Raw genomic sequence first — 71,305 nt, 5'->3', positions numbered from 1 at the left:
TTTGTTTTAAAGTTGATGTTACTAATTATATTTTCCTTCTAATAAAAATTTCATTTAATCTACCTATGAATGAGTAATCCTATGAGTAATAGTGCCATTAGGTGACACTCTTCAATAAAAATTTACAAAGTTGTAAAAAGCAATGATAATGTTAAGTAAATATAATAAAAATGATAATACTATATAAATTAATTTACTTATTCAGTCAATGTTCCAATAAAACTACCAAAGAATTATTTTGTAGCGCTAGAAAAATTAATAATGAAATTTATTTGGAGGAACAAAAGGTTAAGAATCTCAAGGATAATTATGGAAAAAAAGTGGCAAGGAAAGGAATATATCAGTACCAGATCTCAAACTATATTACATAGTTGTAATTATTTTAAAAATTTGATAATGGTTAAAAAAAAAAAAAGCATTCAACTAGCAGAACAAATTAGATTTTTATCATGAAGAAGGAAGTGAACACAGTAGAACAAAGACCTAATTACTAGGATAATGGCTCACTGTCTGACAAACACAACTGGTAAAACTGGAAAACAAATGGGCAGAAATTGAGTACAGAGCAATACCTCACACTATATACTAAAATAAATTCCAAATGAGTACAATGCAGACATAAAAGCTAACATCATAGATAAGTTAAAGGTGCCTAGAACTCTTCTCAGGCCGGCAACCTAAATATCACCCTTAATTCCTAACTTTCACCTCCTATAGCCAGTCTATTACTGAGTCCTTCTAACTTTAGACCTTTTGTAGCATCACTTGCATACATTCCCTTTTTTTCTCTGACACTAATGCCAATCTGGTATAGACCTTCATCTCCTTAGATTATAACATCTCCTAGATTATAACAATAGCTTGCCAATTGGTCTCTCTTTTTAAAGATTCTCTTCTCTCTAATACATCTTACTCTTAGCTCTAAAGTGAGCTTCCTAAAATATAACTCTTACCATATCACCCACCCTTAGAATAGACTCCAGTTATGTCCATCACCTCTAGAATAGAATATAAAATCCTCTGTTGAGCATCCAAAGTCTTTAATGAACTGCATCTTCCACCTTTCCACCCTTTCCACCCTTTCCCCTGCTTACTTTGTGATACAGTAACAGTGGGTTCCCTTGCTATTAAAAAAAACCCAAAAACTTTCCATTTCCTGATTCTAAGCATTTTCATTAGCTGTCTACCATGCCTTGAATACCCCCCTCTACTTCATGACCTTTTTGTTTCAGTTTTGTCTAAAATCACATCTTCTAAAGGAAGCCTTTTCTAATTCTTCTTAGTTCTAATGACTTACTTGATTATCTCCTGTTTATCCTGTATGTAGTCTGTTTTGTTCACATTAGAGTGTCAGCTCTTTGACAGAAGAAACTGCCTTTTACCTTTCTTTGTATTTCTAGCTTGGTACAGTATCTGAAACCTAGTAGACATTTAATAAATGTTTACTGACTAACTAGTCAAAGGATATAAGTAGGCAGTTTTTAAAGAAAGAATTAAAAGCTATCAATAACTATGGGGAAATATCCCAAGTCACTAATATTTAGAGAAACACAAATTAAAGCAACTGGAAAATCAAAAGGCAAATATTTGAAAGGCTGTAGGGAAACAGGCATGTTAAAGCATTGGTAGTGGGGCTGTGAATTAGTCTAGCTATTCTGGAAAGCCATTTAGAACTATATTCTCAAAGATATTCAATTGCATATAACCTTTGTCTCAACTATACTACTACGAGACAAGTGCTCAAAGAAGAAAAAGACCAATATGTACAAAAACATTTTAGACAATTTCCCCCCCTGGAAACTAAAGGGGATACCCATCTAGTGAAAAAAAGCTAAGCAAAATTGCAGAGAGATAATGTGTGTATGTAAAAACAGTTAAATGTATATAGCATTATGTACACATACATAGATGTCATGATAAGAGATATGTTTGGCTTGAATACATTTGATTGGTAATAAGGAAATTCCTTAGGAATGGAAACTAATTGCTCATTCCACTCACGTGGAAATAAGGCAGAGAAATTTGAGCTTGGATCACCATCTAGTGGTTTAGGCAGATATATCGTGTGGTGCACAATTTTACTTTTTTGACGCTGGGTCTATTTATTTCACCCAAGCTAGAAATTCAGTGGGCATTCACAGGTTCATTATATTTCTATCTTGGGCCTGTTAAACCTTTTTTAGGCAGCCTAGTAGCACCTTGCTTCTGGGGCACACAATACTGTGCCAGACAGGACGGATATCCAAATGGCTTTAATTCTACTGAATCTCAGAATTCTTGAACTGAAGTGACAAACAGCCTCAGCTTCCCCTAATATGAAAGATTATAGGCATGTACCAGCATACCAGGAAAGTATAGGATGATAGACAATAATTTGTTCCAAATCTCTATGTAGGCAGGAAAAACAAGGCTCCTCTGAAAGGGTCACAGGAAGCTCTTATTCTGTTTCTTTAATTTTTCTCAATCCTAACCTTTCCCTATCTCTTCTGGGCCCTTGTCCTATTTATCACTCATTGTCCATCTTATCTTCAGTCTCTTCAGTCTCTTCATTGACTCCTTCCCTACTGTCTGCAGATATGTTCATGTCTACCCTATCCTTTAGTACCCTTCACCCTCATTTGATCATAACACCCCCCTCAATACATACTATTACATAGTCTTTCAACCTCGTTGACCATATAGATTCAGTCTGGCTAGTTTTCTTGTCTTCCTCCACACCATGAAAATGAGTGTTAGAGATTTGTGAAAGCTGAGGCAGTGTCCTCTCCAGCCTCCAATCTCTGTATGTATTTTTATCTAGTTAACTCTGCACTTGCCTGGGACTCACTAACCCTAGATGGGGCACCTGAGAAGAACCATAATTGTCTTTGCCCTCCTGAGTATCAAAGAGTCTTTCCTCTATCTCCTGTTGCTTCTTCAATTTAAGCTGCATCTCTGGATGTTTTTTTTTTTTTTTCTGGGACTATCCCACAGAGTATTTGGTCTTTTAGGAACCACAATAGATTGCTGGAAAATTGAGTGATCATTGGAGCTGATGGGCATATCTATTCTTGCTTACTTTTTGTATGTACCAGCAATAATTTATATGTTGCGTGGGGGGATTTTGCCTCATTGTCTCAGCATTGTGGTGTTTAAAAGTTTGAGTGATTCTATGAAAGGAACAACGTGAGATAAATTCTGGGTCATTTCTACTCCAGTAAAGTGATACAGAGTGTCATATTAACCACATTCTGACCTACACCACCTATGACAGAAGACATTATATAAGAAGGGTGGTTATGATTTTGTAGCCATCAGGAAAGATGAGCTGATATGAAGGCAGCCCACAGGAGAGGATGTTAGCAGGACCACAGAGGACTTAAGAGGAGAAAAAAAAAGATGCTATCACAACCACCTTTTAGCCAAAGCCTGTGGATAATCATGAACAGTTGTGTAGTGTCCCTGACTAACTTTTGGTTAAGCATGATTGGGTGACTGATGATAGGTCTTACTCCTCCCCCATCTTTGTTTAGTGAAGAACATTGCCCACATCCTCCTTCTCCCCCACCCTCCATGTACACAGGAATCCATGGGAAATCCCCAACAAAGGAGAACCAGTGGGGGAGGAAAGAAAGACTATAATCATGTCTCTTACTAGAGGCACCAGCAACAGGGAGTAGGAGACAGCATCATTTTTTCTTTGGCTTTGTTGCCTATATTAAATTATGGATTTGTGTATTGCCTAGTTGAATTCAATGCACACAAAGAAATAAGAAATGAAGAAAGAGAAAGATTCTAGGCAGTGGAGGATGACCCAAAAGATTGAAACAATTGGTATCTTAATATAATTCTTATTGTTACTTGGAGTCATTCCTTAGATATGAACATTGGAAACTGAAGCATGCTGTGGAAATGCAGAACAAAAATGGCTAACAGATAGTGGGTCGTCAAGATAAAGTAAGGAAATAGTAAGAGAGGATCTATACGGCCTTGATAAGTTCAAGAGATGAACTGCATCTTTAAGTTCTGAACAGTCTGGCAGATGTGCTTGCTAAGATGCTTTCAGTAATAGCTGAAGGATAATGGAAGACAGGAGAGGGACCACAAAATTGAAGGATAAATGATCCTGTTTTTAAAGAAGAAAATATACAGATTATAGACCACTGAGTTTGATTTTGAATGAGGGGAAAATTCTAAAATGGATCATAAAACAGATGGTTAGTGAACATCTGGAAAGGGAAGGAAGTGTAATTATAAAGGATCAGTCTGTGGCAAGACTTACATGAACTGATGCTAAGTGAAACGAGTAGAAGCAGGAGATCATTATATACCTCAATAACAATACTGTTTGAGGATGTATTCTGATGGAAGTGGATCTCTTCGATAAAGAGAGCTTTAATTGATCAAAGATGGACAGAAGCAGCTACACCCAAAGAAAGAATGTTGGGAAATGAATATAAACTCCTTGCATTTTTGTTTTTCTTCCCGGGTTATTTTTACCTTCTGAATTCAATTCTCCCTGTGCAACAAGAAAACTGTTCGGTTCTGCAAACATATATTGTATCTAAGATATACTGTAACCTATTCAACATGTAAAGGACTGCTTGCCATCTGGGGGAGGGGGTGGAGGGAGGGAGGGGAAAAATCAGAACAGAAGTGAATGCAAGGGATAATTCTGTAAAAAACTACCCTGGCATGTGTTCTATCAATAAAAAGTTATTAAAAAAAATAAAGGATCAGTCTGACTTCATCTAGAATGGGTCATTCCAGAAAAAACTTAATTCCTATTTTGACAGAGTGACTGAGGGGAATGCTGTAGACATAATAAATCTAGATTTCAATCAAGCATATGAAAGTATCTCATATTTTTCTTCTTAAAAGCAATGGAGTAGCTGAGTGGATAAAGTCCCAGGTATGGAATCAGGAAGAGCTGAGTTCAAATCCTATCTCAGACACATACTAGTTGTGGGATCTGAGCAAGTCACTTAGCTTCTGTTAGTTTCAGTTTCCTCATCTGTAAAATGGGGACAATAATAGCACATACCTTTAAAGATTATTGTGTAGCTTTAATTAGATAATAATCATAAGCACTGAGCACAGTGTCTGGCACATAGAAATGGTTACATATACATTACTTATTATTGTTGAGAAGATTGAGAGATGTGGACAAGATGACAATCCAATTAGATGTATTCAACTGGTTCAAAAGCCAGATACAAAGAATAAGTCAATGTGGAAAAAGATCTCCAGTGACAGGACCCAGGAAATCTGTGCTTAATCCTATGTTGTTTAAAATTTTTATAAAGGTCTTGGATAAAGACATTAATGGAATAATAACTAAATTGCAATTTGACAAAACTGGGGAAAATCTCCAATATACTGGATGATATACTGGATACAAAAAGATCTCAAAAGGGTATGCACTTTCTGAATCTAATAAGATAAAAATCAATAGAAGTAGTCTTACTCTCAAAACCCAAATTTACAAGTATAGTGTAGGGGAGGCAGAAGTTTGACTAAGATTTATGTAGTACACTACCAAATCAGTATGAGTTAACATACTGTTATGTGGAAACCAAAAAAAAAAAAATTATATATTTTTGGGATACGTTCAAAAAGGCATGGCTTCCAGAGACAAGTGCCACTCCTTGCACTCTACTGTTCTCAGGCATCATCTTGATATTCTGTTCAGTTCTGGGTACCACAGTTTAAGAAGGACATTGAGAGCAGGACCAGGACATCATTATATACTTCAACAATAATACTATATGATGATCAATTCTGATGGACATGGCCCTTTTCAACAATGAGATGAACCAAATCAGTTCCAATAAAGCAGTAATGAATTGAACCAGCCACACCCAGAGAAAGAACTCTGGGAAATGACTATGAAACATTACATAGAATTCCCAATCCCTCTATTTTTGTCCATCTGCACTTTTGATTTCCTTCACAGGCTAATTGTACACTATTTCAAAGTCCAATTCTTTTTGTACAGCAAAATAACTGTATTTAATTTATTTGTTATTTATTTTTTTAATTGAGTGATCATTTTTCCTGATGGCTACAAACTCATAACCATCCTTCTTATATAATGTCTTCTGTCATAGGTGGTGTAGGTTAGAATGTGGTTAATATGATACTCCATATTACTTTACTGGATTAGAAATGACCCAGAATTTATCTCACTTTGTTCCTTTCATAGAATCACTCAAACTTTTAAATGCCACAATACTGAGACAATGAGGCAAACTCCCCCCAGGCAACATACAAACTATTGCTGGTACATACAAAAAGTAAGCAAGAATTGATATGCCCATAAGCTCCAATGATCACTCAATTTAAAAAATAAATATTTAATTTATATTTTAATATATTTAACATGTATTGGTCAACCTGCCATGGGGGGAGGGGATGAGGGAAGGAGGGGAAAAATTGGACCAAGAGGTCTGGCAATTGTCAATGCTGTAAAATTACCCATGCATATAACTTGTAAATAAAAAGCTATCAAAAATAACATAAAATAAAATTAAAAAAAAAAGGACATTGAAGTTCTTCAGAGAAGGACACCCAGGATTATGAAGGATCTTGAACATGGCATGTCAGAAGTTTATTTATTTAACATAACACATGTTAAAGACTATTGGGCATTTAGGTTGGGAAAAAAAAAAACTCAGGGAGAACAAGATAGATTATTTTCACATATTTGAAGGGATGTCACTTGGAAAAAGAACGAAACTTTTTCTGTTTGGCTTCAGAGAACCAGTGGTTCTCAAACCTTTGTTCTCAGTATCTTCATGTTGTTAAAAAACTATCGAGGATCTGTTCAAAGAGTTTTTGTTCACATGGGTTATATTTATAGCTATTTACTATATTAGAAACAAAAAATAATTTTGAATTTGTAGCCCCTCTGAAAGGGTTTCAGAGACTCCAACAATTCTTTGGATTACACTTTGAGGACCACTGGGATAGACCCAGAGTGATAAATAGAAGTTTAAAAAATATAGAGGTACAAAGAGACATTTTCATTCTAGGAGTTGATGCTGAGTATGGAAATAAAGATATTTAAAAAGCATTGATGGGATTAAAAAACATTGATGGGAGTTAAAAAGATCTGGGGTAGTTGAAGGGATTGAATACATAAAGAGAACTAGCACCCAGTCTCAGTTATTTGTTGGGGGCGGGGAAGAGGGAAAGGGAGAAGGAGAAGGAGGAGAAGGAGAGGGAAGGAGAGAATTTCCAGAGGCATCTGATCACTTAAAATTTATTCCTCATATTATCTAAGTAGGAGGCAGTTTTGGAGAACTGATTGCTCAATCTCCTTCCAAAGAGGAGGAGGAATTTAAATGATAGTAAGCCTTAATGGAAAGACATTCTCAATCAGAAATAACTGGCCTGGAAAACAGATCAAGGAAATTTAAGAATCATAGGATTACCTGAAATTATGATCAAATGAAGAAATTATTAAAGAAAATTGTCCTGATATATTAGAACAAGAGGGTCCTGATATATTCTGAAAACAGAAGAAATCTGCTGATCATCTCCTGAAAGAAATGCTAAAATGAAAACACTTGAGAAATATCATTGCTAAAATCCAGAACTCAAGCAAGATACCAGTCCAGCATCCTGCACTATATACAGCCTTTGTCACTCTCACATCCTATCTGTCTCTTCTCCTTACAATAACACAGTCCATTAAATTGACAATGTTGTCTGCATGTAGACAATGTAGAGTGAGTCTATGAAGTTTTATTGCATTTAGGCAACCAGAAAACATGGGTGATAATGAGGTCACAATGCACAGGTCTTCAAGGAATAAGTGACCATTGCTGTTGCTGTTTTCAACCCTATTCTCCCATACTCTCTGTGATGTGTGGTAGTCTGAGTCTACTCTAGCATTAACATCACGCAGAATTTTAAGCTTGTCCTGTTTTGGCACTTGGCTTTTGAGAGTCTCCAGGTCTTCATAAAATTTTTCTTTGACTTCATCAGGTTTGTCATTATGGAAGCACAGCCATTTGCTAGCCTTGTTTCATCCAGGTTGCTATTTGGATGTGATACTTGCTGAATTCTCTGGCAACAAGAGCTGTTCATCTTTCAGGTATACTGGATTTTTCTATTATCCATAAGCATACACACATTTCATATACAATGATGAGTGGAATTTACCTTTGCAGAAATTTTTGTACTTTTTTTGTATGTTTTGACTGCAAGGTAGAATCTCTGTCTTGCATGGTAAACATGCCAGGGGTAAGTAAGCAGACAACTTTAGAGCACCTTTTCTAGCCCTTTCCTCACAACACGAAATGAATGGTATAGTCCTTAAAAGGCTGTTCAGATACCCAAGGAACTCTCAAATCCCACTATTGCTTCCAGTGAAAAAAATGACTTCTATGTATTTTTTACAGAGGTCCTTAAACTACAGCCCGCGGGCCAGATGTGGCAGCTGAGGACAATTATCCCCCTCACACAGGGCTATGAAGTTTCTTTATTTAAAGACCTACAAAACAAAGTTTTTGTTTTTACTATAGTCCGGCCCTCCAACAATCTGAGGGACAATGAATTGGTCCCCTATTTTAAAAGTTTGAGGACCCCTGTAATAACTAAGTCATTTGTGTGAAGAGTTATGACCACACCTCCTGCTGCTTTGTCACTTGCCTGTGGCCATAGCATTTTGTGGTAGTTAGAAATGGTAAAATGGTAGGGGTGCTATCTTTTGATTCATGCATAAATGAGACAGAGTTGCATGAAGTCATCAGCCTCGTCTCTCTTCCAGAATTGTCACAGTCCAGTGATAGGACAGTCAAAATGACTGGTGATGGCGCAAGATGCAGTGGAATACCTTGATGTTTTCAGTGTCTAACCAAGCTCCCAGTGGTTCTCAAACTTTTGTTCTCAGTATCTTCATGTTGTTAAAAAACTATCGAGTATCCGTTCAAAGAGTTTTTGTTCATATGGGTTATATTTATAGCTATTTACTATAATAGAAATAAAAAATAATTTTGAATTTGTAGACCCTCTGAAAGGGTTTCAGAGACCCCAACAATTCTTTGGACTACACTTTAAGGACCACTGCTAAGCACTCTATAGTACCTGCTTCAGCTGCCTTCATAGCTGTTGGAGCAAATTTTTCTCTCTGCCCATTGGAAGTGAGACTTCCTAATTAGTTTCAGGCTGATTTAGACTATCTGCTCAAATGATTTATCAGCGTGGCACCATCGAGCATGCTACAGTTTCTTGGAACCACAGGTGAGAGTTAGATGGCTCACATAGACACCAAATATGAAAAACAGCCCTGAAAAGGTCATCACACCAGAGATAAGAGGACCTGAGTTTAAATCTGGTCTCAGACACTTAATACTTTCTATCTTGTGACCCTGGGCAAGTCACTTAACCCCAATTGCCTAAGCAAAAAAATAAAAACAAAAACAAAAACACATGTAGTGAGTAGCAAATAAATTCATTTGCTAAGCCTATAGCAAAGAGAAATCAGAGAAGGTATATAAATGAAAATATATAAGACAAAGTACGTAGAGAATGAGCTCTCCAATTTGGAATGAAGTAACCCAGATCAACCCAAAGGGAAATACCTTGAAGTTTCTAGTTGAGTCAGTAGTAAGGAATGTGATCGAGTTACTAACTACATGTCAGTTCTTTTTCAAAGTCTCTCCCTTCAGGGACCTGAAGGGCATCTGGAAGCCAGAAGAGAAGAATCTCTTTTTTTTTTCTCCCAAACTCTTGCTAATTTTATTCTTCACATATATAAGTGCAAAGCACTAATGAACCAATCTTGACCAATGAGAAGTTTTATGTAAATAGCCCTTTTAACTGAAGGTTACATTAACATGAACTATATGGACATGGTGATAAATTTGGATCATTTCATTGTCTTTAGAAAGACACTGCTACAATACACAGGTGGAATAGTAAAAAACCATTACAAGCTTGAAGCTGGTTGGGAGTTAGCAATCGCCAAATGTTACTTTTACAAAGTCTCTGTTAAGTATATGTATATACAATTTCTCACCGCTGAGTAAGAAAATAGAAGTAAGAGAAAATAGAAGCTTCTCAACTGATCACAACCAAAGAACCTTAGAGAATTAAGGCCTTTTCTAGAATTTCATGGCTGTTTTCAACAAATGTATGAAAAAGTAAGTATCTTACTATTGTCAAATAACTGAATGATCTCATATCAGGATCCCTGCTTGAAAAGAATCAGAAAATAAGACAAAGGTCAGTTCTTGGCCTGAATTCTCTGAAACTCAGATAATTGGAGTAAGAAATGAGAGCATTTAAAAGATTTGCATCATTATTGATTTAAAAGGCTTGGGAGCAATTCTATAACATGAGTAATGGTCAGCAGAAATCCATTGTATTCTTAAGCAGGGGACTTTGAGAAACAATAACATGAATTGTCCAGCTTCAGAATGGATTGTCAACTAAAAAATTCAAGACTTGTTGAAACTCAAGTATGGCTGGGTAACCCTAACCCATGGACATATATTTTCAATTATTGCCAAGCTGATGTGTAGCCACAGTCACCAACAATGGGATCAGTATAGATTTCTGTCAGAGAAGATGAATATGATTATAGATACCATGTACCATAGGACACTTAAACTGTGTGAATATCCATAGAACTGAGTATCTGAAAATGCATATCTAAGAAGTTTATTTGAGACTCCCAGGGACCTCAATTATAATCAAATAGGAACCAGCTGGTACTACAGAGTGTTCTGCCAGTATCTGTGAACGCTGTGTCACTGAGCCAACTCTCCCTTGCCTCAGTTATCCTAGGATAGTGTGAATAACAACCTGACAAAGAAATATAAGAAGTAAAACAATACAAAAAAACAAGAAAATGAATTAATTTTCTAAATCAAAAATTCTTAATCAAGGATCCATGAACTAGTTTTAAAAAATTATAAGTTTATTAATAAAATTGATTTCCTCTATAGTATTATATATTTTATTCTATACATTTAAAAACATTATTCTGAAAAGAATCCATAGCTTTCACCAGACTGCCTACTGGAGGGGTCCATGACAGAGATAAGATTAAGAAACCTTGACACTTCATTCTTCAAACACTTAAAAAAAATAAAAACTATATAATGGTGTGTTGTGCTGGGTTGTAATTCCATATAAGATGTAAGTTAGAGGTCAGTGCTACTCAAGGTATTTCACTCTATGATCATGAAGGCATTACATTATAACTTTGAACATTTAGGTTAAAAGAGAATCTTAAGGCTGGTAGAAATTAATTTTACTGGCCCCAAATTACAAATAGAAGTCATCATGGGATGTGAGATGCCTGCAAGGTAAATTAAGGAAAATATCATCAGTCTTTGTGGCCTATTTGGAGGGAATAAGCTTCATTAAACCTTAGAGGTTTTGTACATTAATTTCTTATCATTTTTTGGAGATCATCTTTTGGAGATAAGAATATAAAACTTCATTTTAGTGTTAACTTTCCATTTCACTAGGTATGCTCAGATATACCTTAGTAAAAATCAGAAACCTTTTTTTACTTGCTAAAGTACTCTGGGAGAAGTATTTCTTTGAATATGGATTCTCTAGCCCAGGGTGAAAGTAGTGAAGATGGCTGAACCCAGCAGCAAAATCTTAATGCTTTAGATGTGGAAGAGACTTCTTGGTTCCTGAGATAATCAAAAGTAACTGAGGTGGAAAGTTAGTTTGGGTTATCTACTGGTTTATATCTGGGAATGTAGGTAGCGGAGCTGGAGATCAGTCTTAATGATCAGTCATTTAAGGTATAAATGAGGAAAGATTTGCAGGTCACAGAAGGACTAGAACTCTTGGTCAATAACCAAACTAGCTTAACATACTATAGAAAAGGTAGTGGTAATATTGTTAATGCAGGTGTATATAATGTATGCTTTGAGTATGACTGCTTATGTTGGTGTATATATATGCCTGATCCATATATAATAACTGAACATTTTCCTTTCCTATTTTTATCATTATTTTATTATTAACTTTTATATACCAATGGCAGACAGATATAATTACTACATATTTATTGCTACATTATGACATTAATTATTACTTATTACTACATATCCCTATCAATTATACTGTACATATGTATGTGTATATATACATACATATATATACACATATACATATATTTATCTAATATATGCTATTTTGCTGCTGCCTGATTTCAATTTATTTGCTTAGGTGTGAATAGTATCTATATATCATAATTTAATACACATATCTTGTGTGAACACGTGATACATTCTTCATTTAATTTTGATATTTAGTTACTGAAGTAGCTCTACAAAATGAGTACTTGTACTGTGCTATGCTTTCTTCATGTAATGCTAAACCAATTGTTATATAAATGTAGGGTAATTGCCCTAGGTGTATTAAATTTAAGGCTTATCAGATTTATCACAATGTATATCTGCAGATATTCAAGTATGCCTTGAGTAATTTTGCAGGGATTGAAACATCTTTAACTTGTGGGGAAGATGCAAAGGGGAAGAAGGAAATAAGAGTGTGTGTGCTGATACACACGCAAACACACACACACACATATAGATATACACCATATAAATGTTTGAGTCTTTTCCTTCCCCCTTTTCCCTATATGTGCCTACTGTGTCTCAGGCACAATGCCAAATACTTTTATAAAGCACATCAACCTTGGGAAAAAATATTCTCTCATTACCTCCATTTTACAATTGAGGAAACAGATGTAACCAGAGGTTATTTGCCCAGGGTCACATAGCTAGGAAGTGTCTGAGCTGGATTTGAATTCATCTTCCTGACTTTAAACCTAGCACTATATCCACAATGCTAATCAACTGCTTTTATGATATCTGGAAGGATTTTGTTTCACTGTCTGCCTTCCTGATTGGTCCCAGGGACCAAGGGAATTAAATAAAATAAAAAGGACTAGATAGATTGTGTAATATTTCTAAAAGGATTACTTTGGATTGAGGATTCATGCTAATCTCTCTCCATCTCTGGAGAATATCACAAAAGATAAGTAGTTATGAGTCTACCTCCCTAGATAAACTGATATCATGGGAATCAGTGAAGAAGCTATAGGACCAGTCTTAGTAGACAAAAAGATTTTCTTTATGACTAATCGCCAGCCCTTACTGAGAACCACAGATGGCTATACTGCACCAGATCTTGCAGTTCGTTGGGTTAAGACTGAATGGATCTCCAGAGTCTTTCCTCCTTCCTCTCTGTCTCTGGTGAACACTGACTGTACCCACCCTCTGCCCCCATACTCAATGAGCTTTGAGAATGCAGGGGAAATGCCCAGTATCAAAGAACTTATGCAGGGTGGAAGAAAGAAAGAATCTGTAGAGATGCTTATCTTAGCTCGAGATGTTTGCAGATGCATGAGGAGTTTACTTTCACTTCTATTTTTACTCATATTAAATTGCTATAATCAGAGCATGCTAATGCACTGTTAAGGTAGCTTTAGATTGGTCTGACTATTTAAAAGCTATTTGCAATTATTCACAAAAAGTGACCAAAACATCCATACTCTTAGACACAGAAATTCCACTAATTGTCATATACCCTAAGAAGGTCAAGGATAAAAAGAAAGGCAAAATAGAGTTAGCAAAATATTTATAGAAACACTTTTTTAGGGTAGCAAAAAAAAAAGAAAAGGAAACTATATAGGTTATGTACTGTGGTACATGAATGTAATGCAGTTCTACGTGAATATGATGAAACAGTGAAGAAGAGAAGGCTGATAGCTAACACAGCCAGAGAAGTAAGGGGGGAAATGACCATAACAATATAATGGAAAGAAAAACAACAAAACTAAATGCTATAAAATAATAGTGATCAGGGTTGGACCCAAAGAAGAGTTATGAGAGATTCCTTCTTCCCTTCTTTGTAGAAGTGGATAGCTACAAGTGTGGAGCAACGAAGATAATATCTAATTGTCAATGTCTTGCTTAGCTTTGTTAAAGTTTTTTTTTTTTTTTTTTGGTGGGGAGTAGTCTAAGAAAATGAAGAAGGTGGGGGTAGGGTGAGCTATGTTATGAAGGGCCTTGAGCACCCAATAGAGGATTTTGTATTTGATACAAGAGATGACAGGGAGGCATTGGAATTTAGAAAAGGGTCACATGGTCAGATGTGCAAAAATAATTGCATCAAAGATTCTGCTTTACATTCAGTTGACGGGCCTGAGGAAAGTATGTGTGCATCCCAGAAAATTGGCAGGAGACAGAACTTTGAGCATGGGAGACAGCTTGTTGTCCAAGAGCACTAGAACACAGAGTTGTGAAGGGAGACCATGTGGGACTAAGCTGGAAAACCCAATGGGAGCCAGATTGTGGAAGGTATTCGATGCCAGTCCAAGGAGTTTGTATCTGATCATATGAGCAACAGGGAAATTCTAATGGATTTTAAGCATGGGAATGACACAGTCTGGTCTGCACATTAGAAACGTTATTTTGATCAATTTATAGAAAATGAATTGGAGACGGGAAGACAGGAGGTAGGGAGACTAATTAGGAAACTATGATGTTAGTCCATTTAAGATGGCATGAGGGTCTATTGGCAGGATGAATAGGGATCAAGAGTTAGCAATTCTTGTAACTTTCTCAGGCATACAAGGAGATTTAAACTCCTAAATTTAGATTCACAATCTAATGTTTTTGTTGCAGTGTGTAGGGCCAAGAATGAATTTGGGGCTGATAGAGATAATTAGTAGGGGTAAGAGGTGCAGTGCTATTAGCATGTGTTCTCGGGTGAAGGTTGATTTGATGGGGTATATGTGGTGGGAGTTAGGGGATAGAACTGCCCTCTTGTACTTTCGTTGGCTTTCCTGTGACTTAGGGCTAGGTTCTAGACTCGTACCCTTTCCTCTTTGTTCCTTCTGCAAGATCTATGGACCAGTGCAGTTTGGAAACCCCAGATCTTCACTGAAGAACAAGGAGGGTAATTGGGGAAATAGTTGGGATTCAAGAATCTAATGTGCTTACTATTTATTGAATGAAATAAAAAACTCTATGAATTGTGGCCCAAAGTGGAGCTTTCACAAACAAAAGCCTGGATTTCTTTGAGCCAACATTCCACAGAGGAATACCTGAGTACCATATAAGGCATGCAATCCAGAGAAAAGGAAAGACATAAGCATTTAGTGTTAGGGTTCCAGGCTCTGTGCCAAATGCTTCACAAACATAATCTTATTTGAGCCTCAAGACAAGCCTAGAAGATTGCACTATTATTATCCACATTTTACACTTGAGGAAACTGAGGGATGCAGAGAGCATGATTTGTCTATGATCATCTAGCTAGTAAGTATCTGAGTTCACATTTGAAGTCAGGTCTCTCACTCCAGGATCAGAACTCTTATCCACTCCACCATCTAGTTGTCTCTGAGAGAGCCTTTGTCAGGGGGTTTGAGAGATGGGAGGAAGGGACTGGATATAATTTTTTCTGAAATGGTTGGTGACTGATAAATACAAGGATGAAGAGAGAAACAGGAGAAGTCCTGGGGAGACAGTAGGTAGCAGATGAGTAGAGAAGGCCACAGCTTCCAAAGAGTGATGCAGACAGATCTGGCCAGTCTGGGTCTGTTCCACACCTGAGGTGGCTGGTGGAGAGTGTCAGAAGGCTGGCAGTGAGCTGTGGTGGTCTTCTATATCTCCCCTCCCCTCCCCTCATCTCCTCTCCTCCAGGGTACAGTTCTACAGTCTGGCCTGCCTCTGGATTTTGATTCTCTGTTTTATGATCTAAGCTCCCCATTAAGTTTCAACATCCTAAGGATCACTGTTGTGAGATTCCTTTGTTTTCTGACATTTTGAGATTCCTTTAGGTTCTGATGTTCTATTTCTCTGTGCTCCTCTCAGGTGCATGTCCATTGGTTGGTGTGCCACACTCTTACTCACTCTTACTCTGTTCTTTTGGAAAGACTGGTGGATCTCTTGAGCAAGAGCAGTGGGCTATGCATATCAGGTCTCAGCAGGAGCAGGGATATGACAAATCCCCAGGAGGAGGGGGAGGACCACAGGCTGCCTAAGGATGACTTAGTGCAAGTTGGAAATGGAGTCGGTCAAAGCTTCTGTGAAGATCAGTAGTTGGATCAGTCCTGTAACTAGTCCCTACACTTCCAACCTGGGTCAGATAGGGAGATCCAGGCCTTTAAAAAGAGTTTGTAGGGGAGTATGTCTCCCACAATTTGATCATGAGGGTCCCTCCCAATCTAAACTGATCCAGGTCTACCCAAAGAGAATAGGGAAGAACTAAGAAGGGGCCAGGAAGATTCCAGTAGAAAGACTTTGATATATTGAGTACCAGAAGATCTTGGATTACTTTCCCCAGAAGTCACTCCACAGGACTTAGGATCTTTAGGATCACATCTAGCACACAGAAGTGATTTAGCACAAGGAAACCCCACAAAGAGAAAAAAATACGGTAATCATGGACACCCAGGTCAGAAATCCTCTGCTAAGAGGTTCTCTCCAGGGCTGGCATTCTAACTTCAATGTTCTAAAGTCCTTTTGGTCCCTGACATTGTAGGTTTTCTTTTTTAAGGACCTTTGTAGCTCTCACAGTCTGATTCTCAAAATGGGTGTTAAAGGAATTAACACCAAGTTATGAGTTAATGCGGGTGAACCAAGATAAGTTTGGAACTGGGTCTTGAGAATGTGAATGCTTAGGGTTCTCTATCCTCCACCCCCCACCTTCCCTCACCCCAAGTCACAAAACCCATGGACTCTACCTCCCATTCATTGAGTTGACCTGGAACAGAAAGACCTAACAGGGGTGCTCAAACTTTTTAAATAGGGGGCCAGTTCACTGTCCCTCAGACTGTTGGAGGACAGGACTATAGTAAAAACAAAAACTTTGTTTTGTGGGCCTTTGAATAAAGAAACTTTATAGCCCTGGGTGAGGGGGATAAACGTCCTCAGCTGCCACAGCTGGCCCGCAGGCCATAGTTTGAGGACCCCTGAATGCTGGGACCAGGGTTTAAATCTCTTTAGATTGTACTAGGCCAATAAAAGTGTATACAAAAGCAGAAAGCGGAAGATGGGGCTTTCTGAGCTATTATAAAGTGGGGAGTAGGGAGAGGGGGAGTGGGTGAAATCCCCAATTTCTATGAGGTCCTCCTTTCCTAATCCCTTTTCTTTGGTGCTGGCCCCAAGGAGGGGCATAGGGGTGAACCAGTGGGGAGGCAGGGGAGGATTTTGGCTTCCTCAGGGAGAGATTGTATTCAGAACACTAGAGGTGCTTTTTGGGTGTGATGCTTTTTCTTCTCAGCCTGCAGAGCCTCTTACTTGGTCTATCCCCTACACATCAGGGCCTTTAAGAGAAACAAAGGCCTCAGGAAGAGGCCTTGAATCTTCTGAATTTACCTCAGATAACTATCTCTTTTGCTTGTGCAGAAGACCCAGCAGATGTGGGCTGTCAGAAGAAAGGTTCCTTCTGAAGGGCATAGGGAGCCAAAATTCAGGGGTGCCCTTTCAATTCATTCTAGTTCAGATCCTCTGAGGCCCTGAATCCTTAAAACCTTAAGACTTGGACTTCAGATTACAGTTACCCCTTAAAAGCGGCTACCTTGAAGGTCCAAGATTGTGGTGATGTCATTTCCTCCCCATGAGTAGTGGGTAGCAGAGGGGAGGTTGGTAGTAGAGTTGCCAGAAATGGGGAGATAAATTTCTGAGAAATTTGAAAAAAAAATACACACTCAACAACAAACAACAAACTAGGTCATGGATAAAGACTGAGGCATGGTGACAAACTTCTGGTCCTACCACCCACTTCCTCTGTGTGACCCTCTCCTTGGGCAGTAATAGGAACAATGTGACAGAGGTGGTTTGGGGTCCTTTGAGCCTCCAAGGCCCCTGCCCAAGCTATGACCTTCCAGTCCCAGGGTGGGGGTAGTCTCTTCCCCCCAGAAGTCCCAAAGAGTTGTTTTTTGTTTTTGTTTTTGTGTTTAACCAACTCAGTAGTCTGGGGCTGGGAACAGTTAGGTGACAGGCAGCTTCCTCCTAGCAACCTCAGAGGAAGTTTCCTGCACATACTCCTACTTGGTGGCTGAGGCTTTATAAATAGATGGACCACCCTCCCTGCCGCAGAAATGGGGAGATGGGAGAGGGAGGAGGCGGAAGAGAAGGAAATAGAGGAGGGGGTGGACCTAGGAGTCTAAAGTCATTCCGCATTTCCCACACACCTCCAATTCTTCCATTGAATGTCTGACTGGAGAGTCTGGGAACTTGGGTTTTAGTCCTAATTTAGACGCTGACTCACTGAGGCTTCAGGAAGTCATTTCTCCTTCCACATCTCACTTTCCCCATCTATAAAATGGGTAGATTAATGCCCACCTACTCTCCTTCCAGAGTGGAGGTTTAAATGACATAATAGGACACTGAACTTGGAACACGGAGCTTCTGACCTTGAAGGGACTTCATTCTACTTTTCCAGCCAGCTTACATTTATTATCTTTCATTGTCCTTTCTGGCCAACTGGACTATCACTTTTTTCCCCTGACTTGACCTCCCTCCTACCTCCATGTGATGGAGCCATTTTCCCACCTGGAGCCAACTTCCTTCTTCACCTTCATGGCTTGTGTTTTCAAGATTCCTCTCAAGGGCCTCACATCCTAGTATTTTGTTTTCCCTTCGCAAATTATCCTGTATTTGCTTATCTGACTCCCTGTCCCATTCATCTGTAAACCAAGATCCCCTGAAGATAGGAATTGTTTAAATTTCTGTCTTTGGATTCCCTAAGCCAAACTTCATGAGAAAATATTTTCTAAGCCTTTGATAAATTAAATTAGAATCTAGAACACAGAGTAATTTAGTTTAAACTTTTCATTTTATAAATGAGAAGACTGAGACCCAGGAAGAGATAAAAACTATTTCAAGTTCGGACTATCAGATAAATTCCTACTAGGATAGTATCATTAATTCATTTAATTTGTACATGATCATTAAACTCCTTTCCAGGGTTTAAAGTCCATGCCTGAGCTAAGAAATGAGAATGAAGAAAGATTCCTGCTGTCCTATGTCTGTAATAAATGATTATTTGGACATTTTACATTTTGTTTCTCTGCAGCTCTGATCAGTATGGGGTATAAAGCATTTACTGAATGCTAGGTCTTATGGGCCCTGGGAGTGCAGCGCCCTTAGGGATCTGTCATTCAACTGTCCCTACGAGGGTCTCATGTCTCCTGCCCTCCATGTTTAGCCATATGGCTGACAAGGGACCTTTCCTTCCTTTGCCTGGGCAAGGATATGGTTTAAGGAGGCTGAAATCTAAGCACACCACAGGGAAATGTTCCCTAAACTGGGATAGGTACGTTCTCCTCAGAGGATGCCAGCGTCTAGCCCCAGTTCTGTGACTGCCTTGTTTTGTGACTTTGAGAAAAGTTCTTTTTTCTTTTTCAGCCTTGATTTTCTCATCTGTAAAAGAGTATCATCTTCCTCCACCCACCTTACACACTTTCTCTGGAACAGGCCATCCTGTCTGTTCTTCTGTCTCTCCATCGCGGAGTATCAGAGAACAAGATCCGCTTTTAAGTTAGTTCTTCCTCCTTGTGTCCTCCTCAATCCTTCCAACTACAAACTGGGGATAGAAATACCTCCTGTTGTTTTCCAGGAAAAGTTATCCCTGCCTCATTTAACCCACTCTCTCTCTGAAGGTTAATTTCTACTATGGAGGTTACAATTTGACTCCTTCTCAATCCCAATCATCCCCTACTGAGCCACCCAGTGTTAATCTATCCTTTGCCAGCTGGTTTCCCCTCATTCCCTCAAATAAACCAAGATAGGAGCCTATCTCCAGGTAAACATTTTGTTTTTTATTTTTGAGTTGATAGGTCGAGGATCAGGATAAAGGCTCTGAGCATGAGATTGTCATTCTTTACCCAGACACACTGCTGCTGCAGGATGTGTGTGTGTGTGTGTGTGTGTGTGTGTGTGTGTGTGTTTGAGAGACAGCAAAAGAGAGAGACAGAGAAGAGAGAAAGAGATGGTGAGAGACTAGACAGATAGAAAGAGAGAAGAAAAAGGAGAGAGACAAAATCAGAAACAGAGAGGCAGAAAGAGAATTGGATGACTCTGGATGTATCCATATATGACTGTGTGATTGTGTAAGAAAAGGGTGTGTTTAACTGTGTAAGAGAAATGTGACTGTGACTTTTGTAAAGCTTTATTCATGTACAGCACAAGACGCACATGACTTTGGATCAGAGGTGTATAGCTGTGTAAGGTGTGCATGTCATTGTGGGACTATTTCTTGTGTGCATTTTTTATGTGATGTCTCTGATGTCTCTGCTACAACTGTATGTACATATATCTATAGTCACACATTTTATATATATACATATATACACATACATATACACACATATGTGTTTCTATGATTGTATTGTGTCATACAGTGTTTGTATAGATTACAGTAGATGAATTTCAAGCCTTGGACAAGACCCCTTCACCTGTTTTCCCCAAACTCCATGATAAATACCCTGTGAACCCCCAAATCCCATCCTGAATGTCAGGAAATTCAGCATCTGCTCTGACTTCCACCTATAATCTCTGGAAACACCATCTGCATCCCCCAAAATACTGCCTGGATGGGGACATCAGACATAGTTCATAAAACTGAGAGCTAGATGGACTCTTAGAGATCATATAGTATAATCTTTCCATCTTACAGATGGGATAAACTGAGGCCCAGAGGGGAAGTGACTTGCCCAAGTTCACACAGCTAGGATCATAGACCATTGTACTGAGAGCTGGAAGAAAGGCAGAGATCATCTAATACAAATCCCTTGGTTTGTAGAAGTAGCTTAAACCATGAATGCCCCAAAATAGGAGCGGGTCCCATCTTTGATCCTGACCAGCCTCTCTTCTGGCACTCGGACGAAGACTTCCTCGCCAGCTTCAAGGTGAACCACGCCACCCAGGAAGCTGCTGTCCCACCAGACTTTGGCCGAGGTCCCTGCCCAGCCACAGGATGACCGACGGCTGACCAGCAGCTCCAGCTCTTTGGGGTAGCGGGCTGTTCGCTTGTAGAGCCCGTGGGTAACTTGTCCACCAGTCACTGACCCTCCTAGGCATCCAAAGCCGCCAAGCTGCACCTTCGAATAGATGTAGTAGTAGCCAGGATGGGTGCACACCAGTGACCCTGCTCGATAGTCCAGATCTCGAAGAAAAGCGAGGCCCAGCTGGGCTTCCCAGAGCAATGGTCCACCCCTCAGGACCAGGCTTGAGTTGGCCCCTGGAGAAATGAAAGAGAGAGAGAGACAGATGAACAGACAGACATAGAGAGACAGAGAGACAAAGAGACAAAGAAACAGAGAGAGACAGATGGACAGAGGCAGACAGAGACAGACAGACAGACACAGAGATTCAAAGAAATAGAAAAAGACAGAGACACATACATACAAAGAGAGACAGACAAAGAAACAGAGAGAAAGAGACAGAGAGAGACAAAGACAGAGAGACAGACACACACACATGTGTGAATTGTTACATTTCCCTGGTAAGTAGGGCAGGTTCTCAAGGCCCTTTAGGCAGGAGGATTCACTATTTATTAGTGAAAAGAGGCTATGATTTGGAGTCTAAAAAGTTCAGAGGAGCAGAGCTCCAATTCCCATCTCTGCCTCTGTCTGGCTTGGGAGTCAGAAACCTCAGGGAGTCATGTACAGATTGGGCTTAGAATAAAATGAAGGGGTCATTGTCCTGAGATTTTATGATATTAGGGAATGGAAAGAAATCTAGAAAAATAGAAAGTACCAAAAAGGAATAAAGGATTGTGGGAAGGTTAGGGGAAGTTTGGGGGTTAGTTGGTTGGTTTTAAGCCTAGACTTACGATTTCGTCAGTGTAAGAAATTCCTGATGTGGAAACTCTCTGTAATTGATAGAATCTGGAATTTATAACCTTAGAAGGTCATCCTGGGTACCAGGGAGTTACAGAACTTGCCCATGGTCACACAGTTAATGTAGCCCAGAGGCAGATCTTGAAACAGACCTTCCTGACAATAAGGATGTCTCCTTGTTATTGGTCCTACATTTGGGTCTCAAAGGATTATCTATAGAATCACAAAATCCTGAGGTAGAAAGGACTTTAGAAGTCTACTAACCCAATTTTCTATTTTACAGTTGAGGGAACTGAGGCACAGAAGAAGGAAAATGGCATGTCCAAGGGCTCTAATTCTCTTTTCCATACATTGTGGGCCTGCCTAGGTAATACATCCATCCATACCCTTTAGTCTGATTAATCCAGCTCCCATCTTTTGCTTATGTTCCTTAGGATTCCTGGAGCACATATGCAAATCTGGGAATCCCTGGGGGCTCATAACTGGTCCCACCCCAATCCTAGGCCAGCAGTGACTACTTCCCCACCCTTTCTGTCCTGCCTTGCCCTCAGTTCCTTACCTGTGAGGTGAGCAGCTGGCTTGTTCTGATAGGATGTCCGTTCTAGGAAGAGACAGAGGTCAGAAGTCAAAGGTTAGGGCTCCAGGTAGCACCTCCCTCTCTGGGCCTGCTCCTTGGTCACTCAGTGGGCTACTCCTCCTAATCCTCTCCCTTCTGGGGCCACAACCCCAGGTCCTGAGCTCAGAGGATCACAGCATCCTAACTCTAGAGCTGGACAAAATCCTCATGAGGAAAGTAAGAACCAAGGAGAGGGGATTGACTTGTCAAAGACCACTCAACTTTTAAGCGGCAGAGCTGAGGTTTGAACCTAGGTCATTGGGCCCCAAATTTGGTTCCTGGATCTCAGCTCTGAGAATGAATAAGGCATGCTATCTGTTTACCACCCCTGTTCCCCCACACCCCCAACCCCAACACATACTCATAAGCCTGGGTTGTGCAAACTCCATTGTGCAATAGGGTTCCCAGGCTTGGAGGGGGAAGGGAGGGGGCACCGATGCAGAAGGGAAGCTAGAAATGGGGGTGGGGAGGGGGAGAGAAGTCAAATCAATGGGGGGTGGGGAGACTACAGCCTGAGAACTAGCATAGAGCGAGAGGGATGACTGGATGACACGACCCCCTCCCCCTGGGCAGCCCCAGGTCTCTTCTTGTTCCTTCCTTTAAACTCACCCTGAATCAGCTTCTCTAAGGAGTTCTCCTCTCTCTGAAAAACAGAAATGCAGGGTGACTGTGGAAACCAGCAGGCAACGGGACACACACCCACAGGCAAGTGCAAGAGAAATACACGCCAAGAGGCACACACAGGTTTGCTCCCCCAAATACACACCCAAGCACGCGAGCTGGGCTTGCTCACTCACCGGTAGCCGGAGGCCCAGGGCCACCAGGTCCCACTGGAAGCGCCAGAGGAAATAGCCCTCGACAGCTATGCCAGTCAGGGCCAACAGCAGCAGGAACCCCAGGCCCAGCTGGGCTCCTTGGCAGGTCCGGGGCCTGCCCCCTTGCAGCCGGGAGAAGGGTACGTCCGTCTGTCCATCCACCACAAACACTGAGGGGCGAGTCACGGGATCCCCCATGGCTCTTCTGCCCTCTGGAACCACAGCTACCGAGTACGTCTCCAGCTTTGGTGCCAGTCTTACTGCCCGGGCCCAAGCCTTAAGAAACTCGCCTGGCCTCTGGGCTCAGGAAAGTAACAGCTCTGTGCCCAGAGAAGGGCTTCTGTGCCCAGGAAAGGCGTCCCGGAGGAAGCCTCTGGTGGTTATGTTGTGGGTATCCTCAGGAGGAAACCAGCTGCTTACCACATGAGGCTTCCCTGACAGGTGGGCAGGCTGCTCTGGTACCAGACTTCACCCTAGGAGCCTCTTGAAGTCACGCTGCCCCGCCCCCTTCCCGGCCACCCCCTTCCTGCCCCAGTGACGGGTGGGTGGGCAGGGCTCATGTACTCATACTTTCTGATTTTCCAAGGCCACATGGAATGGGGACCTTTCCTTTGGGAAAAACTATTGAAGCCCATATGCCCCATGTAGCAAAGAGGGGGCTCAGCAGCCAGTCTGAGGAGGAAGCAGAACCAGGACTTCAGGGATGAAAGGGACCTGACCACTCACCAGCTGACGTGATGAGGGTGCTGGGCAGCTATCCAGCTGGGCTCGGGAGACCTGGATTATTCCTGCCTCAGAGATTTACCAGCTGGGTGAGTTTGGGAAAGTTTTTGTCCTCTAAGGGTCTTAGGTTCTTTGTCTGTAAAATAAGTTGTATTAAATGCTGAGTGAAAGAAGTAGAACCAGGAGCTCATTGTACACGGCAAAAACAAGATTGTACGATGATCAATTCTGTTGGATGTAGCTCTCTCTTCAACAATGAGACGATCCAAACCAGTTCCAATATGATGAAGAGAGCCAGCTACACCCAGAGAGATGATCATGAGAACTGAGTGTGGACCACAACGTAACATTTCCATTCTTTTGGTTGTTGTTTGCTTGTATTTTATTTTCTTTCTCATTTTTTTTCCTGTTTGATTTGGTTTTTCTTGTGCAAGATAATTGTATAAATATGTATACATAGAAAATAAAAAATGAAGATCTTTCTAATAAGTCAATGATCCTAGGAGCAACCCCCCTGTACTCCCATACCTGGGATCTTTGGAGACTAGGGTAAATTAGATGGAGAACTGGGGAGCAGTGATAGAATGTAGGATCCATTGCCAAGCCCCATAAGTCAGACAGGGGCTAGATATGTATGTACATGTGAGTGTGGCAGGCATGGGACAGGGGAGAGGAGATGCAGAGATATAAATCAGGTGGGAAGGGAGGGCTTTATTGATGATCTTCCAATACATATTTCCCATCTTGATTAGGAGAGAGTGTATAGAGGGGTTGGGCAGCTACCTGATGCTGTGGATGGAGTATTGGACCTTGAGGCAGGAAGACTCATCTTCCTGAGTTTAAAATCTGGCCACAGACACTTAGTAGCTGTGTCACCTGGGCAAGTCACTTAATCTTGTTTGTCTCAGTTTCCTCATCCGTAAAATGAGCTGGAGAAGGAAATGGCAAATCACCAGGAAACCTCCCCCAATGGGGTCATGAATAATAGCACACAACTGAAAAACAATTGAACGGTAACATGGAGGGAGAAGGCTCCAAGGGTCCAAGGCTCAAAGTCTTAAAAGCCTTGGAGTTGGGGATATTTGTTGTGAAGAGATATGGGGGTTATTGTCCCTCCTAAGTCTCCTAAGGACCTTAGAGTCTTTGTGTCCAACCCTGTATGCCTTCTACCCCAGACCCAAAGCCAGAACTGAACCCCAAATCACAAAATCCCCAAACCAAAGGCATATATGTACGTATACACACATACCCATACATGGATCTCTATAAGTATACACACATATATAGTTGAACACATACGTGTATATATGTGCATATGCATAAATGTCCACAATCACATACATATGTGCAAACATATGTACATTCATATTTCCATACAAACACGTGCATATACATGGATAGCTATAATCATACATACATACCCATATACATTCATATGTATACATCTATGTAAGACCGTACTATACTTGTTTATCCTCTTCTTCTCTGAAGATGGATAACAACTTTCTTATAAGTCCAAGACTTTCCACATTTTTAATTCTAATAACTTATCATTTCTTATACTACAGCAATATTCCAGCCTTATACTCTATTTTAAATAGTCTAAAACAATATTAGTTAATATGGCTGACATGTAGTGTAGTTTCCCTATTTTTCTTTTTTGATAAACAAATCTATTTTAGCTTTTGTCTGAGATCATGATTACCACACCTCCTTTTTACATAATAAATGATTCTCCTGATCTTTATTTTATGTTTGTGTATATCTCTTATTCCCTTTACCTCCTTACTCCTCTACTTCTACCTTCTATTCTGCCCTCCTAATACTTAACCTATCCCCAATCCCAAGAATCCTTCCCTTACCCTCTCACCCCAACCCCTTTTCCTTATCCTCTTGTTTCTTTCTGAATTTAAAAGACTTTTATACCCTTCTAAACATATATGTTGTTCCTTCTTTATCCCATTCTTATTAATCTGCACACCTAATCCCATTCCTGTTAATTATTTGGCCTTTTACATAATGATAATCCCAGCACTCCACATTACAACAGCACTTTGGGATTCCCTAATAATTATTCACCAATCAGACAGAGTTATTACCCTCATTTCTATGGATCAAGCAACTGAGGATGAGAGTGGGAAGGGGGCTTGGCTAGGATCATAGGTTTCATAAAAGGCACAGCTAGGATTTGAACTTAACCTCCTGCCTTCATCTCCAGGGCTGTCTCTATCCATGGTACCCTCTTGTAATCTCTTCTCCACTCCTACAGCCTTAGCCAGGGTTCCTTTTCTCTGATTCCCCAAGGATCTCCAAGTACCACACTAGGTGAATCCATTAAATTCTTGAAAAACAGTCTTTATTTAGAAATAAGATGGGATCTGGCTGCAGTCGGGTCATCATTTGGGTCCATACATGAGGTCAGGTTGTAGCCAGGTTAGTTGGGGCAGCCAAAGGAGATCATGCCCTCAGAAAAGAGCTCCAAATCCTCACACAGTTTCTGATTCTCTTCATCCTGACATTCATCTTCCTGTGGCCACAGCTCTACCCAAGTGTCCTTGCCAATGATGTAATTAAGCCTGGGAGTGTGGAGAGGTATGCTTATCAGGGGGAGGGTTCCCTAGCTCCAGGACCAGGAGGTGGATGGAATGATGAGGGAGGTGGAGGTGGATAAGTGTCCCAAACCAGGAAGGGGAAAGGATAGAATGACTTAGGCTAAAGAGAGGGATAGAATGACAGGTGATCTGGTAAACCAGATGGAACAGGAAAATAAGAAAAATACAGGTCAAGGAGGTGGTAACCCCCAAAGAAAGGGCATATAGAATCACTCTGACTGGGCAGGGAATGAGTGGGATGACCTGGACTGGGCAGGAAGCTGGAGAGAAGAGTTTGGGAAAACAGGTGGACCATGACACTTACTCTGAGTTCATTTTCCACAGGTCAGAGGAGATGCCCCAGATCAAGTAATCCTTGCCCTCCTTGAGCAAGAGGGAATCCCGGCACTTCACATGGCTGATGAATGTGCGAATCTTGCCTCGAGGATTCTCATCTGAGCCTGGGGAGAGTTGGGAATACACCATGAGGAATGAACAGGTATAGCCCTGGGAAGGGGAGTCATAGGAAACTGTCTGAGGGTCTGGGCATGGGGCATGGATGGGGCCACTCACCAGATTTAATGACATCTTTGATGAGCATCTGGTATTCATCGTAGCTGTCAGACTGTTGGATCTTTTCTACCTTCACCTTGTATACTGAGGGCAGAAACCAGAGAGTCAAGGTGAGCACAGATCTAGCCAGACAGGTACACCATATACATGTCTATGGGTACAGAGAGACTTGCATAGTGAGTCCCAGAGACCCAGAAGCCCATAGGAATTCACAGGAGCTAATCACACCCACCATAGTCCACTCCAGGCTCACAAGCTTCCTCAATTCTCTGTTGTCTTGCCAACTTCTCCTCCCTATGTAGGAAGCAGTTCTCTGTAGGGAGGAGGGAGAGGGGCTAGGTTCAGGGGCCGGCCTGGAGAAGGCTCAGCTCCCCAAGTCAGGCCATATCTGGCAACCCTTAAAAGCTGACTGGGCCCTCACCCTCAGCACAACGGCACACATCTTTGTGGCAGATCTTGTTGAGCAAGCCATCTTCTTTGGTTGTATGGTAGAACTTGGTACAACTTTCCTCTGGGGTGGGGAAAAGAGGAGAAAAGGAAAATGAAAAAAAGGGACCAGAGGGTTCAGTCCTGGAACCCCAAAACTCAGAGACATAAACTGAGAATAAGACCCACTGGTTCTTGAGACTCTGGACCTTGAGACCCTTAGACCTCAAACTTGTCTCAGACTCTCAGATCTCAGACCCACAGACCTTCAGATATTTGTATCCCTATGTTTCCAGATTCAGAGCTCAGAACAGCACAATTCAGACTTGGGAGGGGGGAGTCCTCAGGATCTTTCTTGATCCTCTATGCTCCCATCTTCCCTTCCCTAGCCCCGCAGAAAGAGGATTCACTGACCCAAGTTGTAGTAGGAGTAAACCTTGACGGCCCCAGGCTGGACAAGTCCCACTTCAAAGTATTTGTGGATCTTGAATTTTAAGCACTCCTCTTCCTTGTTGGAAATCTGAGCAGAGGAAGGAGTAGGAGTGGGAGTTCAAGTAAAACAATAAGGGGTAAAAGAGATAAAGAAAAATAGTAAGAAAAAGAGAGAAGAAGAAAAGGAAAGAAGAAGAAAAAGGAGAAAGAAAGAAGAAAAGGAAAAAAGGAAGAAGGAAGGGGGAAAGAAGGAGAGAGGGAAGAGAGAGAGGGAAAAAAAGAGGGAGAAGAAGGGGGGAGAGAGGAAGGAAGAAAGGGAAGGGGAAGATAAAGGAAGGAAGGAGAGAGAGAGGGAGGGAAAGAGGGAGAGAGGAAATGTGTCAGAAAAGGAAGAAAGGAGGGACAGTGGACAGAACCTTGGTTCACTGCTCACCTTGTCCAGGTAAATTATAAGAGTGTTCTTCTCAGACACAGCTTGGCCCAATTCATATTTGGAGATGTATCTCTCCTTGCCCTTACTCAGCTTGGGGGGGGAAAGGGAAGGGTAAAGATACAGTCAGAGCCTGGAACCTCAGTTTTTCCCCCCAGGCCAGTCTGGGCCTTGCCTCCTCCTCAGCTCTGCCCTACCCTCTCCTGGGCTCCTTCCCGCTTTCTTACCAAATTGAGATCTTCTATGTCTGGGGAGAAGCCAGTCATCATGGAGATATCCAGAATTGACATTGTAGCATCCGTTTCTCCCCGATACCTGAATGGGGCAGAACCAAGTGGGCCCCGGGGCATCAGAGCAAGCAGGAGGCCTGAGGGTTAACTTGGGATTGAGGTTGGGGCCTCGAACTGCTGGAAACAAGTCAGGCTTTGGAAATACTCTGCCCTGAGGACCACTGGGACATAGGAATAGGGGAGGGCTGAAGATGGTCGAAAGGAGGAGAGGGAACGTGGGAATGGGAGTGATCCCAGACCTGACCTGGCCCTTCCTCTAGCCAAAGGGTACAAGGATTCTCCTCTGCCTATAGCTACATACTCACCTAGCACAGACTTCAAGGTACAGGCTGCTCTTGGCATCCTGGGGTGTCCTGACTGAAGACATGTGGGAGAGAACCAGTGAGAGTCAGAGCTGGTCTGGGTCCCCACCATAGTGGGGAAAAGATATAGGGAGGAGGGCCCCAGAATTGGGGCAAGAGATGGAGAAAGCAATCGGGGCAGGATTTGGGAGAGAGGAAAGGAAAGGGATTCCGAGGAGAGGGGCCCCTTACCATTTTCTGGGACTGGCTCAGTGGACACCCTCAGGTGAAACATCTTGCACGTGGCACTGTCTTTTACCTTGGCGTTATACACGGTCACGACCTAAGAGTGGAAGGGAGGTCAGTGGGAACCCAGAGCAGGAACAGGTAAAATGTATTCTTAAGTGCAAGAGGGTTGGGGGCTCAGGACTGAGGCTGGCCCTAGAGCCCAGCTTGGGTAAGGGTGATATGAAGCCAGGAATGGGAGCTCAGGCCGGGCCTAGGTCATGGGGCTTCTCACCGACAGCGTGCCTTGTCCTTTTCCTTTGACCTTTACAGTAAAGTCTTCATTTATCTTGGTCTGTAGAAAGGAGAATTCAATCCAACATACAGTTAATCATTCAACATTTATTATGTTCTGGGCATTCTGTTAGGCATTGAGGCTATAAGAACTGAAATGAGGGAGTCCCTGTCCTTTGGGAAATCAACAAGTACATAGATAGATATGAAAAATGTACAAAATCAAAACAAATTAATTTTGGGACAGGAGAGAGGCAGAATTAACAAATAGGTGGATTGGGGAAATTGGAGGAAGTGAGATTTCATCAATAAATCAATAAACACTTATTTAGTATCTATTTCGTACCAGATACAATGCTAAACTCTGGAAATACAAAATGAAGCAAAATACAATCCCTGCAAGGAGTTTACAATCTAATAGAAATACAATATGCAAACCAATGTACACAAAACAAGCTATACAGGGCAAATTACCAGAGGGAAGGCACTGGATTTAAAAGGCAATTGAGAGTCACCAATGTGTAGTGATCAGACTGTGTTTTAGAACATCACTTTGGCAGTTGTGTGGAAGCTGATTTGAAATGAGGAGAAAATAGAAATAGGGAGAAGGTTTAAGAAATTATTATAGTAGTCTCAGGCTAAAGGTGACAAAAGGTCTGAGGCAATGAAGAGAAGGGGAAAAATGAGAGAGATTTTATGGAGAAAGAATCAACAAGATTTGCTAAGCAATTGGATATAAGAGTTCTAGGAGAAGGAAGACAAGAATGACTTACAAATTGAGAACTTGGGTGAATGGAAGTGATGGTGTCCTCCACAGAAACAAGAAAATGAAGAGGAAGAGGAAAGTCAAGAAGAAAGAACATTTGTTCTGTTTTAGAGATGCTGAGCTTGAGCTGTCTATAGAACATCCAGATGGAGAGATCCACTAGACAGTTGGTGCTATGAAATGGAAGAGATAGGATGGATTGGTGAGTCTGGGGGCCATTCACCTAGAGCTGATCACTGAAACCAAGGGAAGTGGTAATCTCATCACTTCCCTTGGTTTCAATGATCAGGACTTAGCACAGAGCCCCCATATGGGGGTAGAACACAGATAATGATTCTTCAAAGGAAACAGGTAAGTAGAAAACCAAGACAGAGCAATGTGATGGAAACCCAGGGGAGAAAGTATTCAGAAGGGGGTGACCATCTCTGTCAAAGGCTGTAGATCAAAAAATAGGACTAAGAAAAGTCATTGGATTAAGCATTAAAGAGATCTCTGGTGACCTTACAGTGATCATTTCAATTGAGATTAGTTTTGGTAAAGAAAAAAAAATCCAAATTTCATGTTGAGAATTGAGTGGAATGAGAGGAAGTAAAGGCAGCAAGTATAGAAAGATTTTTTTTTTCTAGGACTATGGCCATAAAATGGATGAGATACAAGAATATCACTTAAGGGATTTCACGCAGGTTTTCAAAGTGGGACAGTGAGACCAGAGCTGGGAGCCTAGGTTAGGATTCTTAAATCGTCTAATAGGGAGGGATAGAGTGAGTGAAGTGGGAACAGAGAATAGATTTAGGAGGTGTAAGAGAGATAGGGTCAGAGGAATCTCAGAGGAATCATGAAGGGAAAACTGAGGTGATGATGAGGTGGGTCTGAGCATTACTATATCTGCTTGAGATGGAGTGAAAGTGTGATCAAGTCCTATTTTTTGACCTACAGCCTTTGACAGAGCTGGTCACCCCCTTCTGAATACTGTCTCCCCTGGGTTTCCATCACATTGCTCTGTCTTGGTTTTCTACTTACCTGTCTCATTTGAAGAATCATTGTCTGTGTTCTACCCCCATATGGGGGCTCTGTGCTAAGTCCTGATCATTGAAACCAAGGGAAGTGATGAGATTACCACTTCCCTTGGTTTCAGTGATCAGCTCTAGGTGAATGGCCTCCAGACTCACCAATCCATCCTATCTCTTCCATTTCATAGCACCAACTGTCTAGTGGATGGAGAGATCCAGATGGAGAGATCTGGATGTTCTATAGACAGATCAAGTGGAGGGGCATACAAATTAGGAAACAAGGGGGATATCAGTGTGTATTTTGTATATATTTTGAAATTCTCTAGTACAAGGGCAGTGGATAGAGTAGAGAAAAAACTAGAATGTCTTTAGGAAGGACACAGAATGACTTAGAGGTCTGAAGGCCATTGCCACCAGGTTCTGAATAGGGTGAAGAAGTATTCAAAAGGGAGAGGCTGCTGAATGGTGGTGGGATGAAGAGTCTGGCTGTGGCAGTGATAAGCTAAGAGCATACCAACTTCTCATCCTGACCCAAGGTGCTAGAGTGAGGATGGATGAACGTATAGCCAAGAATCTGCCCGAGTGGCCAGAGATGTAATGTCTTCTGGAGTAAACTTGTGTTTCTGTGATTGTAGGAAGATGGAAAGGATGTGAAAGAGAGGAGAAGAACAGAGGAAGAGAGGGGAGAAATGGGGAAGGGAGAGGAGGAAAGGGCAGGAGAAAATAGGAGAGGAAAGGGGAACTAGGGGAAGGGAAGGGAAGAGAGGGAGGCTAAAAGAAGAGAGGGAAAAAGTGGGGAAGGAAGAGGAGGGGAGTGGGAAAAAAGAAGAGAGAGGAGTAGGAATATAAGCAGGAAGAAAAGGATAAAGAAGAAAGAGGAGATAAGAATAAAAGAAAGTAACTAGTTAGAAGAGAAGGAAAAAAAAGAGAAAAGGAGATTCTGAGATAGTAATCCATCTAACAGAGAGCTTGAGGTTGGGAGGAGGGGCCAGGCGGCCCTCCCAGGCTCTGCAGTAATGAGAGCTCCTCTGGTTGCTGTCACTGTGATTCTCCCTTCCTCATCTTGTCCTGCTCCCAGAGGGACAAGGGGAGCCCGCTGCAGTCGGCTGGAATGAAGGTAGAACTAAGCATGGCATCCCCTTTATCCAGGGCCCAGGGACCACAGTGATGTGCACATAGGGACTGTCATACCTCAGCTGACCTCAACAAGCTGGCAGATTCATAACTAATGCGGTAGTTGAGGGCTGAGCTCCTACTGGGCAGATGGACAGAAATATCCAGGTTTAGCTCTTGATGATCCGGTATATCCTGCTGGTACTGGGCCAGAGCCTGGAACACCATGAAGGTAGCCTACAACACAAATCAGGGAGAAAAAAAAGAGGGTATCATAAGAGAGCCCAGAGAGCCCAGAACACAGAAGAGGCGACCTAGAACCTAACCAGAAAAGAAAAAATGAGCCTGAGAATATTGAGATGACCTAGAATCCATGACAATGAGGCTGTATTAGAATCTAGAGCACCACAAAAGTAATCTGGAAGCACAGATTCTTCCATTTGGTCATTTGGAATTAGTCATTTACCTAACTCATGTCTGAAAAAGAAATCCCAAGATCACACATCCAATAAGGAGTTACCCAGCCTTTGCCTAAAGACCTCCAAGGAGGGGGGAGGTCCTAGCTCCCAAGGGAGCCCATTCCACTTTTGTAAGGAAATTGTTCTTGATGTAGAGCTCCCACCCATTGCTTCTAGTCCTGCCCTCTGGGACCCAGTGAACTCCATCTTTTCAAGATTAGAAATCACCAAGGGCTCAAAGATAATTATTGTGTTTTCCCCTGATCCCCTGAGGATCAATGGATTCTCATATAAGTACCTGAAGCCCTTCACCATCTTGGTTGTCATCCTTTGGAGCCTTTCCAATTTAGCAATTCTAAAATGTGGTGTCCAGCACTCAACATAGTACTCCAGACGTGATCTGATCAGAGCTGAAAATAGGGATACCCTCACTTCCCATATGTATTCCTGGAAATTGGATTTCTTTTTTCTTTTTAAAATTTTTTTTATGGCAAGGCAATTAGACCAGGATCACAGAGCTAGTCAATGGCAAGTATCTGAGGATCACTCTCTCCTAACCACTGAGCCATCTAGCTGCCCCAAAATTATGTTTCTTGATGTAGCTAAGGTAACTGAGAGCCAGAAGGTTGGCTGGATCCATCTCACACAAGCTTCTGAAGGGCGATTGTTAAATTTTCATTGTAAACATTTACACGTCAGAAACTAGCAAATGCCACAAATATCAGTTTGGTTTGTTGTTTTGTGATTGTTTAGATACAGGAAAGTTATGGAGAAAAGGTTAGCAAAGTGTGTAATTTGTGCATTTTCCTCCCTGGAGAGCTGGTTGCTAAATATTTGCCTTGCTTAGAACTTGCCCACAGAGGAAAGAGAGGGAGCCGCAATAGAATTGGAAATACAAACAACCAAGTTGACCTAGAACTCCTCTGAGGGAAAGAACTGGTGTGAGATTCTAGAATGCCAAGAAAGAGACATAGAATGCACCCAGAAAGTGGTCACTTTGAAGTCTAGAACTCACCAAGGAGGCTTAGAATCTCTGAAGGGAAAGAAACATTCTGCCAGAATCCATCCAAAATAAAAAGCAAACCACCTACAGACTGAGAAAAAATTACAACAAAACCAAAAACCATTATCATCAAAGTATCCCATAACCAACAGGGGAAGAAACACAGAATATGACCCTAGAGCTTAGAACCCCAGCAAGGATATTTAGAAGCCACATGAGAAAAAAATCAAAGTTGCCTCAGAGCCCTTCTCCAACTTGGCAGTGTGTCAAGAGCTAAGACAAGTACAGGACCAAGGGGAATCCTAGCATCCCTCATCCATCTCCATTGCCCTGCCCTGTCCAGCTAGGCTGAGGAAGTTCCAGCTGTTCCCCACCCTGCTCTAGGATAGCAATAGAAGCTGTAGGAGAAAGGAAACTCAGAAGTGCAGAGGGGAAGGAGGGAAACACTTGGAGTTAACCCCACCACCCCCAAAGCAGTGAGAACAATATGCAGGACTCCAGATTGGGCATCAAGTGACCTGGTTCTAGCCTTGGTTGTATCAAGAATCTGCTAGTTCTCTACGTGATACTGGGCAAATTCCTTCCCTTTCTGGGTCTTAGTCTTCTAATGTATAAAAGGAGGCAGTGGGTAAACTCTGAGCTTTGACATTCTTTGATCCGGGGTTCTTAAACCTTTTCTACTCATGACCCTTTTCACTCAACAAGTTTTTGACGTGACCCTGGGGTATGTAGGCATATAAAATAGGTAAACAAACCAAACATTTACTGATAATAAATCAAGTTTCATGATTCCCACATTTAAATTATAAGACCCCATATGGAGTCACGAGCTACAGTTTAAGAAATTGGGCTCTAGTCTATATTCTAACAATCTCTGAGAAACCAAATGTCCTCATAGATAGACATAAAGAAGTCTTGGGTTTGAGTCTTCTCTCTGACATATACTGGATGACCATAGGGAAGGCACTTAACCCTCTCAGTTCAATGGTCTCCTATCACTTGAAGAGCAAATATAAAATTCTCTATTCAAAGCATTCACAACCAGCTTCACTTTCCAGACTTATTCCTTACACTCTACCACGCCTCCCATTCTTCAATCTCACACCCCGCCATTGCTCTTTCTCTAACAAAGACAATCCATGCCCCAAATCCAGGCTTTTCCCTTGACTTTCCCCCATTCCTGGAACATTCCTCATCTGCCTCCTGGCTTCCTTCAAACTCTGGCTCAAATTCTACCATCTACACTACTGAAAGCCTTTTTACATGTACCTTAATTTTATTATTTTCCTTCAATTGATGATTATGTCCAATTTATACTGGCACAGGAAATAGAGCATCAGGTCTGGAGTCAGGAAGATCTGAGTTCAAATCCAGCCTGTAATGGGCTGAGGCTCGAGTTGATGCATTGAGGTCCCAAGCACATGAGACTAAATAGTAATTGGACCATATTCTATTAATATATATGCTTGGAGAAAGAATGGCCCCCGCCCACTCTTTGTGCAAGTCCTGATGTGTTACATAGGCAATGACGATTTTGGTGGGTGGAGGCGGGGGGTGGAGGGGGGCGCGGCGGAGAAGGAAGCGGAAAGAGAGACTGCTGGCTGATGTCTTGTTGCAGCTGCACACATTGCTATTGCGACCCCCCTTCACCTCTGATCCCCCTTCACCTTCGATTCCCCTTCACCTTCGATCCTTCTTCATCTTCACTAAGAATAAAGATCGACGATTTTCCCCTAATCTGAATTCCTGACTCCAGCTGATTTTAAAATACGCGGTCATCACACAGTCTCACCCTGAACAAGTCACTTAACCCCTATTTGTCTCTGTAAAATGGAGACACCCTGGAGAATAAAATGGCAAATCATTCCAGTATCTTTGCCAAGAAAGCTCTGTGGACCTAGATCCATGGAGTCATATACAGTTGAACACAACTGGGGCAATAACAAATTTATCCAGCTAGGTAATGCAGTGGATAGAGCACCAGCCCTGAGTTTAAAACTAGCTTCAGACTTCCTTAGTTATGTGACCCTGGGCATGTCACTTAACCCCAATTGCCTCAGCAAAAAAATAAAAGAATAAAATAAAAACAGGTTTATCCTTTATATAGCATGTTTGTACAGTTGTTTACATGTTATATCCCTATCATTTAGACTGTGAAGTCCTTGAAAGCAGCGACTATCTTTGTATGTTCTTTTGCATCCCCAGTGCTTAGCATGTGGCACATAATAGGCTCTTAAAAAATCGTTTTTGACTGTCTCCTAGGCAAATTTCCAAGACTATAGATTGTAGATGAATTGATTCTAAGCATTAAATGGAGTGAATTTCCATAGAAGGAGTTCTTTATACCTGTAGAATCATACATCCAGATCCCAAAAAAGTCTCTTTTAGTTCTAACATTCTATGCTCTAAAGACCTCTCCAACCTGATGTTCCTTGTTCTAGGAACCTCCTCAGAGCTGACATTTCTTGTTCTAAGTATCTCCCCAGGCTGATAATCTGTGCTCTAAAGATTTCCTGAACTCTGACATTCCTTATTCTAAAGATCCCTGACATTTTGTGCTCTAAAGACCTTCCCAATTCTGACATTCCTTGTTCTAAAGACCTTGACATTCTCTGCTCTAAATAGCTCCCCAACTCTGTTATTCTGTGCTCTACAGACCTCTCCGATCTGACATTCCTTGTTCTAAGAACCTCCCCAGCTCTGGCATTTCTTGTCCTATGGATCTCCGATATTCTGTGCTCTATAGACTTCCTCAACTCTGACATTGCTTGTTCTAAAAACTTTGACATTCTATTCTCTAAATATCTTCTCAACTCTGACATTCTATGCTTTAAAGACCTCCCCAATTCTGACATTCCTTGTTCTAAAGAACCTCCCCAGCTCAGTCATTCTGTGCTCGAAAGACCTTCCCAATCTTCAGCACACTCTCTGTACTAAAGCTCCAGCTCTTCCCTTTATGTTTTGTGGGGTAGAAGCCAGCACAAACACATGTTCTATGCTTAATAAATGTATGCTAAAGTAAATTTGGGGAAAGCTATATGATTCTATCATAACCTTCAAAATATTTGGTTCTCTGTTAATTTGTAATTATGTGACAAATAGGAATGACTGCAGATGGGATTACAAGTAATAACAATACAAAATGATTAATTACAGAAGAAGCATGGTACAGAAAATAGAGAGCCAGTTACAAAGTCAGAAAGGGCTAGGTCCAAAAGTAGTCTCTACCTAAAATTGTGGCCCTTGACACTGACTTAATTTCTCAGAGCTCCAGCAACAACCTGAGACTATAAATTGTAGACTAGCTACCAATCTGGACCGATGGTAAGGGAGTTTTCTCACTGGGAATTCTCTATACCACTGGAAAAAAAGCATGTCCAAGGTCCATGCTTATGTTGTGATTTTTTTCTCTAAGATTCCACTTCTAATATTTAGACAGTCATGGAGAGGGGGTTGACCTTTTAGTGGATGGGATGGTGACCCCAGCCAATGCTATTTAAAACTCAGAACAAAAGGAGATTTGGGGTATTGTGAAACTTCCTCTAGGAAAGTCACTGGAAGGGTGTGTGTGTGTATGTGTGTGTATGTGATTGTGTGTTGATTGTGTGTGTGAGTGTGTATGTGATTGTGTGAGTATGTGTGTGAGTTTGTATGTGAATGTGTGTATGTGATTGTGTAAGTGTGTGATTGTGTGTATGTGAGTGTGTGAGTGTGTATGTGTGATTGTGTGTATGTAAGTATGTAGGAGTGTGTGTGACTGTGTGTGTGTGTGAGTATGTGTATGTGTGTAATTGTGTGTGAGTGTGTATATGTGTGATTGTGTGTATGTGTATGTGATTGTGTGTGAGTATGTGTGTGTGAGTTTGTGTGTGTGTGAGTGTGTGTATGTGACTGTGTGTGAGTGTGTGTGTGTGTCCCTGCCCACCAGGCCCATTCCCCACTTACCTGTGTGGACCCATAACCACCTCCATAGTATCTTTGCTCATTGAGCCACTGAACCACGCCAGGGACTGTGTCAAAATCTTTTAGTTGCAGGAGGGCCAGAAGGGCATAGGACGTGGCCTCCACATTGTACAGCTGCTGGCCACGCTCCTCCCAGCTGGTCCTGTCTGTGGGAGAAAGGGGAGCTCAGCCTGGAGACCCCCGGGGAGTCTGCGTTCCTTCCCCAGCCCAGGGGGCTCGCTCACCAGTGGCCGCACTCAGGAACTTGGTAACTTTTTCCTCGTCCAGCCTCTCCAGCAGGCTCAGGGCGTAGCCAGCCATGGCCAAGGTGTAGGGACGTTTCAGGGCCTGGTATTTGCCGGCCAGGTAGTCTCCTGCTTTGGTGATACTACCTTCCAGGCTCTATGGGAAGAGGGTCCGGACCCTGCTCAGGCCCCCAGCACAGCCTCTGCCCTGGGAAGGCCATCCTTTACTCCCCGGGACCAGAGAGGAACTTTGAGGCAGCAAGGGGAACTTGAATGATGGGGGACTGGCCATGAAACTGAAGAGATGTTGGGGAGGGTCTTAAGGCAGGGACGGGAGGATGAGAAAGGGACTGGGGATCACTTACGTTGACTTGAGCCCCACAGATGTCTTTTGCCTCATGCAGAGCGATGAGCACGAAGGCTGTGAGTGAGACATCGGCCTCCCCACCCCTGAAGCCACCCTAAAGGGAGAAAAGACCAGGTTATGCAGAGAGTTCAAATCTTCTCAGGCTCTAAACTCCCATTGCTCCTAGCAAATCTCACGGTCTTCAGTCCTGCCTGGACTGTTAGATTAAGGACTTGCTGAGGGCAAAAGTTGCCTCCTTTCCCACAGATCAGGGGCTGATACTGAGGATCGGGGGCAACAGGGACTGATAGAGTGGGGGTATCTCCTCAGAGGGAGATATGCCCTCTGCCGCTCAGCCCCCGCCTCCCCCTGATCCCCACTCCTACTTCCCAATGACCCAGCAGGCTTTCCACAGTACTAATTACCCCTCCTCCAATTGATGAGTTCCTCCCTGGAACCTCCAATTTGAGGAAGCATTCCCACCCATCATGGCAACAACTTCTAATCCAGATCAGTCCATGGATGTTCTCCACAGGCCACCTGACCCTCCTACACTTTCTAGCTCCCTTTTATGTATTGTCTTCCCCCATTAGAATGTCAACTCCTTGAGGAAAGGAACAGGTTTTTTATAGGGTTTGTTTTTTTTTCCCCCTGATTGCATTCCCAGTGCTTAACACAATATCTGGTAGGTCTTCAGGAAATGCCTTATCATCCATCCATCCATCCATCCATCCATCCTTCCCCCCTCTCTCTCCTTCCCTTCTTTCCTCCCTCCCTCCCTCTTCTTCTCCCTCTTTCTCCCTCCCTCTCTCTTTCCCTCTCCCTCCTTCTCTCTTTCCCTCTCCCTCACCCTCTCTCCCTCCCTCCCTCCATTTCTCTCTCTGTCTCTCTCTGGTTCTCTGTGCGTTTGTTCTCTCTCTCTCTCTCTCTCTCTCTCTCTCTCTCTCTCTCTCTTTCTCTTCCCTCCCCCCCATTACTCAATGCTATCTATTATGGGTCTCTGTGTTTTATCATTATCTCACTATCTTCTATCATTTCTTCCTTCTCCTTCTCCCCTCCTTCCCTTCCTCCTGCCCTGCCTCTAGCAGGGAATCAAACCTTCCTGTCACTGCTTTGTTACCACATTTCCTCTCCAACCTCTCTAGGTAGAAGGGGAATCTTACAATCATTTCCTGGTGGATGACTGGGCCATCCTCCTGGAACATTCCATATGGTCTTTGCTTTTCCAAGATGAGCCATTTGACGGCACTACAAAGGACTTGGGCATCGATGGCAATGAGGTTGGTGGCCATAGAGAATACCTTCACAACGAAGGCTGTGAGCCTGGGAGACAAGACCATGATGTCGGCTCACTATGGGAGCTTTCTTCATTCAACCTAGTGTTTGTTTTCTAGAGAGAGTGAAACTTGGAGGTGCACAGAGCTAGTGGGGGCAGTCAGGGTAGAGTCCACTTATCCTGACTGGATCATACGGTACACTAGAAAGAACACTGGACTTATAGTCACAAGGCCCAGAGCCAGGGTTCTGCTATTGGCTATGTGGCTCTGAGCACATCATGGGACCTTTCTGAGTTTCGCTTCTTCATCTATACAATGAAAGCATTTAACTAGATGATCTTAAAAAGTCCTTTCAATTCTGTGATGCTATGTTCCAAAGTCCCTGCCATCATCTCTAATGTTATCTGTTCTAAGTTCTCTCCCAGCTCTGACAGTTTATATTCTAAGGGCCCTCCCAGCTCTGACATCCTGGGTTCTAAGGGCCCTCCCAGCTCTGACATTCTGTGTTCTAAGGGCCCTCCTTGCTCTGATAGCCTGGGTTCTAAGGGCCCTCCCAGCTCTGACCTCCTGGGTTCTAAAGGCCCTCCCAGCTCTGACCTCCTGGGTTCTAAGGCCCCTCCCAGCTCTGACATTCAATTGGAGGTCCTTGCTCTCAATCTTAGGCACCATGGTGGGTCGTGAAAAGTTCCCTAAATTTGGGGCTGGAAGCCCTGCATTCAAAACCCCCCTCTGTAACTTTGGCTAAGTATAACCCCTGTATCTCAGTTTCCTGATCTGTAAAATGGAGATAAGAAGATTTATACTATTTAATTCTCAGAGCCAGAGGCAAGTGCTTTATATTCCATACAAAGTAATTATTATAATTGCTGTTATAACATTATAGCAACATGTTGATATATTATTAATGTAACTATCTTGTATCATTTCTTCCTTCTCCTTCTCTATATACAAGATATAATGTAACATAAGGGATTATAATAACAGCAGCATATATTGCTGTTATTATAATCCCTTATGTCACTCCCCTTCTCATTGTCTTTTTTAAATAACAGGACAGCTTAAGAATTTCCAAGTGCCCAGAGGGCTAGCTCTTTCCCTTTTTCTTTAGCAATCTGGAAACACCTGCATTTCAGTGCCTCTGGAGCTGGCAGAGGAAAAGCCAGGGAAGGGCTAGGAATCCACCTGACTTACCATGTGCTGGATGGTCGGTTTATGAAGGCAGCGTAGGAGAAATCTGCCTTCTTAAAGGCCAGCTCTTGTGTGTACCCTGTGGGGAAGGGAAGCAGGTGGGATTTGGTCAGGGAGGGCATAGGCCAGGCTGCTCTGGGCTGAGGGAAGGGCTCTAGGGGAGGCCAGGGACCTTACCCTTTTTGATAAGCTCTAAGGCCTCCAGTCGCTTTTCCACCCCAAATTTTTCCCACTGTTCTGTGGCATCCAGATAGTGGACAGCGATCACCGTGGGAGTCATTCCGATCATGTTCTGCTCGCCACAGCCCGATGGCGTCACAATCAGGTGCTTCAGTTTGTCCCCATCTATGGCATCCTCTACCATCTGGGCCACAGGTGTTCCTGAGACAGCATCGAGGCCCATCAGAAGGTTCTTCAGGGGCAGGGCCCTGGCAACTGGGGCTCCCTTTTCCTTTCCCCATCACCCCAGCTTTAAAGCCAGGCCTTCCCAGAGGGAAGGAAAGGAGACTGAGGGGAGACCAGGGAGATGTTTTCTCCAGAGGGGAGGAAGGGAGGCTGAGGAGAGGCCCCAGAGGGAAGGAAGGAATAATGTTTGAGGAAAGGCCAGGAGGATGTGTCCCCCAGAGGGAAGGCCAGGGAGATGGTTTCCCCAGGGGACAGGTGAGGAATCCCTGGAGTCTGTTACCTTGAAATTGGATGCTAGTTTCTGACTCTGTGCCTGGAACAATGTCACTGAGGTCTGCTGCAGGAATATCTTCCCTCTGCTCACCATCTGACCAGAGAGTAGAAGGTGGGGGGATCACAGAGGGTCCTCTCTCCAGTTCCCTTATCCACCTTCCCCCTGAAGTCCCACCCAGGTTTTCCCACCTTCCTTCCCAAACCCCAACTCACTGTGGCCAAATTTCACTGGGTCCAGGGTTCGGGTGACCAAAGACTTTGTCACTTTCATCCCTTCTGGCTTTGTGGAAGATGATGGAGAAGAGACAGCTGTCATCCCAGAATGAGCTTTCTCTCCCATTCTGGGCCTCCCTGAGTCTAGTTTTGGAGGATTGGGGACAGGGGGTGAGGGAGATTCCAGGATTCTAAAACTCTTATATTTGAAGGTTTCTGGACTCTAAAATTCTTTTAATCTAAAGCTCCGGAGTCTAAGAGTCTCCACTTCTGTCATTTCTAGATGCTGTAGTCCTGAGAGGGTGGAGTTCTCCGGGTTCTGGACTTCTCCAGTTCTGAGCAGCTCAGTTTCCTCAGGTGTCACCCCCATTAATAGCGGCCCCAGAAGTGGGTGGGTGAGGGCAGGCAAGGCCGACTCCCCCCAACTTACCACGACCTTCAATTTCTTTTTGACCCCATCGCTGATGAAGTGGTTGTAGACAGCAGCCTTCACCTCAATGTCGTGGTTGCCGATTTTCAGAGGTACGATGACAAAAGGTACGGCTAAAGAAGACTTGGGCGGGATGTTCACTATCTGTTGGTAGCGCTTCTTGGAGGTGGCAGCGCTGCAGATAGTGGGGTTGTACAGCAGCTCCACGCGCACCTGGGGAGGGGAGGGGAGAGGAGATGCCTCCGAATGACTCCCTCCCCCTGTGGCTCTGGCCCTGCTCAAGCATTCTCCGTGGCTCCCCATGTTCCCTGAACAGGGTTTCAGATCCTTGCTATTTAACTCCCTGCGTTATCCTGGATAAGGCACTTCTACTTCCTAGCCACGCTGGATAAATCAGCCATCCTGGGTAAATCACCTAATCCTATCTGCCTCAATTTCCTTAAAAAACAAACTGGAAAAGGAAATGGAAAACCAGTTTGCCAACAGACCCCAAAATAGGGTGAAAAAAGTGACTGAATTGTTATTAAGCCTAGTTTTGTCTATGGGAGCAGTTAGAATTAACCCAAGTCTTCCATGAAATCGTCCTTCAGATTGTTGGAGGAAACAATCATTTCCTCTCCATAACCATCCTAAGTTTGTTCATCCAGTCCTCAGCTACTCTATTCTTGAGGTCCTTCACTTGAGGATGCCTTCCCCTGGACACCCTCTGAGTCTCAACGCCAGCCTATTAGCCGTTTCCCCAAATCCTTCTGAAATTCTCTGTTCTTTAAGACTTCACTCCCCCTACGTCCCCCTGCCCTACTATTTGATGGTGATATATATGTTTTCTCCTCCTATCTCCACCCCTAGCCCTAGCCTGCCTCCAAATGCTCTGACATTTTCTTAGGAAATGGGTGGAGGGGAGAAAGCTATAGAAGGACTCAGTGAAGTCTTACTGACTAAATCATCCACTGATGAAGGAGCTCATATTCTCCCTCTAATTTGGAAGCTGGAGAACAAGCAGGGTGCTGAAAGGGGCCACAGGTTGGGGGAGAAGTGATCCTGGGCAGGGGAAATTCAGGCAGGGCCACGAAGCCCCCTCACCTTTAGAGAATCCACCTGTCTGTAGTTGTAGAGCACGGCTCGGATCTCCACCTGCTCATTGCGTACCACAGAGTAAGGCAGGCGAAGGTCAATGAAGAAGTCCTGCATCACAGTGATCTCATATGGGTCAGCCACGCAGATCCCTGCCCATGCGGGTAACAGGATCAGGGATTAAACGGGGTGGGGAGCTGGTCTAAGAGTCAGAGGCCTGATTCACCAATCATCAACAAGTATTTATTAAGCTCCTCTATGTGCTAAGAGTGGTCCTAGGTTTGGGGGAAGCAGGTACAAAAATAAAACAGTCCCTATCCCCAAAGACTTTACCATCGTATGTATGATGTATGTTTATAGAGACTTAGTAAATACGTATTAAAGATACATAGTGTTCCCATTTAATGTACACGTACACATTTATGTCCATAAGCCTCGTTCCACATCCCTGTCTCTGCCCCCATTCCCAAACCCCCGCCTCTCCTCTCTCAGTTGCAGCCTCACCTTTGGTGTCTGACAAGCTTACAGCCAGAATCTCCCAGGTTGTGATGGAGTCTTTAAGGAACACATTGAGGGACTTTGTAGAGATTCTGGGAGGGAGGAAGAGGAAGAAGAGACTTAGGGGAGGGGGTCCAGGGCAGACTGGCAGCCTTCAGACATCATCTCACCAAACGAAATGAGGTCAGAATGACATTTGGGGGTCATGGAAAGGGGGCTGGGGTCTCAGCCTTACCCATTCTTGTCTGGCTTCTCAGTCAGCCGCTCCACAGTCCACAGCCAGCTCTCTGGGAACTGGCTTCTGGAGATGATGTCTTCTTCGGGCACAATATCCTCATCAAGTTCACCTGGGGAGGTAGGCAGGTTAGGGTCAAGGGGTCAGAGCAGTAGTTTCTCCTTCACCCTGGGCCTACTGTCTATCCAAACTTTCTCCTCCCTCAGGTTGGAAGCCTGGACCTGTGGCTTCCCCTCAATCTGTGGCCCTGGACCTGTTCCTCCCCCTCAATCTGCAGCCCTGGGGCTTTATCTCCCTCTCAATCTGAGGCTCTGGAGATATATTTCCCCAGGACCTATGTCCCCCCCTCAATCTGGGGCCCTGGGGCTGTATTTTCTCCTCAATCTGGGGCCCTGGACCTTGCCTTCCCCTCAGTCTGGGTCCTGGGGACATGTCTTCCCTTAGGCTAAAACTACATCTCCTCCCACAGCGGAGGCCCCACCTTCCCATATCTCTGACCACCATTCCTATGCTTCCATGACCAGCTGCGTGTGGCCCTCCCAGGCACAGGGGCACTTACTTCGGGACAGGTTCAGGATGTTGGCTCTCTGTTTCTCCAGACGAATCTTGCTGAAGTAGTTGCAGCAGTCCAGGAAGGCATCGATGCACGCCTGATTTTCTAAAATGTACTTTGCCCTCCTTTCACAGGAGTAGCCCATGGGGTTCACATTCATGCCATCCTCACAGCAAGTCCTCAAGTTTTTGTCCTTGTATTGGCCGGCTGCAAGAGTCCCATCCCAAGACCCTCAGTTTCTTTCAGAGCCGTCCCGGAAACCAGAAGATCTGGTCTGAGCTTCCCTTCTTTTGGGAATGACTAGCATGGGGCAAGGAGGAGATCTTTTGGCAGTGTGGGTCGGAGGGCCCTATCCCCTCACCTTTGTCGTTCCTTATCTCCAAGAGCTGAACAGAGCGGCGTTTCCGCTTGGCCGGCTTACTGCACTCAGGGTCTGCAGGTGGAGGACAGATAAGAAATGAGGGGAATAAGATCATCTGAGTGGATTTTGTTGAGTCCCCATCTCTCTGCTCCTTGCCTCTTCCCCATCAGCAGCAGGTCCTGTAGGGGCCCTTCTGTGTGACTTCCCGATGGACGCCCTTGCTAAACCCCTTGTTCCCTCAAGGCACTGCCTGCCCAGACCCCTCGCCCAAGGCTCACCAGCCCGAGCTTCGGTCTGAAGCTGCTTATTGGTCTTGAGAGAAAGCCCAGCATCCATGAAGACCCCAGCATAGTTCTTTCCGCCACCCGGAGTACAGCCAATGTCTCCGTTCTCTACTGTGTCCCAGATCTGGAGGCACGGAGAAGTCCAGGTAGGAACTCAGTGAGGGGCAGGGTGGTTCAGAAATGGGGGGGAAGAGATTCAGAGAGGAGGGTAAGGAAGCTCTGTGAGGGATGGAATGGGTTCAGCACTTATATGGCACCTACTACGTGCCAGGTAATAGGCTAAGCACTTTACAAATATAGCAATTGATTTTCCCAACTCTAGGAAGTAGGTTCCATTATTATCCCCATTTTATAGTTGGGAAAACTGAGGCAAAGGTTAAGTGACTTGCCCAAAGTCATATAGCTGGGAAGTATATGAGGCCAGATTTTAACTTGGGATCTTTATGATTTCAGACCCCAATGTTCTATCAACTATACCAAGCAACTTACCAAGTAAAGGGAATTCTGAGGGATGGAAGGGATTCAGCAAGGGGATATAGAGGGTTCAGTGAAGGAGGACATAGTGGGTTCAATGAGGGAGATGGAGAGATTCAACGAGGGGGATAGAGGGGTTCAGAAAGGGGAATAGAAGGATTCATCGAGGGAGATGGAAAGGTTCAATAAGGGGAATGGAGGAGTTCAGTGAGGGGGATGAAGATATTCCATGAGGGAATAGATGGGTTCAATGAGGGATATGGAGAGGTTCAATGAGAGGGGTGGAGAGGTTCAGTGAGGGGGCAATGGAGGGGTTCAGTGAAGGAAATGAAGAGGTTCAATGAGGGGAATAAAGGGGTTCAGAGAGAGAGAAGGAAGAGTTCTGTGAGGGGATATTTCTGCCACAGTCCCTGGCCTACCTTGGTCTGGGTCAATTTATTCTTCTTGTTCAGAACAAACACCCCCTTGTCCACAGCCACAAGCCCCACGCGGGCTCCAGCATCACCCTCAATCTTCAGTGTGGCCTGTTTCCCAGGCTGGTGTGTTTCTCCTGTTCCTTTCACCACCAACTAAAAGTCAGAGAGGACATTCAGTCATACTTGGAGGTGTGGAAATGGCCGAGTCCAGCCCCCTCCCTCAGCAGAGGGCCAAAGGCAGAAGAACAGCCAGCTGATTCTTGGAGACCTCTGGAGATGGGGAGTTCACAAGTTTTAGACTGGCACACTCAACTTCGGAACTGAGGCACAAACATAGAAAGAGGGGAAGAGAAAATGAAAGAACAAACAGACAAGAACAGAGCTAAGATACACAAAGCAGGAGAGAGAAACAAGAGAAAAATGGAGAGAATGGGGAGAGATGAGGGCAGAAATGAAAAACAGAGAGTCAAGATTGGGTATAGATGAGAGACAGAGAAAGGGAAGGACACTTCAGGAAAGAAAAGTGTAAAAAGGCACATTTTCTTCATGTTTTCCTGTGTTGCTTTTACCAATCTCTCTTTTGTCCTACTCATTATTTTTTATTGTCTTTACCAGGGTAAGAATTCTATCCTCCCAATAGAATGGTTCCTTGAAGACAGGAACCATATTCTAATTTTTATTTCCTCCTCTCAAAGTGGGTCTGACACATAGTGGGATCACAGGATCAAAGATGTAGAGGTAAAAGGGGTCTCTGAGACTGTTTAGTCTAACCCATTAGAGATAGAGAAAGACAGACAGAGACATAAAGAAACAGGCAGAGACAGAGACAGACAGAGACATAGAGAGATAGAGACAGGCAGACAGAGAGACAGAGATAGAGAGAGAGAGATAGAGAGACAAGCAGAGACAGAGAGACACATACACACAGAGACAGTCATAAGAGACAGAAATACACACAGAGATAGACAGAAACAGAGACAGAAGAACAGATACATACACACATAGACAGACACAAAGACACAGAGAGAGACAGAGATACAGGCAGACAAAAATAGAGACACACACAAAGAGAGTCAAACAGAGACACATAGAGACAAAAAAGAGAGATAGAAGATGGGCAGAGACAAAAACAGAGACATACAGAAAGAGAAAAAGAGAGTCAAACAGACAGGCAGAGAGAGACAAAAAGAAAGATAGAAAGACAGGAAGAAACAAAGACAGATACATAAAGAAAGAGAGAGAGAGAGAGTGAGAGATGGGGAAAGAGAGACAGTCAGACAGAGATACAGAAGGACAGACAGTGACAGAGAGCAGAGAGAAAGAAGGCTCACCAAGGTAGAATCATAGAATCTCTCATTTGGAAGGCATTTCAGAAACCATCTGATCTAAGCGTGGCTACTCAGGACCATAGGAATACAAGCTGGGAGGAACTTAGAGACCACCAGAGTCCTCATTTTAGGGAAGGAATCCACTCCTGATCAAGAACGATCTCTACAAAGCCCTCCACAAGAGGTCATGGAGCTAGCCTTTGAATGCCTCTAGAGATGGGGAGGTCACTAGCTTAGAAGCAAACCCCAGAACTCTTGAATAGAAACAAAGGCAGACCCCAAGGTAAGAGCGTAGGGCTCACCTTGCCCACGCAGGTGTCCTTGACATCCACCCAAACAGAGTCGGCCACCAGCTCCTTCTGGCCATTCCGAGTCAGATGGTAATAGGCTATCACTCGGAAAGAGGGGATGTAGTCAGCTGTGAGGGGCAGGGAGAGCACCACCACATCCTGGCCCGCCTGCCGCAGCTGGCGCCCCGCCTTCAGCACCATCCCCTTGTTCATGATCTGGAAGGACACAGATTATGGAGGAGCAGGTCTAGCTGACCTTGCGGTCCCAGGGACAGGAGACTAGGGGATCGTGAGAGGAGCAGTGGGGGAGGGGTTCCCAAGAGGGGGCAAAGATGGAACCCAGAGGGAAGAGAGTGTGGGAGAGGGAACTCTAAGGAGACTGGGGAGAAGGACCCAATGAGAAAGAGAGTGGTTCAAAGAGTTGGGTTTGGACAAATGGAGTGGGAGACAGGGACCAAGAAAAGGTGGATCTGGAAGATGAACAATGGGGAGATAATGATAAACAAATAAACAACTAATGCATTTACATAATGATTCAAAGTTTGCAAAGCAAATAAATCTAAGAGTTGGGATTTGAATCCAGGCCTTTCTAACTTCAGGCTTAGTCTCCTATCAACTATAGAGGGCCACAGAGAGTGGGGGAGCTCTGGGTAAGATAGAAGATCTTTCAGCCCAGAGGGAACCTGCTGACAATGTTTGATTTGACTCCCCACCTCCCCTTGGGGCGTCTCACCCTTCCTGAGAAGTCAGGGAGGGCAGGACCACCAGTGCGGTACTTGAAGCAAAGGGTGCTTACAGTAAGAGGAATTTACATATCAATAGCAGGGGCTTATAGTTAGCACTGGGGCAGTGCTGTGGTGATGTAATGGTTCTCTAGTTGGCACATGCTCAGTTTGCTGTAGTGATGTAATCCTACTAAGGTATTTAAGGACTGAAAGGACTTGCAATAAAGGACTCCATCTTTGACCATTCCCTTGGGTCCCAGCTTCATCACTTCTCCACTAAGACCAAAGACTCGGGCTGGCCCCCAGATCCTCCAGAGCGCTAATCCGGATGGTACATTTTGGCACCCCAGAATGGGGCTCTAGAAAGCCCACTACAATCAACTACGCCACACCAACTGTCATTGGAATAAAGGAGACTCAAGAAGGATCAGGGAGATGGAGGCTGGGAGGAGGGAGATGGATCTGGAGTTTGGGGGATTGTAGGGGAAAACAAAAAGAATCAGAGCAAGGGAGAAGAGGGGGAAGAAGAGGGGTCAGGAATTGGGATAGGGATGTACCACATAGGTGAAGTAACCAATTTGCTGGTTCACATTGGGTCCATCTGTTCGCAGGTGAAAGTTGATGTTCAGGTTATCGCCGACCTTGAGTTCTACTGAGGGCACAGACAAGTGCAGGTAATTGTTGGAGCCAGCTATGGTTTGATAGGGCTGAGCGACCATCTGCTGGGATGCCTGGCGATCCACTGGAAGGCCCTCCTTCTCTGTCCTCACCTGGGGGCAGAAAGGAAGTAAAGCCTGGGCCCACAGTCAAAATTTGCTTTGCATGAGCAGATGAATTTTCTCTGGGCCAGATCATTTTTAGCCAGGAGAATGGAGAAGATGATTTCTGGTCATTATTGTCCAGAAAAGTCACAGAAGATTTGGACTTGTCCAGACCCAAGAATAAACCCAAGAAAAGGGCTTGGGTGTCAGGGTACTTCAAATTACCAGGGAAACAGAAAAGTCTGTGTGGAGGAGACATACACAAAGACACAGAGAGATATAGGGTAGAGGGAGAAAGTAGAAAAAAGAGGGAAGAAGAGACAGAAGGAGAGGGAGGAGAAAGGAAAAGACAGAGGAGAAAAAGAGAGAAAGGAGATATACAGAGACATGGAGAGAGAGACAGAAAGAGGAGGAGAGAGAGAGACACAAAGAGGGAAAACATGAAGGGAGAAAGGAGGAAAAAGGGAATGCAGAAGAGAGGTGGAGAGAAAGAGATGAAGAAAGGGAAAGAGAAAGAGACTGGGAGAGAGTGGTGAAAACAGGAATCAGCTTTTGTTGTCTCTGGAAAACTCAGTACCATGGGAATGAGGAGAAATAGGAAAGGAGGGAGAAGTCTATGAATTGCATTATTTCTTATTTACCCCTAAGACATATTAGCAGTTTATAGTTATAATAGTTTGGGTTTCCCCATCTATAAAACAGGTAGGTCTGTTTTGAAAACCTAAACAACTAACAGAAATATATAATTTCATTCTGATATTGTTTGCTGTTGTGACTGAAAATTATCCCCCAAAAGTGAAATTATCAAAGGATAAGAGCAGAGAGTTCCTATCCCTAATTGCAAACTGTTAGCAACTAAGAATGTCCAAATCACAAATAATAAGAAATGAAAATCAAAAGACCCTGTATTTTTCACTTCTCACTCAGCAGTGTTACAGCTAAATATTCTGTAGGAATTTGATTAAATAGTCAATTAGAAGTAGTCAATATTAAAAGAGTTTTGGAAAGATGGACACACCAATGCATTGATCATTCTGGAAAAGTATACAGAGTGGCTAAAATATTCATATCCTTTGATTCAAGAGCCCACTGGTAGGATTATACACCAAGGAAGTTACTGATAACAAGAAAGATTAAAAGGCACAAAGTATTTATAGCCACATTTTTCAAGGTAGCAAAGAAGTGGATTTCAATGTTTATTGATTAAGAAATAGCTAAATAAATTGTGATACATGAATGTGATAGAATGTTACTGGGCTGCAAGAAAGGATGGATACAATAAATATAAACAAACTTGGTAAGACATTATCTGATACAAAGTAAAATAAGCAGAATCAGGAAAATATCTACAATTTTTAACTATAACAAACAATAGACACAACAACAAAACAATTGAAAATGAATGCTGTGAAATTATAACAACCAAGCTTGGCCCTGGAGAAATAGAACAAGACACTTCTCCCTGTTTCTTTGCAGGAGTGAGCAACCAGCAGGGCAAAACACTGCATATAACATCAGACTTAAAAAAAGAAAAAAAACTACATTGGTTAGTTTTGTTGACGGTTTTCCTTTTCTTTCTTTCTTTTTTCTTTTTTTTTTTTAAATAAGAGCTAGCACTGGGCTTATCCCCCAAAGAGATACTAAAGAAGGGAAAGGGACCTGTATGTGCCAAAATGTTTGTGGCAGCCCTGTTGTAGTGAATAAAAACTGGAAATTGAATGGATGTCCATCAATTGGAGAATGGCTGGTAAATTGTGGTATATGAATGTTATGGAATATTATTGTTCTATAAGAAATGACCAGCAGGATGAATACAGAGAGGCTTGAAGAGACTTACATGAACTGATGAGCAGAACTAGGAGATCATTATACACTTCGACAACGATATTGTATGAGGATGTATTCTGATGGAAGTGGATTTCTTTGACAAAGAGACCTAACTGAGTTTCAATTGATAAATGATGGACAGAAGCAGCTACACCCAAAGAAAGAACACTGGGAAATGAATGTGAACTATTTGCATTTTTGTTTTTCTTCCCGGGTTATTTTTACCTTCTGAATCCAATTCTCCCTGTGCAACAAGAGAACTGTTTGGTTCTGCAAACATATATTGTATCTAGGATATACTGCGACATATCCAACATATATAGGACTGCTTGCCATCTGGGGAGGGGGTGAAGGAAGGGAGGGGAAAAATCGGAACAGAAACGAGTGCAAGGGATAATGTTGTAAAAAAATTACCCTGGCATGGATTCTGTCAACATAAAGTTATTATTAAATAAAGTAAAATAAAATATTAAAATAAAATAAAATAAGAGCTAGCTTTTTGAGAGGGAAGGGGAAGCAGGATGTAGTGGCAAATGGAGGAGATGTAAAAACCAAAGACATCCATAAAAATTTTGAAAAAAATATAGAGAAATCCCTATTTTCTTCAAACCATGAACATTGGTTCTATGTGAGCACAATCCCAATGAGACAAGTAACAGAAACCTATCATTAACTACTTCAAACAACAGAACTATGATTATGTTGAAGAGAGATCCAAATTATCCGAATGACACAACCCCAACACTCTGTGGTTTCCCAATATTACTTACTCTGACATTCAAAGGACCAACTTTATTGGGTGTGTTGATTCTCAACTTGGCCAGACCATCTCCTTGAGTCAAAGACCGAACCTGGAAGTCTGGAGCCATCACGGGAATATGAGGGGCTGGGGATCCATCAGGATTAGTCACAAAAACCTACAAAGGTTACAGAACAGAAAATATCTGTGAATGATCTCCAAGGGAATCATTCCTCATCAGCCAGTCCCTCCTCTAGGTCACAGAAAGTATCTCTGACTTTAATTGTAGTAAAAGGGAGTGACAAGCCAGGATTCCATCCCTCATCTCCATCATCAGCCTGGGACAAGTAACCTTAGGAGGGAAGTGAAAAAAGGAGGACCTGGGCAATCTAGGGTTCTCACCGTGAGATCAAAAGGCATAGCTGGCTTGAAGTACTTGGGAGTCTTGGTGAAGTGGATTTGGTAAGGAGATGTCACGATCGGGATCCCAGTGAATTCAGCCTCAACCATGTCACTCCCTGCAGAGGAAAGGAGAAGATGCAGGATCCACACTTTTGCATGCAAACACCCACAGGATCTCCCCCGTCACTCACCAGTCTCCAGTAAAACTGTGACTGACACGTACAAAGACTTTCCCACCAGGTTTTGGTCTGGGAACTGTTTGAGCAGAACATTCCGGGACAGAGTGACCTCTCCATTGCCATCCTCAATCTGTGTAGGGGATAGCCACGTGAGAAATGCTCAGGTTTCATGAAGAGCAGAGAAACTCATCACAATGTGGCAGACATGGGTACCAGGAAGGGAAAAGGGGCACAGTGAGAAGGAAAGAGGCTCCTAGAGGAAGCCTGGCTCTGGGAGGAGACACTGTGAGTGGGATCCCAACTCGGAGTAACTAGTGAGGAGCTGGGGAGCTCAGTCAAGGAAATCCAAACTCAGTGAAGGAGGTGGATGGAATTGTGATGGAACTGGGACTCAACGTGTGAGAAGGGATGCAGTGAAGGGGCCGGGGGTCTGGGTTGGGCAGGTCACATACCACGACTCTGCTGAGGGATTCGGGAATGCTACGCTTATTTCCTTCATCCAGGACTCCAAAGATGGCAAAGGCAATGCCATCTACCATCTTTCCATACAGGAACCTGTGCAAAGAGAGAAGTAATTCCATCCCTTCATCCTTCCCACTGCTCTTCCTCTGGGATTCCCCATTTTCCTTCAGACTCAGAAGGTACTACCTGGTATCTGGTGGCTGACCTCTGACAAGCCAGCATTACCCTGAGCCCTCTTTCCATAACTTAGCACTCCCATGGTCCTCCTCCCACCTCTATGACCACTGCTTTCTTGTCTGTTTCATTATCTCTTCAATCCTCCTCTTCCCTATTTAACACAAGTATTCCCCAGTGCAGTGCTCTGTCCTAGGAGCTCTTTTCTTCCTTATGAAGGTTTATATAGGCGACTCCCAAATCAATATTTCCATTTCTCACTTTTCTCCTCTAAGCTCTGGTTCTATGTTACCAAATGCTTGCAAGAAATCTCTACTAGGCTGTCCTTCTGACCTCAACCTCAGTATGTCTCAAACTAAATTCATCATCTTTCCCTAAACCAGTTACTTTACTCACCTTCCTTATGTCTGTGGATGGTAATTTACCCAAGCTAGAACCTTAAAGTCCCCTTTGGCTGTTCCCCCTTCCTCATCCACCATAGCCAGTCAATTGTCAAGCATTTTCATCGCTACCAGCCAATCTCACGTCCCACTCCTTCTTTCTCCTCCACTGCCCACCTTTAGTCACTCCCCTTTTCTTCTTTCTTATCATGTGGATTATCAATGCATTGCTATGACCAAGACATTCCCATCCTCTTAATATCCCAAAGGCTCCCTACTACAGGGTAAGATACAGTACACTGTCACTCAAGGCTATTCCACAGCGTGGCTCCAACCAGCCTTTCCAACTTTATCTCAAACTATGCTCCAGACAAACTAGACAGGCCTTCCTCCCAATCTTGTCTTGCATTTGTACGGCTGAGAGATTTCCTGTCCTTCAAGGTTCATCTCAAGTACTTCCTCTTCCATGAAGCTTCCTTCTTAATCTCTTCCCCAATTCCCTTTTCTAGAACTTGTATTACAATTATCTGTTCACATGTCATATGCCCACCACAGGACATTAATTTTCTTCAGGGCAGAATCTTGTACAAAGTAAGGGCTTAATCAATATCTATCGGATTGAATTCTGCATGCTACATGATGAGCACTCAGAACTTCCCCTCGCATGACCAACCATATCCCTCCTCCCTCATCACCCCTTTCCTTCCCCAAATCCTACATAAGCCCCTACCTGGCTGTGATGGAGACGCTCAGACCATCATGATTGTCGATGTAGAAGAATTTTTCCTCTGGGTAAAGCTTTACCTCAAAGCTTGGCAGCACTGGACAGGAATGAGAAAACTGTTTTTTGAGTTTTCTGGGTCCAGGTAGGGAGTTATTCTGAGGGTTCTGGAGGTGGGAGGAGACACTGGGGCCATTCTGAAGGTCCTGGGTCTGGTTCTAAGGGCTCTGGGTCTGGGGGGTTTAAGGGAGCACCAGGAACAGTGTGTGTGGGCTGTAGATCTTTGGAGACATTCTGAAGTAATTGGGTCTAAGTGGTAAGATTATGGGGGACATTCTCAGAAGTCACAGTCTGTGTGTAGAAATATAGGGAGATATTCTGAGTGGTCTGTATCTGGAGGAAATACTGGGTGATTCTCTAAGAGGGCTGAGCATGAAAGGAAGAACCTGGTGGGACATTCTGCTATTATATCCCAGAGACTGGGGCCCTTTCTACCTAGCTCGGTATGTGTTTATCCTCCATGTATTTGTGTCTCCTGGTTCCCCCATCAAACTGTGAGCTTCCAGAGGGCAGGGATTGACTAATTTTTCTGTTTGTCTTCCCAAAGATTAGTTCAGTGCTTGACACTTAGTAGGTGCTTAATAAATGCTTATTCATTTTTAAGAGAGCTAAGTCTGAGATATAGGAGAATGGGGGAAATTCTTCGGAGTCATGGGGATGGACAACCAGGCACTATTCAGAGGTCCCTGAGTAAAAGACATTGAGGGGAGACCTTCTGAGAGGTCTGTGTCAGGGTTAAGACAATGAGAAGAGAGTGGAATCCTGAAGGACAATCTTGGAGGGGGTGAACATGGTAGGGGGGTAAGAGTGGGGGAGGTCATTCAGAGGGACCCGAGGAAAAAGACAAGTGAAGGGGATACTCTAGGAGGTCTGATTTGAGGACTGGGAAGGCATTTTTTGAAGTCTAACTGATAGGAATACTAGGGGTTAAAATTGGAGGAACATCCAGAAGGATCTGAGCAACTTTCTTGGGGGACATTGGAAGAGAGGGGTATTGGGGGAAATTATAGCCCTTTCCATCTTAAATGTCCCCTATCCTCTTACCATACTCCTTCACTTCAAATTCAGCAGAGAAGGTTTTATGGGGGGAGTCATCATAATAGGCAATGATTTTCCACTGGCCCAGGCTGGAAAGGGGAAGGAGACAGAGACAAGACTGAGAGCAGCGCCCAGGGGGCGGGGATGGGGGTGGTCTGTCCTGGGGGGCACTCCCTGTGAGAAGATGATCACAGGATCACAACCGAGCAGGTCTGGAGAGGACCTCAGAAAGCTAGCCCAAATTCTTCCATTTTAATGTGAAGAAACAGGGCCCAAGAGAGATCCAGTACCTTCTTCAAAGCCACAAAGCAAGTCAGGAGCAGATGCCCCGAGTCTGTGTCCTGGACTTTGTTTTTATTCCCTCCCTCTGCCTGTCGCTAACTGAAGTACCTCAGGAACAGGTTAGTTGCACATGGAATAGACCCAAATCAGGGTGCGGAGTGGATGACCAGGAGAAAAGCTGAAGCCCTAAAAGACTTCCCTCAGCGGTCTGTCCATCAAGCAGCGTAGACACCCCCCAAACACAGACAGACAGACAGACACACACACACACTATGTACACAGACACAGACAGACAGATACACACACACACACAAAGATTAGTTCAAGCAAAGATAAAGGATGGGAGAGTACACAGGGCTACAGCACATCCTGCCCGCCTGCAGGACTTGGGCCAGGCTACCTACGTGACAAGCTCAGGAATGTTCCAGGACTGGCTCAGTATACCATTCTTGTTCTGAGAGGACAGTGGGTCCTTCTTGATAATGACATCATCTGGAGTCTGTGGACAAGAGCTTGGGGTAGGAGGGGGTCCCTTCAGCCCCGAGCTCTAGGCCCCTTCTCTACCAATATGCGTGTCCACGAGTCTGTGTATGTGGTGACTGTCCATTCATTGTCTAGGTCTGTGTGTGGTGTGGGAGGGGGTGTCTGAGAATATGGATGTATAGTTCTATATCCACAGGTGCACAAGTCCAAGGCTATGAGTGTTGGGGGCCTGGGGGTCCATAAAGGACTGTGTTTCTGTGTATGTGCCAGTGTGTGTGTGTGTGTGTGTGTGTGTGTGTGTGTGTGTGTGTGTGTCCTGGGCCCCATTACCTGGATGCTGACAGTCAGAGTTTTGGCCAGAGGCTGAAGCTTGTGGCCCACGGTGAAGATCCGGTACAGAACTGGAAAGGGGAAGGAGAGAGGGGCTCCTGAGGGCTGCTGACCACTCCTGGTGCACCAACGGAGGAGGGGGAGCCCTGCTTGGGAGCCCTGGCTCAGCACTGCTGCAAAGCCAATGGGGCCTAGAGGGGCTGACCTTCCCCCTCGAGCCCACTGGGCTGGGGCGTACCTGTGGAGCCAGGTGTGTAGATGGTTTTGTCCGTCTGGATGAACAGGTAGCCGCTGTGGAAAGTCACCATCACTACCTTCTCTACCTTCTCGTTGTTAAACTTGGCCACGATGTTGATGAACTGATGCCCTTTGAGGAGCTGGCCCTTGTTCTGAAAGTTCTGGGCTGGGATCTGGAAAGGAGGGGAGGTAGGGCAGTAGCTCAGTGACCTGGCCATCTGCCAACATACTCTTCGCCCTCCCTGGTCTTGTTCCCAGGAGGTTGTCTGAGCTCAGCTCAAGTTCTTCCTCCTCCAGGAAGTCCTCCCTGATGGTATCAGGCTCTTTCTTGACCTAGAAAGGTCCCCCAATCCACAGATCTTTCCTGAAATCTACTGAGTTCATGGTCTCAGGCTCTACTTGGTTGAGGGGAGGGAAAGGAGCAGGTTCATTTCTGCTTGGAAAGTCTACTGGGAGAAGTTCAAGTTGTAGGAAGCCATTAGGTCACAGATAAATTATTATGGATGAGATGGTTATTAATAATTGTAATTATTAATCAATAACGTAATTATAATGGCTTTTTTCCATAGGATTTAAAATTTACAGCAGAGTGAGACCATTGAACTGAACTGAATTCACAAAGCATTTTCCTCAGCCAAATCTATTGTAGTATAGATAGAACAAGTATTATTAAACATAGGACCAGAAATCTAGACATGGAAGAGACCTTGAAGTCATCAGTCATTTTACAGATAGGGAAACAGAGGGTCAAACAGGTCAAAGTCCTATATGTCCCTTGAGAGCAAACTGAAAAAGCTTAGGCCATCTTCTAGACAACAAGCCCTTCAAACATTTGAAGTTATCTTTTACGTTCTGTCTTTTCTTCTCTGGGCTAAAAATTTCTTCCAAGGAATTAACAAGCTCTTCAACATCCTGAATGCCTTGCTCTGGACACTCTCCAAATATTGACTCTGAATGACAAAGCCAGAAATCCAAAAAATCTTCACTGGCACAAACATTGGACAAATAAATATAGTTTTAGACAGGTGTCATGTTGTAGATAGCAGAGAAAAAGCTGGCCTGGAAGAAAAAGCTGGATTCAAATTCTACCTCTGACACATATTAACTATGTGTTAATCCAGGGATGTGCCGAAGGCAGCTCTGAATAGTTATAACTTGAGTTCCAGGACTTGGTTTGTTGGTTTTTGGTTGTCAAGACATAGGAAGTGGGGGCAGCTAATTGGTGTAGCAGATAGAGTGCTGGGCCTGAGGTTAGGAAAATTCATCATCAGGCTCAGATACTTCCTAGCTGTGTGACATTGGCCAAGTCACTTAACCCTATTTGCCTCAGTTTCCTCATCTGTAAAAGGAACTGGGGAAGGAAATGGTAAACCACTCCAGTTCCTTGTCAGGAAAACCCCAAAGGAGGTCACAGAGGCAGATATGACTTGTTACAAAAACTTAAGAATATATTAATAATTCAGATTAAACTTTAAAATGTGCCCTACTTAGGTTTGGGGAAATTGTTCAACATTTACCAGCATAACGCTCCAAGATCTTTAACCTCTTCATACCTCTAGCCAACTCTAAAACTCTTCCTTTACAAAGGAGTAGAAGAAAACAAAGCTAATAGAGGAAATTTCCTTACCTCAGTTCCTCACTCTGAAGAAATAACCCATCTAAACCAATATAATTCAAATGTAATTTTATACTTGGGACCAAAAAAATCAACTGTACAAATACAAGATAGGGTAACTGAGTTTGCCTGGAAAAATCCAGGTGTTTTATTGGATAGCAAACTAAGTCTGAGTAAATAGTGTGATTATGGCAGCTAGAAAACGAATCTTTGTCTGTACTGATAAGATTAATGACCAAGACCAGGATGGGGTTTGCCTTACTCTCCTCTGCCCTGGTCAGAGGCCACATGTGGAGTATTATATTTAGTCTTGATTGCCACATTTTAGGAAAGATTTTAATAAACTGGAGAACTTTCAGAAGAAGGCAAACGAGATAATGAAAAAGCTTTTCATTTTTAGTCATTTCTGACTCTTGAGAGTGAAGGAGCTGGTTTAGGGCAAACAAGGGTTGTTTTTGTCCTTCATTCCCAAAGAGGACCGTGACCTCAGGAAGGTGATACTATGACATGCAAGTGAATTGGATTTAAGTGAGGTCACCTGCCTTCTTTCCCTTTCAGAGCCATCTGGTCTAGTGGCAAGAGATGTCAGGAAGACTAGAGATGGTCCTGGATGCAATGGGAGACCTTGGCCTGTTTAACCTAAGGTCTTTCACAGGTCTCAGTTTGACTGAGGTAATGGCCTTTCCGTGATTCAGGTTAGGTAGAAATTGAAGGAAAGAATGGCACTTAGTTAAAAAAAAATCTAAATAAAGCTGGTTAAGTGTCTGAGGCTGGATTTGAACTCAGGATGATATCTTCTGTATTCCAGGCCTGGAACTTTATCCCCTGAACTTCTTAAACTGTGGATCTCGACCCCACTTGGATTTGCATAACTGAATGTGAAGGTCATGGCATTATGGCTTATCATTAGTAAATGTTTGGGTTTTATACCGATTTAATATAATTGTATACCCCAATTATGTAAAAATTTATCGGGTGAAAAGAGATCATGTGTGGAAAATGTTTAAGAAACCCTGCCCTAAATCACCTAGCTGCCCTGAAAAATCTTTAAGACCATGCATATCACATTAGGCTTGTTTCAAGGGACTGGAGAGTCTTAAGAAGATGAAAATTTAAGGGGATTGTAGAGGTTGTTTTCAATTATTTGAAGGGATGAGATGTTAAAGAGGTTCAGATTGGGTCAGCTGGGTCCCAGAAAGCAGAAGTGGAGTCAATGGGAAGTTACAAAGAAAGATATTTAAACTCAACTTAAGGATGGGCTTCCCCCTTATTGGAGATCCTCGAGAAAGCTTGGAATGAACAACCATTTGTCAGCTAGGGGAGAGAAGGGACTCTGGTTCAGGTAGAGTGAGGAGCTTCTGCAATTCTACAAAATATCTAGATTTTTTTTTTTTTTGAGAGGAACTACTGTCTAGCCAAACTCTTTAAGGCTGAACTGATTTGTATTTTTTTTTTTAACTCAAGCGCAAGACTTCACATTTATTAATAAATTAATAAATTTTAATAAATAAATAATATAATAATATAAATAAATATAAATAATTAATAGATTTTCTTTTGATTGGACTTGGTCCAATAATCTATCTTGCCAAGAGATCTTCCCCTCTTAGCTAATTAACTTCCCCTCTTAATTTTGTGCTCTCTGCAATTTGGTATGTATAGTTTAAAGGCATTCTGAATGGGACTGGAAGGCACTGGAAATCCTAGAAGGAGAGAACAATATAACAGAAATAACTGCTGAACTAAACACCAAAAGTTTAGACTAGTTTCACTTCTGTCCCCTTGATAACTGTATGCACTCCAGCAAACCATTCTTTTGACCTCAGTTTCTTGGTCTGTAAATTGGTTAGTATTGCATTTAAAGGTTTGCAAAGCCTCTTTTATGTTATCTCATTGGAACTCACAACAACCGCATGAGGAGTAATATGATTATTATTAGGAGTAATAATATTACTATTATCTACATTTTAAAGATTATGTGAGAAGTAATATTATTATTAGGAGTAATAATATTATTATTACCTACAGTTTACAGATTAAGTGAGGAGTAATATTATTATTATTAGGAGTAATAATATTATTATTACCTACATTTTACACATTAAGTGAGGAGTAATATTATTATTATTATTATTAGGAGTAACAATATTATTATTATCTACATTTCACAGATTAAATGCCTTGTTTAGGATCACATAGTAGGAAGTATCTGACCAAATTCAGGTCTTCCTGACTGCAAGTCCAGTACTCTGCCCACTGAACTGGCTAGCTGCCCCTGTAAGGAGGGGCTTGACTGGACGATCTGTAAGACCCCTTCTGAGTTTGAGATTGTAGCATTCTGATGGTGGGTCGTGTCTGGGACAGTCAGAGAAGACTTTGGGTAGATTTCATGTATGGACTAGGACAGTTGGACGGGGACTGGAGATTGCTCACAAGGAGCCTGATACCTACCTTCACTGTCATGGTGCTCAGGTAATTATTGGCATTGTTCAGTGTGATTTTCTCTGAATAAAGGACTTGCTTCTTCTGAGGGAAGTCGTGGATGGCGACCTCAACAGGTAAGTCACCTGCTGCCCCATGAGCCTCCAGGACCAGCTGCTCCTCAGTTTCCACTTTCATAAGATTGGGAGTAAGCAGGATGTAGCTGACAGGGGGTTGGATAAGGGAAAGAAGTCTTTGTTAGCCCTGACAGCCAGTGCCCACTGAATCCCTATCTGTCAGGGTTGAGATAGTTCCAACGTAAGGGGCTGAAGAAGGCAGTTACTGAGAGCTCTCCTGGAAGAAGACCTCATTAGTGCTAGGCTGTAAGATCTATGTTCTTTTTTTTTTCTTAAAGCTTTTTATTTTCAAAATGTATACATAGATAATTTTCAACATTCTCCCTTACAAAACCTTGTTCTAAATTTTCTCCCTCCCTTCCCCTCACCCCCTCCTCCAATATATGTTAAACATGTACAATTCTATACAAGATCTATGTTCTTGACAATTCTTGGCTCTATCTCTGGGATCACCATGCAATCTGATGCCATCCTCTCAGCCCCTTCTTTTTCTGCACTCTATGGATGTCCCCAAACTCCATAGACATCTGGGTCCCACAGATGTCTCTGGGATCCTCCAACTGTCTCCCAAATTCTAGACTCGCTCATCATGTCCCTGTGGCTGCCCACATTCCATAAATCTTACGTGTCTTCCAACTTCTAAGGCCCAAGAGCTCTTACCTGGATTCTATAAACTTATTTTTTAAAAGTTTGATAACTATATTGCCAGATAATTGGTTATTATAATCAATATATTATATATTATATCAATATAATCTCAGAACAATCCAATGTGTTCTGAGAAGGGGTCTTTAGGCTTCACCATACTTCCAAATGAGTCCAGAACCCCTAATGGCAGCATTCCTTAATCCCACACATCCTAGGCTCCCAGGGCCCCCTAGCTCAATGCACAAAATCTCCGTAGATCTAGAGCCCCCAGGGAGGAAGTTGGGAGGAAGGTTCCCCACTACTCACAGTGGATCCCCTTGAACCAGGGTCACACAGCTCAGAGCCAGCAGGACAGCCACGGGTCCCATAGCTCTGGACTGGAACTGAGAGCAGGACAGACAGGAGCAGCTGGGGGAGAAGAGGGAGAGGGAGAGGGAAGGGAGTAAGCAGATGCCCAGAGGTGGCTTCTTATCCTGAGGCTCAGAGACTGCCCCCCAAGCCCTCCCCTGGGAGGGGCGGGCCTGGGGGATTTCTCAATCTGGGATAGTCCCTGTTCAACCAAGGGGAGGGCCGGAACTCTTTGTTTCCTTCTTCATTTGTCTGAGTTTTAACTCTTCTGAAGGGTTCAAGGCCAGGTCGTGGAGAACAGGGTATTAACCATCCTGAACAGCTGCTTGATTAATCTCACACATCTGTATTAATATGCCTGTACATCTGCATTAATGAGTCCACACAAGTGTGTTCACTTCACAAGTCTGTATTAATCCATCCAATTGACTATTAATGGACCTATTTTATAGATCAGGAAAGAAACAGCCAATGAAGGTAAGGAAATTACCTGCCCTCTGTCACCCAATCAGTTAAATGTGGCCCTGAGCCTATACTGTCAATCAAGTAGCCTCACTATAGTGGAACTAGACCAGACAGGAGGGCGGAGGACCAGGTTCAAATTAAACTCTGCCCCTTACCACCTCCACGCCTTTGGGCGAATCACCATTTTAGGGCTTCATTTTCCTTTTCCGCCAGAGTCCCGGGACTGCACAATGAGGAATTTAGATAAAATGATCCCCAAGGTTCCTTCAGCTTCTAACCTCAAGAATGCTTACATAAGGTATGGCCGGGATTCTGAAGTGAGCCTAATTCTTTCCTCTCTCTGTCTCTCTCTCTCCAATCGGGATTAAGTTTCTGAGGCCAAAATTGGGTGCTCTAGCCACTCACCACCTAGTGACTGACCCCTCCCTTCTTCTCCCCCTCCTCCTCTTTTCCCTCTCCTCCTCCAAAAATCCTTTTCAAGGCCCCTGGAATGGAAAAAATATGGGTAAGTAGGTGGGGGAGTAAGAAAAAGAAGAGGGTCTCTTGAGTGCTGGACACTGAGATCTGAGCCCTAGAATCTATAACCTGTGGCTACGTTGTAACATTAGGACCGAAGCCTTGTGTCTCCTGTCTCCCTTCTCTCCCCTCTCCTCCCTTACTGCAGCTCCAGGTCTTGTTATCAACTGGGATGGGGAGATGGAAGATGGGAGATGGGAAAAGGTGGGGGATGGGAGATAGAAGGGGGTGGAAGATGGGAGTGGGGAGATGGGAGGAAGGATGAGGAGATGGAAGATGGGAAGGGGTGAGGGATGGGAGATGGGAGGAGGGATGAGAAGATGGGAGATGGGAAGGGATGAGGGATGGGAGATGGGAGGAGGGATGGGAGGTGGGACGTGGGGAAATGGGAGATGACAGGGGGATGGGAGATGGGAAGGCGAGGCATTGTAATGTAAGCTTAGTGAGGACAGGGACTAAGCAGTTAGCCTAATGCTTGGCTCAAAGACACTTGATACATGATTATTAAATTGAATGGAGTGGAATTAATTGGCACACATGGCAGCCTTTCCCAGTATTGCCATCCTCACTGCACTTGTTGATGCTGATTTCTCCAGCTCTTGAAGTAGGTAGTGAGCAATAACTCTAGGGGAGAGTAATTAATTTGCAGCCATGTCTGAGCGTCTCAATTCCCTCAACCAAAAAACCCAGCCACCCCCCAGCACCACTTCCTCCAAACCTCCCTGCCCCCTCTGCTCTAGGGGAATTCTGGCTTAGTTTCTCGGTAAGCCCCACCCCTTTCTTGGCACTGATTTAGGCTGGCAGAGGAATGGAAAGATTAGGAGAAAACAAGCCTGACCTCCATCTCCCCCCTCCAGGTATTACAACATGGTGCCTTTGAGGGGAAAGGGGACAGAGAGCTCTAGCTGACCATTCCAGACAGGAAAGCACTGAGTGATCATTTTGGCCTCTTAGAAACTGGGATTGAGAGAGAAGGCACTTGCTTGAAAAGTCATTTAGCAAATCATGTTTGATTCCTAAACCAGGTTTCCTTATATCACAAGGAATACACTCATGACTCTCAAACAGAGGGGCAGAGGAGAGAGGGAATGAGGGAGGAAAATTTACCTTGGGGGGAGAGAGACAGCAGGAAGAAAAAAAAAAGAAACTCCAAAAGAGCCTTCTCTTGTGATGACCACGTTAGCACCTTGAATACCTTAGAGTCAGAATAAGCAAAAGTCCTTAATCTTTATTCTTGGTCATTAGGGGTGGAAGTGAACAGGATGGAAGCACCTCCTTCCTCCTCTACTGCCAAAGTGACTGGGGCTAGTCTTAATCCACCACCTAGTCCCTCCGACAATTTTCTGTATACACCAATCATCAAGCCAGCACAGGATAGTGGGAAAGGCCATTCCCCAAGCACATGCCCATAGAGTATTGTCCAATTGGTAATTAGCCCCAAGTGCTTCAACCAACCTCAGTGCAACAACTCAAGAGCATCAGCCCATTACAACTCCCGCTTTCTTTTCTTTTAGAACACAAGTGGTCACACCATCCCTGACTTCTCAGGAAAGGAGGTAAAAACACTGAAAAGGAGGTGATCATGCACCCCCAATTTCTCAGGAAGGGAGATGAAAAGCCCCAAAGGGAAGTGGGGATTGCTAGCGGGTTTCTGGGTTGAAGGGTCTTATTAGAAACAGGTATGCACAAAACATCAGCATGGGAGGAATTACACAAGCACATAGCAATAACGCACAGGCCATTAGTGATGACTCCCCCCACAGCCAGTGCAGGCTCAATGTGGTGCAACAAACATGAATTGTACATGCAAGTAGTTATATAACAAACAATATAAATCAACATGGTGTTGTAAAAGATTTCCAGGAGTCCTAGAAGGAGAGTATGTAAACAACAGTCAAACATATGCCTTCTTCAGCAGCCAAGAGATAGTCCAAAACCAATCTATTGCCCATTGCTTCACATGTCAGGGAATGCAATGATCTCCACAAGTTTTTGAAGTCCTGCAACAGTCTTTTTATGTGTTAGGGAATCCGATGATTCCTGCAGATTTTGAAGTTTCGCAGCAGTCTTATCATGTCTCAGAGAATCCAATGATTCCTGAGGGTTTTGAAGTCCAACAATTTTTGATGTCCATGAGTCAAACGCCAAAACTGCCATACTCTTTCAGTGGTGGGCACAATCAGCAACAGAACCACCCAATGTTTCTTGGGTCTTCTCCTTCATTTCAAGGGTCTGCTCCATCTCTCTCTGATGGACAAGGAGAATACAACTCATTGGCACCAATCTGATTCCTTCTCCACCTGTGGAGATGCAAGCAAACCTTCTCCCCCAAGCAGTTAACCTATCTGGTCCCTTCCATTCACCACTTTCTGGGTCTCTCCACATCACATGGCGATTATCTAAAGATAGTGGAGCTGCTCGTACTGGATACTACCCTTGTGGTGGGTTATAAAACCTGTCTGCCGGAGCCAGTGCATCTATTTCAAAAATCAAGAAATTAATAGTATAAAGAGCTAGATTTAGAAGTTCTCTAGGGTTACCTGTGGGTCCCCTTTCTTTTGTTTTTGGAGGAGCATCTTAATGTCTCTGTTTCTCCTTTCTACTCTTGCCCGTCCTTGAGGATTAAAGAGTATGCCAGTGGTGTGTAAAATCTTATACTGTGCACAAAAGTGTGCAAAATGTTTAGAAGTATATGCAGGTCCATTGTCTGTTTTTATTGCTTATGGCACACCCATAATGGCAAATCTTGTGTGAGGAATTCAGTGACCACTCAGGCTGTCTCTTTTGCTGCTGGTATTGCAAAAGTGAATCCTGAAAAGGTGTCTACCACAATGTGGATAAAAGACAGACAACCAAAAGATTTATAATGGGTCACATCCATTTGCCAAATTTCACTGAGTCTCAAACCATGAGGGTTTTTCCCTGGAGGCAGTGCAGGAGCGTGGAAAGAAGGCAAGCTGTACAGGCTTTTACTATGCTCCTAGCTTCCTCTCTTGTTATTCCAAATTGCAAACATAAAGCTTGAGCAGCCTGATGTTATTTAAAATGAGATTCTTCAGCTTCTTGTAATAAAGGAATATTGTCCAACATAGTTAGAAGGCTATCTGACTTTGAATTAGCATCAAAAATAGGACCTGGAAGTCCACTATGAGAGTGGACATGCAAGATATAAATCTTACCTAGATGCTTTCTTACTTGCTCTTGAAGCTCCTTAAAGAGCTGGTATATATTGGAAGCTACAAATTTTATTTGGGCTGTAGCAATTTTGCACCACACCTACTGCATAGGCTGATTCAGATATTATATTTATGTCTCCTGGATAATAAGTAAGAGCTAGAATGATTGCATACAATTCATTCTGCTGAGTGGACTGAAAAAGAGTTCTGACTACTCTCTTTATAGTCCAGTTATCTTTAATGGAGACTGGGGTGTAAAATTTGGAGCCATGGCTAATAAAATTTGCCCTCTGGTATGGTTTCACAGCATACATTAATTTGTGCATTAGTATGAAAAGGTGTATATCTTGTCAGGTCTTATCCCAGATAATTGTACTACTCGCTTAATGGCCTTTAATAAAATTCTAGCCACGAGCACTGGATAGGGAATAAGGCTTTGTTCTGGTTGTATTGGGAGGTTCACCCATTCTATCACACTGTCTCCTTGTCAACTTTTCTCAAAGCCTCTTGAGCTGTTTTTGTAAGCTGGTATGGTGAGTTTAAAGTGCTGTCTCCCCTTAAAATGTCATATAACGGTTGTAATTGATAGGTAGTCAAGCCTAACACTGGACGTAGCCATTGGATATCTCCTATCAATTTCTGAAAGTCATTTAAGGTGTTTAACTTCTCTGTTCTTAAGGAAAGTTTTTGTACTGTAAGCACCTTAGGATATACTTCATATCCTAAATATTGAAAAGGAGCATGTCTTTGAATTTTTTCTGGAGCTATGTGCAATTTGTAGTACCTTAGTGTTTCCATGGTCTTTTGTAGACATGCTTCTAACATTTGCTTCTCAGGTGCATATCCCAATATAGCACCCATGTAATGTAAAAACATAACTTTTGGAAATGCTTTTCTTACTGGAGTAAGAGCAGCAACAACATACATTTGACACATAGTAGGGCTATTTTTCATTTCCTGTGGCAATACTGTCCATTCATATCTTTTATAAGGTTCAGCTAAATTAACGCTGGGCATTGAAAAGGCAAATCTTTTCATATCCTTCTTATCTAGAGGGATAGAATAGAAACAATTCTTAATGTCTATAACCCAAAGAGGCCATTCTCTAGGCAAATGAGTAGGAGATGGAAGTCTAGACTGAAGAGTTCCCATAGTTTCCATCTGTTCATTCACCCTTCTTAAATCAGTCAACATCCTCTATTTTCCAGATTTTTTTTTTTACAACGAACACTGGGGAATTCCAATCACTTAGAGAAGGTTGTAAGTGTCCTTGGTCAAGCTGCTTCTGTACTATATCTAATAAGGCCTGAATTTTATTGCTACCTAAGGGTCACTGTTCTATCCACACTGGTGTATCAGTTTTCCATTGGATAGGAACAGGTGAAAGTGTTGGCAGGCCTTCAACAGCAGCCCTGCCTAAAAAACAGAGGTACTCATTTTTAATACTAATTGTTGTAAAATGTCTCTTCCCCACAGATTGATGGGGAGTTTTCAACTATAAAAGGAGTAAAATGCCTGTTTCACCTTCAAAAGTCTATCTCAAAGGGGCAGCTGCTATTGATCCCTCTATGCCAGACATGTAGGTGTCTGCCTTAATCTTTGGCCAGTGACTAGGCCAGTTGGCACCTCTAATGACTGTACAATCTGCACCTGGGTCTACCAATCCTTCTAATGGTATGTCATTTATATAGATCATGAGCATAGGTCGATCAGCTGTTACAGCTGCTGTCCAGTATATTCCTGGATTTTGTGGTCTGGAGTCAGAATCTGGGTGACTATCACCAAGTTGCTTATTAGGATTCTGTATGAGTAAATCTGATGCTACTACTTCTCCTGGGTGATAAGTCACACATTGTCTACCTGTATTAGTGACTGGGATATTATCTACACATTCCCCAGTTTCCCACATTAGTGTGTGGATGGACACTGTTTTATAATACTCTCAGGAGGGGAAATGGTCAAGCCTACTGTGCCTGGAGGTAAGGGATCCATGTGCTGGAGAGGAACAGATTTCACCTCTCCATGGGGTGTCTCAATTGTCCCAGCTGCATATAACTCTATTCTCCTCAATTGTAATTCCCTTCTGCCATCAGGTTGCTTTCTGGCTGGTTGACTGTGTAATCCCCTTTTCCCATCATATGGCTTCCTGGCTGATTGGTCATGTCTGGGTACTGAACTTCTAGGCATTCTCTTTGTGCACCATTGGCTGCCATCATGCCCCAAATATTTTTTGCCTTGGTCCCTGGGGCTGGGCCCCTCATCCTGTTTCCCTGAATCAGTCTACATTCTGAGGCCCAATGGAAGCCTCTGTTGCATTTTGGACATGGGGTTTTGGGTCTTGTTCTCCCACCCTGTTTTCTCTCTCTGTCTCTATGCCAACATTGAGCTTTCAGATGCCCTACTTTACTTACATTGACAGCATTGGCAAGTCTCTCTGGAAGTCCCTTGCCAAAAGGGACCCTGTCTTCCCATGTTTGGATTTTGGGAAGTCTGCATCATAGCCTGGGTATAAAAGGTATTTGTGCCCACTGTGGCACAGCATCTTATGATCTCCTCTAAAGGAGCATCCTTGTGTAGTCCTAGTATAATTTTTCTGCAAACCTCACTAGCCTTTTCTTTAGCAAGTTGCCTTATCAAAATGTCTGTTACTGCATTTTCCCCATTAGTTCTTGTGATAGCTGTCTGCAGACATCCCACAAAATCAGCAAAGGGTTCATTTGGCTCTTGTGCAATTTTTATGAAGGGTTCATCCTTGTTGTTTTTATTGGGAAGAGAAGTCCATGCTTCGATAGCTGCAGCAGCAATTTGCTCATATGCTGTTATGGAGTAATTAATCTATACTGAAATGTCTGCATAAGAGCCTACACCTATTAGTTGGTCATAGGTGATTGGAGGATTAACTCCACTTTGACTATTTCATTGGGCTTGTATCCTACAGAGCTCACTATATTCCGAAAGCCACAAGTAGTTTTGTCCAGGTTCTAGGCATATCCTTGCTATAGATTTCCAGTCCTTAGGAGTTAAGATTTCTTAAGCCAAATTCTGTAATAACATCTTAACATAAGCTGATGTAGCCCCATAAAGAGTGTGAGCTTTTTCAGGTCGTTGAGGATTTCTATATCAAAAGGAGCATATCTTCTACTTTCTTCACCTGAAGAGTTAAACTGTTGAATCATAGGACAATGGAGTCAGAGTAGTTCCCTTGGGGGTTAGCTGGCATGAAGGGGGTGGCATCCAGGGAGGACATAGTGACACATGGGGATGGGACCTTTGCAAAGAATGCATTAAATCGCATCTGTGGCCCACCCTGGGGGTAGTGATGACATACCCAGCAGTCCTGGACACTTCCACTCCCCGCAGAGTTCCCTAGTCTGACCAAGAAGTTGTCACCCCAATAGCGAGGGCCCAGGGAGTAAGACCAGAAAAGCTGGAGAGAGAGCATCAGCAGTAGAGTCCTCATGATGATGAGGAAGGAAGGAGATTAGAGTGAGAGCCTTCTTTCTCCAGAGTTTTTCCAGGAGTCTTATGGAACAGAAACTTCAGGTCCTCAACAGACTCACAGGAGTACTCTGGGGTATCTGAAGGAGAGGTAACAGAAGCAGCATTTTTAATTCTAGAGATATGAGTCCAGCTCAGGGACCCTTCCAGTTTTACCACCGTTGGAGTGGTCAGAATGACCCTGTATGGGTCTTTCCACTTTATACCTAAAGGGTCAGATCCCAGGGGCTTCCAGGTTTTCAAATACACCAAATCACCTGGATTGATGGGGATGGGATTTGATTTGAAGCTTCTGAGGGCCTAGGTAGGTATTCATTTGCGTATTCAGAGAGTGCTTTTTGAAATGCCCTGAGCTGAGTAGCAAACTGAGTGACTCTGTGAAAGTCCTCTTCTACCAGGATGTCAGTGATTAGGAAAGGCCTCCCATACAGAAGTTCAAAAGGGCTTAATTTAATTATTTGGGGGGTGCGATTCTCACTCTAAATAGCCCCAAAGGGAGATTTTTTTATCCAGTCCTCCCGTCTCCAAACAGACTTTGGTAAGGACCTCTTAAGTGTATGATTCATTTTTTCTACCTTCCCAGAGGCTTGAGATGCCAGGCAGAGGGGAGATGGTAAGTGCCTTAGCTACTCCTTGGGTTACCTGAGAAGTGAAGGCCGGCACATTATCACTCTGTAAGGAGCTGGGCAAGACAAAGGATGGTATGATCTCCTTCAGCAAGCACTTAAGATACAGTCCTGGAAGGAAAAGCTTCCACCCCGTTTGTGAATGTGTCAGCAAATACCAGGAGCGGCTTAAAACCTCTACAAGGGGGCGTAGGCTGAAGTCTAGCTGCCAATCCTGACTAGGGTATGTGCCCTCCTCTGGACTGGCTTCAGGAGAGGTGGGGGCTTAACAGCTCCCTCAGGATTCCTGCAGACCTGTGGGATCGTTTCTCCCAGCTTGTGGCCCATGAAAACGTGTTTCACCAGGGAATGGAGAGCATTTCTCCCCAGGTATGTGGCCTGGTGGAGACCAGAGATAAGTTTCCACTGACTTGCCTCCGGGATTAAGAGGTGATCTGAGGGCGTTTGAAACCAATTAGAGGGAGAAAGGCTATAACCCCCTTTCCTCTGCAAGAACCTTTTCCTGTGGGCTATAGGAAGGAACAAAAGACTCAGGCAGTTGGGGAATTAAAGGTGCCACAGTCAGTGGTGAAAGGGCAGCAGACTTAGCAGCTAGGTCTGCCAGCCTGTTTCCCTTGGCCTGAAATGAATCTCCCCTCTGGTGCCCGTTACAGAATATGACCAAGAACTCTCTGGGTTCATGGACAGCTTGTAATAGGTGCAGAATTTCTCCTGCATGTTTAATGGGAGAGTTTTTTGCTGTCAACAAGCCCCTTTCTTTCCAAATAGCTCCATGAGCATGCAAAATATGGAAAGCATATTTGGAGTCAGTATAGATATTGACTCTCATCCCCTTCCCCAGTTCTAATGCTCTGGTTAATGCTATGAGCTCTGATTTCTGTGCAGAGATGCCAGGAGGCAGTGGCTTGGCCTCCAGGGTGCTGTGAAGAGACACCACAGCATATCCCACCTTTCTCTCCCCATTCTCGAGAAAGCTGGACTCATCTGTGAACCACTCCCATCTGGGGTCTCAAGAAGGGTGTTCTTTAAGTCAGGTCTGCTGGAGTGGACAGAGTCTATAACTTCCTCACAATTATGGACAATCTCTTCTGATTGAGAGCCGTCAGGGAGGAGAGTGGCAGGATTTAAAGTGCGACAGACTTGGAGGGACAGGTCAGGGGTATCCAGAAGAAGAACCTGGTACTTAGTGAGCCTCCCACTTGAGAGCCACTGATGCCACTTGGCTTCTAAAATGCTTTGGACTCTGTGGGAGGTTAAAACCTCTAATGGCTGACCCAGGGTCAGTTTGGAGGCTTCCTCAATTAACAGCCACTGCTCTGAGATAGGAAGGCCATCCTAAGGAGACAGAGTCCAGTTTCTTTGAAAA

At 43.4% G+C, this 71,305-nt stretch overlaps 2 protein-coding genes across 2 annotated transcripts; both read right to left on the bottom strand.

Annotated features, from left to right (window-relative positions):
- Positions 1–19,773: 19,773 nt before the first annotated feature.
- Positions 19,774–26,202, bottom strand: TNFSF14 (TNF superfamily member 14). Its single transcript, XM_051971742.1, has 4 exons — positions 23,225–26,202; positions 23,037–23,070; positions 22,371–22,412; positions 19,774–21,210 (listed from the first exon to the last, which is right to left on the bottom strand). The coding sequence occupies exons 1-4, from the start codon at positions 23,438–23,440 to the stop codon at positions 20,780–20,782; spliced, it is 723 nt and encodes a 240-aa protein (XP_051827702.1). The 5' UTR covers positions 23,441–26,202; the 3' UTR covers positions 19,774–20,779.
- A 102-nt stretch (positions 26,203–26,304) lies between these two features.
- Positions 26,305–61,743, bottom strand: C3 (complement C3). Its single transcript, XM_051971741.1, has 41 exons — positions 61,617–61,743; positions 60,556–60,748; positions 56,491–56,662; positions 56,253–56,323; positions 55,844–55,938; positions 55,164–55,246; positions 54,069–54,159; positions 52,775–52,877; positions 52,335–52,452; positions 52,144–52,259; positions 51,773–51,919; positions 48,972–49,184; positions 47,702–47,905; positions 46,075–46,224; positions 45,176–45,305; positions 44,898–44,969; positions 44,543–44,743; positions 43,984–44,095; positions 43,755–43,840; positions 43,260–43,402; positions 42,177–42,389; positions 41,747–41,813; positions 41,541–41,627; positions 41,033–41,236; positions 40,859–40,934; positions 39,554–39,713; positions 38,410–38,505; positions 38,045–38,201; positions 37,803–37,966; positions 32,475–32,633; positions 29,509–29,568; positions 29,241–29,331; positions 29,013–29,064; positions 28,645–28,732; positions 28,421–28,510; positions 27,970–28,075; positions 27,551–27,640; positions 27,362–27,442; positions 27,130–27,213; positions 26,882–27,017; positions 26,305–26,541 (listed from the first exon to the last, which is right to left on the bottom strand). Exons 1-41 carry the CDS (start codon positions 61,676–61,678, stop codon positions 26,400–26,402), a joined length of 4,965 nt encoding a protein of 1,654 aa, XP_051827701.1. The 5' UTR covers positions 61,679–61,743; the 3' UTR covers positions 26,305–26,399.
- Between the last annotated feature and the right edge of the window lie 9,562 nt (positions 61,744–71,305).

The sequence above is a fragment of the Antechinus flavipes genome, chromosome 1 (genome assembly GCF_016432865.1).
Source record: "Antechinus flavipes isolate AdamAnt ecotype Samford, QLD, Australia chromosome 1, AdamAnt_v2, whole genome shotgun sequence".
Taxonomy (NCBI): Eukaryota; Metazoa; Chordata; class Mammalia; order Dasyuromorphia; family Dasyuridae; genus Antechinus; species Antechinus flavipes.
Note: the sequence above shows the minus strand (reverse complement) of the source record. Positions and strands in the feature narration are given on the sequence as shown.

Coding starts and splice junctions, on each gene's coding strand:
- C3 (XM_051971741.1), bottom strand. CDS start 61,678: ATGGGACCCGTGGCTGTCCTGCTGGCTCTGAGCTGTGTGACCCTGGTT. Junction 42,390..43,259: donor GACAGGTGGATTCTCTAAAG/GTGAGGGGGCTT, acceptor TCCCCTCCCCAG/GTGCGCGTGGAGCTGCTGTA. Junction 29,332..29,508: donor AAGGACAAGGCACGCTGTCG/GTGAGAAGCCCC, acceptor TTCCACTCTTAG/GTCGTGACCGTGTATAACGC.
- TNFSF14 (XM_051971742.1), bottom strand. CDS start 23,440: ATGGGGGATCCCGTGACTCGCCCCTCAGTGTTTGTGGTGGATGGACAG. Junction 23,071..23,224: donor CCCTGGGCCTCCGGCTACCG/GTGAGTGAGCAA, acceptor TCTGTTTTTCAG/AGAGAGGAGAACTCCTTAGA. Junction 22,413..23,036: donor CTTAGAGAAGCTGATTCAGG/GTGAGTTTAAAG, acceptor GTCTCTTCCTAG/AACGGACATCCTATCAGAAC.